The 72089-nt window shown below is 35.5% G+C and overlaps 4 protein-coding genes and 2 non-coding genes across 7 annotated transcripts; 4 read left to right on the forward strand and 2 right to left on the reverse strand.

Annotated features, from left to right (window-relative positions):
* The first annotated feature begins 9767 nt into the window (after positions 1–9767).
* Positions 9768–9874, forward strand: LOC141694797 (small nucleolar RNA R71). Its single transcript, XR_012564080.1, has one exon. It is a non-coding gene; the product is annotated as a small nucleolar RNA R71 (small nucleolar RNA).
* A 3370-nt stretch (positions 9875–13244) lies between these two features.
* LOC141694843 (small nucleolar RNA R71) lies at positions 13245–13351 on the forward strand. Its single transcript, XR_012564125.1, has one exon. It is a non-coding gene; the product is annotated as a small nucleolar RNA R71 (small nucleolar RNA).
* A 14898-nt stretch (positions 13352–28249) lies between these two features.
* LOC141690128 (uncharacterized) lies at positions 28250–40151 on the forward strand. 2 transcript variants are annotated; one of them, XM_074494780.1, is made up of 19 exons: positions 28250–28430; positions 28494–28541; positions 29819–30019; positions 31256–31351; positions 31791–31843; positions 31953–32049; positions 32235–32308; positions 32650–32767; positions 33246–33356; positions 33759–33835; positions 34732–34798; positions 36678–36743; positions 37378–37485; positions 37642–37772; positions 37905–37971; positions 38094–38161; positions 38252–38333; positions 39309–39379; positions 39477–40151. In XM_074494780.1, the coding sequence occupies exons 1-19, from the start codon at positions 28392–28394 to the stop codon at positions 39922–39924; spliced, it is 2022 nt and encodes a 673-aa protein (XP_074350881.1). In that variant the 5' UTR covers positions 28250–28391; the 3' UTR covers positions 39925–40151. The 2 variants fall into 2 exon arrangements, with proteins under 2 accessions (XP_074350881.1, XP_074350880.1); XM_074494779.1 differs by having other exon boundaries at positions 28250–28541.
* Positions 40152–41686: 1535 nt separating this feature from the next.
* On the forward strand, positions 41687–43204 carry LOC141691216 (putative membrane-associated kinase regulator 4). Its single transcript, XM_074495954.1, has 2 exons — positions 41687–42615; positions 42646–43204. The coding sequence occupies exons 1-2, from the start codon at positions 41890–41892 to the stop codon at positions 42904–42906; spliced, it is 987 nt and encodes a 328-aa protein (XP_074352055.1). The 5' UTR covers positions 41687–41889; the 3' UTR covers positions 42907–43204.
* Positions 43205–43599: 395 nt separating this feature from the next.
* LOC141689254 (ankyrin repeat-containing protein ITN1-like) lies at positions 43600–48017 on the reverse strand. The gene is made up of 4 exons (XM_074493494.1): positions 47861–48017; positions 46558–47067; positions 45279–45688; positions 43600–44944 (listed from the first exon to the last, which is right to left on the reverse strand). The coding sequence occupies exons 1-4, from the start codon at positions 47880–47882 to the stop codon at positions 44117–44119; spliced, it is 1770 nt and encodes a 589-aa protein (XP_074349595.1). The 5' UTR covers positions 47883–48017; the 3' UTR covers positions 43600–44116.
* A 976-nt stretch (positions 48018–48993) lies between these two features.
* On the reverse strand, positions 48994–56024 carry LOC141690036 (uncharacterized protein C57A7.06). Its single transcript, XM_074494611.1, has 11 exons — positions 55561–56024; positions 53313–53460; positions 52206–52684; positions 51744–51965; positions 51298–51621; positions 50867–51211; positions 50687–50767; positions 50482–50589; positions 49989–50360; positions 49689–49820; positions 48994–49543 (listed from the first exon to the last, which is right to left on the reverse strand). The coding sequence occupies exons 1-11, from the start codon at positions 55885–55887 to the stop codon at positions 49415–49417; spliced, it is 2667 nt and encodes an 888-aa protein (XP_074350712.1). The 5' UTR covers positions 55888–56024; the 3' UTR covers positions 48994–49414.
* Positions 56025–72089: the final 16065 nt, after the last annotated feature.

The following is a 72089-nucleotide window of genomic DNA, read 5'->3' on the forward strand; positions in this document are numbered from 1 at the left end:
TTACACAAAGTCTATATTCATAGTATACAAAAAATGCATCACATATTTATACAGCGTAAATTTAAATTGATCTGTTAATAACCACACAAACAATTTATATATAATACGCGGGCCCATTTACATGCTATTGTATATGATCCCTTACACTCATAATACTTTTCTATAATTAATTATTATTTTAATATTTAAAAGTTTATGATTGTGTCTCAATCCGTTAATATCACTGCATTTCGTTCTATAACTTTACCCAACACGCTCTATGGTTTTAGAGTACTATAAATGAAAATTATTTTGAACTTCTATATTCATTTTGTGTTATTATTTGAAAAAAAATCTCATAAAATAACTGATATTGAGAAACCTTATATCAAGTACAAATTAAAAAAATTTAGGCCTAACTGTTATAAGATTTCACCATAGTCACATGATCACAATGTGAAATTTTGTTATATACGCTAACAAATGCACATATAACGTATAAAATTATGACAAATATTTAAATGTGCAAAATTTTACCATTACTTGATTAGCGAGTTTAATATATATATATCAACTTTTATTTTATTTCACATAAATGTACGAGGCAGTTAGTTATATGTATTAATTTTTATTTTTAACATAAACACATACTCAATTACATGGCACATACAAGAACATGCATGATATGTCAGGTATATATTAATCGGCTTTGATAGTTAATCGATTTATATTTGTTAGGACGAAAACACGCGCTAATATTTATGCAAGTATACTTGATCGCAAGTAATATAGAATTAATTCGAGTTCGTTCCCACAGAGATTGGTTTAGGTTACTTTTAATCAATGCACTTATGCAACAATGGTATGATTATTATCCAATGCTAAGACGATTAACAAATTGATGTTGTTTTAACTACGCTTAACTAAGAGATTATACTAAAGAACATTAATTAAGAGAATAAAGAGAGTTGAATACTATATGACACAAACATGGGATTCTAGTTTCATTACTACTTCATTGAATAGCCTCTTCATTCTTAACCTTAGCATGCAATGGTGATGACACTAATCAGATAACACGAAACTGATAAACGCCAACTTTTGTTGTACGAATACCATACTACCAGACATCTACAAAAGAGATAGAAGCTGAATAGACACCAATTATATTGAGACCCTATATGTCTATAGAATTTGACAACGTAACGGTTTAATGCACAAGTTATCTATCATGATTACATAGGGCAAGTAAGATGGTTAAAATTACCTACGAATCATGCATAACAAATACATGAACCTATGCTGGCATGGCAAGTTCCAACCTCTAAATTAACTTTCGTTTCATTAGAGATTAACACGCTATTTTATAAGTTCGCGATGCTCATAAGACGAATAAGCACAACCAATACTAGGCTAACATACAATCACCACACACTAAGGCATCGAAACAAATTAACTACAAAAATCCATAAGTAAATCTGCTAGAACCCCACGATAACGATTAGCCCATAATCGTACTCATCATCAACGTGGGTTCCGATGAAAGCATGATATAATAAACGTAGTCTTTATATTAAATAAATAAAACCAAGTACATTACAAAAGAGTATAGGTTCACAAAATAAGAAAACTAGCATCCAAAGTTACAACTTAAAACAAAGAATCACAAGAATAAACTAGATCCTCTTCGCCTTGGTTGAATTGTGCTATACGATCTTCTTATGCCTTCTCCTAAAGCTTTGGTACGTCTTGTTATGAAAAGCGATCATAAGTTATGTTTATATAGCAGCCCATGCAGAGTAGAAGTCCATCAATCAGAATCACAAGAGAATCAGGATTCTTCTATCCCGACCTGGCGCGGCCGCGCGCTTCAACAGCGCGGGCGCACTGAGTTTCTGCTCTTTGGGCGCGGCCGCGCGCTACTTCAGCATGGGCGCGCCGTCCTTCTGGATAAAATTCTGACTTTTTTTCTTGCTGGTTTGAATTAGCCTTTTCACGAGCAATCTTCTCGAAATGATTCTTTTATTTATGACTGAAATGCGAAAACACTACAAAAACACATCAAATACACAAATAACTTGAGTACAAAATGCCAACTCAAGCCTTTATAGAGCATTCTAAGTGGACATAAATGCCACTTAACACACCCCCAAACTTGAATCGATGATTTTCCTCAAGCATAAACAGACTCAAAGAATAAGAAATAAAAATGCATGAATGCAACTATATGAATGCAACGATCCCCATAGAATAACTAAACCAATCAACAAACAACATCTCAACAAATGCAGTTATTCGCATAAAGATCAATCAAATCCCACTAATCAACTTACAAGCAAGAAATGTGCGTGTGTGCATATGCTTACAAATATACTATCACAACTAAATCAATAATCATGACTCACTACTCATCAAAGCAATCACAAGGTTATAAATAGAATAAAAAGCCAAACTCAAAATGACTGACAACACTTCAATTCTTATATTGGCATTAGTATATAGATTCATGCTTTTATTCAAAACACATAAACAACACACATATACTTATTTGACCGTGCAATGAGTGAGGTCCACAAAAGAATTATACAATAATACCCATGTAGCGAGCGTTAGGTTAGTGGATCCCAGACTATAAAAAGCCTTAGGTCACTAGGCACAAAGTCCCCTAAGAACTTATTAACGTGAGTACTAAAGAGCCCACCCGTGATCAATTATACATAACACATTTTTTCTTTTTTTCCACATAATTTCTGATCGAGTGTGTTTCACTCCATCTCATTCAACCCTAGACTATTCATATAAAATGAGCCGGCTACTAGCCATTTAAAACCTAGCCATAACAACTAGCAATGAAATCCAATTTTTACTCCAATTTTTAAATATCCATGTTATTTTAACATTAAGAGAATATCCTAAATTCTAACTATAAACAAGTGATTAAACCTCGACAAAAAAATAAACCATGATCAAGATCTAGCCCTCAAGCAACCTATAAGACTTAATGAAATAATAATTGTCTCTAGCATGTAAATCAACTCGATAAGACTTAACATCACTAAGCACGACATCACTACACTAGCATCAATATCACGAATCAATCGGAAAAATCATCTAAGGGGTCATGTTATAAAGCAAATGCATGAAACTATATGAACAAACTATCGGTAAATATGCAACTATATGAACTAAACTAGCATGAATATGCAAACTATATGAAACTCACACAAAATACATAATCCTTAACTACTACCCCCAAACTTAATATATTCACTGTCCTCAGTGAAGGTAATAGCAAGGATTCAGGCATACCTACTCAGAATCAGGGTCATCACCCTCTAGGGGTGGATTGTCAGGAGTGTCTGGAGGCGGATATACAGAATCCTCACCGAATACTGGCCACTGGATGTCAACTCTTGTGGCTCCGAATGCAGTCTCCAATGCCTGGGTAAGGTCATGTGCAAAGCGACTATGGATGTCATGCATCACATTCATCCTCCTCAACAAGCGTTTATACTGCGCTGAACTCATCCCAGCACTGCTCTGTGCTTCCTCTTGCTGCCGCTGCTGCTGCGATCCTGAAGGACCGACCTCTCCCAACTTAGCTCTTCAAGCTACTCTGCTCGCAAGCGTTGTGCCATCAGCATATGCCTGAGGAGCTGGCCTTCCACCTGGCAGATGGTCATAAGAATATCCAAGCCCCTTAGGATCGGGCTTCCCACCATACCACTCCTGCATATTCAACAACATCAAACTATCAATCGGGGCACTCAGGAGCTAAAGTTGCTCATGTGCGAGCCAATGAACGCCAACCGCCACACATAACTTTGTCACAATGGACGGATAGGGTATAGATACCATAGTACTCCCTCGAAGAAACCTCAAAATACCCCGATGGATAACCATCCCAAGATCCACATAATCTCCCTGAAGAATCCCCCACAACAGACGTGCACGCTCCACAATAACATCATGCATGTGAGAAGATGGCATGATGTTAGCAAAAATAAAAGAATTCCATGCACGTGCAAACCTGTTCATGCACGAGGTAGGAAATGTGGCATACTCGTTTGTGCCCTTCTTGAACTTCCAATGAGTCTCAGGAACACACAGGGTAGCAACAATCAAATCCAAATTCAACTCCTCCGGCGTCTTCTCATTCCAATTCTCATGTTTTGGCCTCATCTCAGGCTGCTCAATCACTCTACGAATAGCCTCAGCACAATACTCCACAGTCATCCCCCTAACCACCGTGAAATCGTTCTTCTCCGCCTTAGCATTCACGTAGAACTCACGCACCACATTCATGGGCACAGCAGCGGGTGTCTCGCAAAAAGCAACCTAACCCATCTCCAAGATCATCTCCAATAACTTACCATCTTTCCCTGATGGCTGAAAACCACGCTCCTTGGCTATAGGCTTCGAAAGCAGCCCCGCATACTCCGCCTCAGCCTCGGGAGTTGAAAACCTAGACCTCACACCACCCGCACTCGAAGAATCATTGGTACTGCTGCTAAATGGGGTTTGTTGTCTTTTTGGTGCCATTGAGATTGAATAAGCTTGAGAGAATCGAAGTTTGTAATAGAGATTTGTGTGTTTGAGAGTTTGAGAAGTGATGGAGGAGTTGTGTATAAGTGTATGTATATATAGGAGATTGGGAGAGAATTAGTTATGGAAAATAAGTGGAAATTGATTATGGGAATAATGGGAATAATGCGTTTGATTTGGAGAGGGAAATATGGGATATGGAAGAATAAAATTCGTCTAGGAATGGATTTTACCTTTAAATTCCCGATTTTTTTTTATTATTATTATTTTCAGAACTAGGGACCCAGTGCGGCCGCGCGCTACCTCAGCGCGGGCGCGCCGTGCTTCTACCAATCCAGCGCGGGCGCGCGCAGTTTCCGTCAAATCAGCGCGGCCACCCCGCTTCACAGTGCGGGCGCGCCGTGTTACTGTAGTTGGCACTGAATTTTTCTATTTTTCTGATTTTTTTGTGTTTTTCTTCTTTTTTCCTTCTTCCTCTATCTACTAATGTACAACAAATTTGGGTTGCCTCCCAAGAAGTGCTTGGTTTACGTCGTTAGCTTGACGTAGAATCTCGAGATTAAGTGGACATTAGAATGGCACTAACCATCTCACGGTTTGCCGTATCCCCATAGTAGTGTTTCAACCTCTGTCCATTCACTTTGAACGCCTGGCCTGGATCATTCTCAAAAATCTCCACAGCTCCATGCGGAAACACAGTTTTGATTATGAAAGGCCCAGACCACCTCGACTTCAATTTTCTAGGAAAAAGACGGAGACGGGAGTTGAACAAAAGAACTTGCTGCCCTGGCACAAATGATATAAGCACCAGACCCCTATCATGCCACCTCTTGACTTTCTTCTTATACATTTTGTTGTTTTCATACGCTTGAAGTCGAAATTCGTCGAGTTCATTCAATTGAAGCATTATTTTCTTACCAGCTGCATCCAAATCAAGGTTCAACTTCTTTAAAGCCCAATACGCTTTATGCTTGAGCTCCACAGGCAAATGACACCCCTTACCATAAACCAACTGAAATGGCAACATACCTAACGGAGTCTTGTATGTTGTTCTATACGCCCAAACAGCTTTATCAAGCTTCAAAGACCAATCCTTCCTTAATGAACACACAAATTTCTCTAGAATACACTTGATCTCTCTATTAGACACCTCAGCTTGACCATATGTCTGAGGATGGTAGGCTGTAGCAATGCGATGATTCACATTATACCTTTGCATCATAGTAGTGAACTTGTCATTGCAGAAATGTGATCCCTCGTTACTGATTATGACTCTTAGAGTCCCAAATCGTGTGAATATCTGCTTATGAAGAAAATTAAGCACTACATTCGCATTATTTATCGGCAAAGCCTTGACTTCAACCCATTTCGAGGCATAATCAACTGCCAACAAGATATACTCATTATTGCAAGATGAGACAAACGGTCCCATGAAGTCGATTCCCCAAATATCAAAGACTTCAACCTCGAGAAGCACATTAAGAGGCATCTCATCCCTCTTGGACATATTACCCACACGCTGGCATCGATCATAATTCAAAACAAAGTGATGCGCATCCTTAAATAATGCATGCCAGAAGAATCCCGCTTGAAGAAAACAAGCTGTTGTCTTCTCTCCACCATAGTGGTCTCCATAAACAGTCGAATGACATTCTCGAAAGATCCCCCCCATTTCGCTATATGGAATACATCTTCTGATGATTTGGTCAGCTCCTTGCCTAAACAGATATGGTTCATCCCACATGTACTACTTCACCTCATGAAGAAACTTCTTCCTTTGAGAATAAGATAAAACTGGAGGCATGATATTATTCACAAGGTAGTTCACAATGTCTGCAAACCACGGTTCTTCTTCTTGTACCCCAAACAGCTGCTCATCATGAAAAGACTCATTTATCAATGTCTTATCTTGTGAAGTTGCACTTGGGTCTTCCAAACACGAGAGATGATCAACGACTTAATTCTCAGTACCTTTTTTGTCCTTGATCTCTAATTCAAATTCCTGAAGCAAAAGAACCCATCTAATTAATCTAAACTTCGAGTCCTTCTTCGAGACGAGATATCGAATTGCAACTTGATTAGTGAAAACTATCACCTTCGTCCCAAGAAAATAAGATCGAAACTTCTCAAAACCGTAGACAATGGCCAAAAGTTCTTTCTCAGTAGTAGTATAATTCAATTGAGCACCATTGAGGGTTTTACTAGCATAGTAGACCACATGAAATATGTTGTTCTTTCTCTGCCCAAGAACTACTCCAACTGCATAGTCACTTGCATCGTACACCATCTCAAAAGGTTCATTCCAATCAGGTGCAGTTATGATAGGCGCCGTGATCAAACTCTTATTCAAGAACTCAAAAGCAGCTAGGCACTCGTCATCAAACTTGAACCGGACATCCTTTTCTAGAAGATTGCACAAGGGTTTAGAGATTTTAGAGAAGTCCTTGATGAACCGCCTATAGAAACCCGCATGACCAAGAAAGCTGCGAACTCCCTTTAAAGAAATTGGTGGAGAAAGGTTTTCAATAACCCCCACCTTGGCTTCGTCCACCTCAAGACCTTTACTATAGACCTTGTGCCCAAGAATAATGCCCCGTCGCACCATAAAGTGACATTTCTCCCAGTTGAGAACCAGATTGGTCTCAACACACCTTTTAAAAACGGCGCCAAGGTTTTGCAAGCATTCGTCAAAAGAATCACGAAACACAGAGAAATCATCCATGAACACCTCCACATTCTGACCAATCATGTCAGAGAAGATAGCCATCATGCATCTCTGAAATATGGCAGGTACACCACACAACCCAAAAGAAACTCTTTTGAAGGCAAAAGTACCAAACAGACAAGTTAAAGTAGTCTTTTCCTGATCTTCTAGAGCAATACAAATCTGATTATAGCCCGAATAGTCATCCAGATGACAATAGTACTCATGACCAGCCAATCTGTCAAGCATTTGATCAATAAACGGAAGAGGGAAGTGATCCTTCTTTGTGGCCTTGTTTAACTTCATGTAGTCCATGCAAACTCTCCACCACATGACTGTTCGAGGAGGGATGAGCTCATTCTTCTTATTAGCAACAACTGTGATACCTCCTTTCTTCAGCACACACTGAACTGGACTCACCCAAGAACTGTCAGAAATGGGATAGATGATCTCTGCATCAAGCCATTTGAGGATTTCATTCTTCACAACATCTTTCATGATCGTATTAAGCCTTCTCTGTTGCTCAATAGTGGGCTTGCTATCTTCCTCCAGCAGAATTTTATGCATGCAATAAGAAGGGATGATTTCTTTGATATCTGCTATAGTCCATTCAATTGCCGACTTAAACTTTCTCATAATTCTTAAGAGCTTATCCTCATCACTACCTGAAAGGTCAGATGCAATAATAACAGGCAAAGTAGATACATCACCTAAAAAAGCATACCTTAAGTGTTCAGGCAATGGTTTAAGCTCAAATGTATGAGCTTCCTCAATAGATGGCTTGAAGCGCTTTGGAGATTTATTCAGCTCCCCCATTCCAAGAGATTCAAAAGGCATATCCATCTTCCGCTTCCAGGGAGAAGTATTCAGATATTGCAACTGCTCATCAACTTCATCATCTTCACTATCTGAATTCCCCAGCAAGGCCTTTTCTAAGGCATCAGACCTTAGCAACTCCACTTGTAAGCACTCCTCATTTTATGTAGGGAATTTCATGGAATTAAAAACATTGAAAGTTACATCCTGATCCAGCACTCGCATGGTGAGCTCACCCTTCTGCACATCGATCAAGATTCGGCCCGTAGCCAAGAATGGTCTTCCCAAGATTATGAGAATCTTTTTATCCTCCTCGAAATCAAGAATTACAAAATCGACAGGAAAGATGAGTTTGTCCACCTTGACTAAGACATCCTCCACAATGCCTCGTGGATATGTAATAGAACGATCGGCTAACTGCAAGGTCATATAAGTCGGCTTTGGCTCAGGTAAGTCCAACTTCTTGAAGATTGACAAAGGCATCAGATTGATGTCAGCTCCCAAGTCACGTAAGCATTTGTCAAATGGCACTTTTCCAATGGTGCAAGGAATTTGAAGCTTCCATGATCTTTAAGCTTCAGAGGCAACTTCGGTTACAACACATCACTGCATTCCTCCGTGAGAGCAACGGTCTCTAAGTCATCAAGCTTCACTTTCCGAGAAAGAATACATTTCATAAACTTCGCTTAACTAGGCATTTGTTCAAGAGCTTCAGCGAAAGGTATGTTGATATTAGTTTCTTGAACACCTCCTGAAACTTCTCAAACTGCTTATCCAGCTTTTTCTTCTGCAGCCTCTTAGGAAAATGAGGTGGAGGATAGATCTGCTTCTCCCCTGTATTACCCTCAGGAGGAGTGTGTTCAACAGTAGTCTTTCTTGGTTCCACTTTAGCTTCCTTCTGTACTTTTTCTTCAGCCACAGCTTCTCCATCCGAAACTTGAGAGTGTTCAGAATTTGAAACCTTCCAGACCTCAATATAATTGCCTTTACCTGCTCCTTAGCTTCCCTCTTTCCTGGAACTTCAGTGTTACTAGGGAGTGTACCAGGTTGACGATTTAACAAGGCATTGGCAATTTATCAAATTTGATTTTCCAATGTCTTGATAGAAATCGCTTGGCTCTTGCACATGAGCCTCAACTCCTCCAATTTAGATTTTTCATTAGACTGCTGCAGCTCGAGTTGTTGCCTTGGTGCGTATTATGGTTGCTGAAAACCAGGAGTGTTGTACTGCTTTGCTGGATACTGCTGATAAGCTTGTTGAACTGCATTCTGAGAATTGCTCCAACTGAAGTTAGGATGATAGCGGTTGTTGGGATGATAGGTGGCTGGCACAGGCTGTTGCGACCTCTGAAAGTTGCTCACGAACTGAGCTGATTCACTAGAAATAGTGCACTGCTTCGTCTCATGCGCACCAGCACAAAGCTCACAGACACTAGTGATCTGATTAACTCCATAATTAGCCAAAGAATCCACCTTCATCGTCAAAGCCTTTAGCTGAGCAGCTATAGCAGTAGCTGCATCCACTTCCAGATTTCCTGCTACCTTGCCCTGAGGTAGTCTCTGAGTAGGATTCTGGTACTCATTAGCAGCCATCAGTTCAATCAATTCATAAGCTTCATCGTAGTTTTTAGCCCACAAGGCTCCTCCTGATGCACCATCAAGCATGGGTCTAGAAGTAGCACCCAATCCATTATAAAAGCAGTTAATGATCATCCAATCAGGCATCCCATGATGAGAACACTTTCTAACCATCTCCTTGTAGCGATCCCAAGCTTCACATAAAGATTTTCCAGATTGCAGAGCAAATTGAGTAAGTGCATTTCTGATTGCAGCAGTATTCCCCATAGGAAAGAATTTAGTTAAGAACTTTTGAGCAAGATCCTCCCATTTGGTGATAGACCCTGGTGGTAGAGAATATAACCAGCACTTAGCTTTATCCCGTAGAGAGAATGGGAAAAGCCTCAACTTAATAGCATCTTCAGAAACTCCATTGAACTTGAAAATGTCGCAGATCTCGATGAAATCTCTGATGTGCATGTTGGGGTCTCTTGTCGGAGAACCCTCAAGTTGAACCGAGTTATGTATCATCTGAATCATGCTCGACTTGATCTCAAAGGTATTAGCCGAGATGGCTGGTCAAACAATGCTAGACTGAATATCATTAATCTTTGGTTGAGAGTAATCCATCAAAGCCTTCAGATTCGCTTCTGGTTCTCCCATTGCAATAAGTGCTTCTTCTTCAACTATCTCCTCGACAAGAACTTCCTCGAAAACTTCCTTAGCTACTACAACTTCTTCCTCAGCTTGATCCGGACATCCTTTTCTAGAAGATTGCACAAGGGTTTAGAGATTTTAGAAAAGTCCTTGATGAACCGCCTATAGAAACCCGCATGACCAAAAAAGCTGCGAACTCCCTTTAAAGAAATTGGTGGAGAAAGGTTTTCAATAACCCCCACCTTGGCTTCGTCCACCTCAAGACCTTTACTTTAGACCTTGTGCCCAAAAATAATGCCATGTCGCACCATAAAGTGACATTTCTCCTAGTTGAGAACCAGATTGGTCTCAACACACCTTTTAAAAATGGCGCCAAGGTTTTGCAAGCATTCGTCAAAAGAATCACGAAACACAGAGAAATCATCCATGAACACCTCCACATTCTGACCAATCATGTCAGAGAAGATAGCCATCATGCATCTCTGAAATATGGCAGGTACACCACACAACCCAAAAGAAACTCTTTTGAAGGCAAAAGTACCAAACAGACAAGTTAAAGTAGTCTTTTCCTGATCTTCTAGAGCAATACAAATCTGATTATAGCCCGAATAGCCATCCAGATGACAATAGTACTCATGACCAGCCAATCTGTCAAGCATTTGATCAATAAACGGAAGAGGGAAGTGATCCTTCTTTGTGGCCTTATTTAACTTCATGTAGTCCATGCAAATTCTCCACCACGTGACTGTTCGAGCAGGGATGAGCTCATTTTTCTTATTAGCAACAACTGTGATACCTCCTTTCTTCGGCACACACTGAACTGGACTCACCCAAGAACTGTCAGAAATGGGATAGATGATCTCTGCATCTAGCCATTTGAGGATTTCTTTCTTCACAACATCTTTCATGATCGTATTAAGCCTTCTCTGTTGCTCAATAGTGTGCTTGCTACCTTCCTCCAGCAGAATTTTATGCATGCAATAAGAAGGGCTGATTTCTTTGATATCTGCTATAGTCCATTCAATTGCCGACTTAAACTCTCTCAGAATTCTTAAGAGCTTTTCCTCATCACTACCTGAAAGGTCAGATGCAATAATAACAGGCAAAGTAGATGCATCACCTAAAAAAGCATACCTTAAGTGTTCAGGCAATGGTTTAAGCTCAAATGTATGAGCTTCCTCAATAGATGGCTTGAGGCGCTTTGGAGATTTGTTCAGCTCCTCTATTCCAAGAGATTCAAAAGGCATATCCATTTTCCGCTTCCAGGGAGAAGTATTCAGATATTGCAACTGCTCATCAACTTCATCATCTTCACTGTCTGAATTCCCCAGCAAGGCCTTTTCTAAGGTATCAGACCTTAGCAATTGATCAAGTTCTGAAGTAACCACAGAATCGACCAACTCCACTTGTAAGCACTCCTCATTTTCTGTAGGGAATTTCATGGAATTAAAAACATTGAAAGTTACATCCTGATCCAGCACTCGCATGGTGAGCTCACCCTTCTGCACATCGATCAAGGTTCGGCCCGTAGCCAAGAATGGTCTTGCCAAGATTATGAGAATCTTTTTATCCTCCTCGAAATCAAGAATTACAAAATTGACAGGAAAGATGAGTTTGTCCACCTTGACTAAGACATCCTCCACAATGCCTCATGGATATGTAATAGAACGATCGGCTAACTGCAAGGTCATATAAGTCGGCTTTGGCTCAGGTAAGTCCAACTTCTTGAAGATTGACAAAGGCATCAGATTGATGTCAGCTCCCAAGTCACATAAGCATTTGTCAAATGGCACTTTTCCAATGGTGCAAGGAATTTGAAGCTTCCATGATCTTTAAGCTTCAGAGGCAACTTCTGTTGCAACACATCACTGCATTCCCCCGTGAGAGCAACGGTCTCTAATTCATCAAGCTTCACTTTTCGAGAAAGAATACATTTCATAAACTTCGCTTAACTAGGCATCTGTTCAAGAGCTTCAGCGAAAGGTATGTTGATATTAGTTTCTTGAACACCTCCTGAAACTTCTCAAATTGCTTATCCAGCTTTTTCTTCTGCAGCCTCTTAGGAAAAGGAGGTGGAGGATAGATCTGCTTCTCCCCTGTATTACCCTCAGAAGGAGTGTGTTCAACAGTAGTCTTTCTTGGTTCCACTTCAGCTTCCTTCTGTACTTTTTCTTCAGCCACAGCTTCTCCATCCGAAACTTGAGAGTGTTCAGAATTTGCAACCTTCCCAGTCCTCAATATAATTGCCTTTACCTGCTCCTTAGCTTCCCTCTTTCCTGGAACTTCAGTGTTACTAGGGAGTGTACCAGGTTGATGATTTAACAAGGCATTGCCAATTTGTCAAATTTGATTTTCCAATGTCTTGATAGAAATCGCTTGGCTCTTGCACATGAGCCTCAACTCCTCCAATTTAGATTTTTCATTAGACTGCTGCAGCTCGAGTTGTTGCCTTGGTGCGTATTATGGTTGCTGAAAACCAGGAGTGTTGTACTGCTTTGCTGGATACTGCTGATAAGGTTGTTGAACTGCATTCTGAGAATTGCTCCAACTGAAGTTAGGATGATAGCGGTTGTTGGGATGATAGGTGGCTGGCACAGGCTGCTGCGACCTCTGAAAGTTGCTCACGAACTGAGCTGATTCACTAGAAATAGTGCACTGCTTCGTCTCATGCGCACCAGCACAAAGCTCACAGACACTAGTGATCTGATTAACTCCATAATTAGCCAAAGAATCCACCTTCATCGTCAAAGCCTTTAGCTGAACAGCTATAGCAGTAGCTGCATCCACTTCCAGATTTCCTGCTACCTTGCCCTGAGGTAGTCTCTGAGTAGGATTCTGGTACTCATTAGCAGCCATCAGTTCAATCAATTCATAAGCTTCATCGTAGTTTTTAGCCCACAAGGCTCCTCCTGATGCACCATCAAGCATGGGTCTAGAAGTAGCACCCAATCCATTATAAAAGCAGTTAATGATCATCCAATCAGGCATCCCATGATGAGAACACTTTCTAACCATCTCCTTGTAGCGATCCCAAGCTTCACATAAAGATTTTCCAGATTGCAGAGCAAATTGAGTAAGTGTATTTCTGATTGCAGCAGTATTCCCCATAGGAAAGAATTTAGTTAAGAACTTTTGAGCAAGATCCTCCCATTTGGTGATAGACCCTGGTGGTAGAGAATGTAACCAGCACTTAGCTTTATTCCGTAGAGAGAATGGGAAAAGCCTCAACTTAATAGCATCTTCAGAAACTCCATTGAACTTGAAAGTGTCGCAGATCTCGATGAAATCTCTGATGTGCATGTTGGGATCTCTTGTCGGAGAACCCTCAAGTTGAACCGAGTTCTGTATCATCTGAATCATGCTCGACTTGATCTCAAAGGTATTAGCCGAGATGGCTGGTCAAACAATGCTAGACTGAATATCATTAATCTTTGGTTGAGAGTAATCCATCAAAGCCTTCAGATTCGCTTCTGGTTCTCCCATTGCAATAAGTGCTTCTTCTTCAACTTTCTCCTCGACAAGAACTTCCTCGAAAACTTCCTTAGCTACTACAACTTCTTCCTCAGCTTGATCCAGTGTTCTCTTACGAGACCGCGAACGCGTATGCATACACGCTCACTAGAGTACCTGAAACACGACAAGGAAATAAGTAAGTAACAATGTCCGAGTCAATGAACTTTAACGACCACTGATGATAAACACATAAACTAAAAATTTACCCCAAGTCCCCGACAGCGGTGCCAAAAACTTGTTAAGATGAAAACACGCGCTAATACTCACGCAGGTATACGTGATCGCAAGTAATATATAATTAATTTTAGTTCGATCCCACAAAGATTGGTTTAGGTTAATTTTAATCAATGCACTTATGCAACAATGGTATGGTTATTATCCAATGCTAAGACGATTGTAATACCCCCAGATCCGGGGTCGGGGATCCGGGTCGTCACGGTCTTTCTTTCCACAATATCACTTCACTTAATTAATAATAATAACCTTATGCTGTGACCCCACACTAACACACACCACAACCCGTTATAGTCTCAGAGATGAAATTGAAATAAGTACAAGTCTTTGAATCCATAATTTAAAAGTTATTACAACCCAAAATGATTACTTGATAAATTTACAGTTAATTGCCATTATCTGCCACAAGTTATAATTATACATAATTGATTCTCAAAAGTAGATGGTCTGATCTACAATAGATCTACCTCTGCAGCTATAGCAGCTACAACATCATCGGGAAGATGCGGGACGCTTCCTACGCGCTTGCGCTGGGTCTGCTGGAGTCTGGCCATCTTTCCTAACTGTTGTTGTGTGATGAAGAAATAAAGCAAGAGTGAGCCTTACAGCTCGCAAGATAATATATAGTGATAACAATAATATAAGTATCTAAATGGATACTTACTAAAATCTTTTATCAAGTGTAAGATAATTACTTACTAGATATAAGTAAAAACAAGGAATGAAGTTACCAATTACTTCACTATACTTATATCATTTATAAAGCTACTTGAACTACCACTGTTCAAAGTATAAAGAGTTTTCAACAGTTCATCACATAGATGAGACTACAAGACAAGATTTGAATAGATTAAATCTTTGAAATTTTATTAAAGGAAATGAAGTCATGATGTACTTCATTAAGTTCTGATATATATATATATATATCCACATATACATCTTCTTTATACATTTCCTGAAAACCTCTGTCATATAAAGTATGAACAGAATTGCAATATCCAATAAATTTGGAAAGGAAAAGAATTTTGGCATAAACCAGATATCTTGCTGATCATGCGAAGATACCCATAAGTAACCTTTTCTACTAGTAGATGGACGAATTCCCCACTGGTCATCACCCTGGTCTCAATAGGACCTTATGCTGGACTGCCACTCAGCCACTTATGCATTTGATGGACTCCCACTGAGCCACTTACACTATCATGGACGCCCACTGAGCCCATGTTGCTTATGCCGACTCAATAGATGGACTTACTTCCCGAACGTTGGGTAAGTAATCAATTCATTTACCAAAACTGCAACCTTGTTGCGAATATAAAATACACCACAGAGCCGGATCCCTCAGGTTTTGAGCGAGTATTTAAATCCCCTTAAAAAGGAAGATCTTAAATATAAAAATGAGTTTTGGGATCCGCTCTAACTTTTTAAAAATCATTTTGAAGACTCGAAAACACTTTAAAGAGTGTTTGGAGTAAAGCTGATTTAATGAAGTAAATCAGTCCCCAGTATATTTAGAAAATGACTGAATATTATTATTTAAATAATATTCCCATAAAGAATAATCTTTATAAAAATAATTGAAGTAGAAGTATTAAAACTTATACTTGAAACGAGTATTAAATAACCAAAGATATACTTATATGAAAGTACTATCTTTATTTGAATAATCGAAAATAAGTTTGATTATTTACACCTTATTCTTTAATAAAATAAAGAACAAATCTCAGCAAATAATCGGAGTCATAGATCCTCGAATGAATATTCAAATAATATTCAGATAATAAAATAAAAGGAGTCATAAGTCCTCGAATGAATATTCAAAATAATATTCATTTAATAAAATAAAAGGAGTCATAAGTCCTCGAATGAATATTCAAAATAATATTCATTTAATATAAATGAGTCATACACCTTCGAATAATATTCGAAATAATATTCAATAATAAAATAAAGTTAAAGTTATCGAATAAACCTTATTCGATTAATAGTTTTGAAAACTATGACCATATATATATATATAAGTATATATATATATATATATATATATATATATTTATATCCATATATACAAAATCTACTCGGGATCCTCGACTCCCGGTTTTAGAAAATATTTTCACCTTTGGGTCCCTAGACTAAGGGGTATATGCAAATTACCGCTATCCTCTAGCATAGGTATTATCAACAATTATATATGGAAAGAATACGAAACAGGCATGCATATATATATACCATAGCAGCATGCTTCAATATATAACAACATTTGCTAATTAACCAACATGCATCTATCGCAAGATAATGCAAATACATATACTCATCACCACAACAGTTATAACGGGTAGAAAACTTGCCTGAGCGACTTGGGGTGATAAAAGGCTTTGGACGAGTCTGGTAACCTATAAACAACAAGTAAGTTGGAATTAAACCAAAGTCACTTGTAAATCTATACTTTAACTAACTTAGACTCTAACGCTTGTTTTGCGCTTACTGATTCGCTTAAGTCACTCGGGTACCCTCGGCTCCACCATTTTTAATAATTTAACCTTTACGAGTTTTAAGGCGATTCCTTCGCGAGTGTCTTACCAACTGCCTAACACACTTACCATAAATGTTTCATACATTAATTAACCCTTTTTGGTCTTTAACCTATGTTTCAAAGTAAGGCGAGGGGAAAAGTTTCGTTCGCGAAACGCCGTTACTTGAAACGGTCGTTTCTCCTAAACCGTGCATCAGAATCGAACGAACTACATATCAAAACGAAGCTCGTAACATGAGCTATCTAAACATGGCAGTGGTCATAATCTAGCAGGGGGTTCTCGGGTCCTAATATTATGCACAAAAACAGTCCAAAGAAAATCGGACGTTACGACGGCTATGTTTACGCGATTTCCAATATTTTAAACCATTCAAAACCAACCCAATTCAACCTCAAATCCAACATACAACCAACATCCATCCTTATCACATCATAACAACCCCAACCAATTCAATTTAATCATTTATACTTATGCCTAAGCTTAACTTTAACCATACTTAAGTTCTTTTAATCAAAACAACAACATTTACCATTCCATTTCAATACCAATTAAATCCCAAACTCTAAATCACCAACATCAAGCTACAATATCATCCTACTAATCAAAATCATCTTATAATACATAGGAATCTAGGGTTTGGAGATGGTATACCTTCCTTGAAGTGGTGGGAGGAGCTAGGAAGCCTTAAGAAGCTTTGAGAAGTCTTAGGAATGCTTGGATCTTCAAGGAAAACAAGAAAAATTTCAAGTTAAAAACTTGAAAACACTATTCATAGTCTTCTTCTTTGATTAAATGAAGAAGATGGAGAAGGAATTGATGGCTTAAACTCATGATATAGCCCTAACTAAGCATGAAGATGATTAGGGAATTAACTCACCAATTTAGGAAGCTTGGATCTTTGATTTTGAAATTCTTGCTCTTTTGAATAGTAAAAAGCCGAGAGCTCTTCAAGAACAAGCCTTGGTTCTTTTTGATTTTGATGAAAAAATGATTTTGCTTGGCTTGGTTGATTTGTTTTTGTGTTTGATTTAGTCAATTACCTTGTTGCCCTTGAATTTGTGTGGTTAAAAAGCCACCACACCTCCTTCCTTCCCATGTCATGCTTGTGTCATCCTCATGATGTCATCCTCCCCTCCTTGTCCTCTTTCTATTGGTTGGATGACATCATCCCCACTAATCCCTTTGATTAACTTCCTAATTGTTTGCCTAATGACCGCTGATCTGTTATACGGTTCGCTTAACTTTCGTTTTCGTTTATCGTTTGAAGGATCATACCCGGGATCTTATTACTTAGGTTCCCTTAACCTTTCTCAATACATTATATTTCTTTTTATGATCCTCTATCATAATCCTTAAATTTAAATCCTTTTTATCCTGTTACCTTATACTCAATTCTCTCCGTATCTAGTGGATTTCCGGGAAAAATCCAAGTGTTCGGAAATTGGATTCCGACAATCTTTACATACACTTATATACCACATAGAGTACTAATAATATCCCAGAATATCCATAACAGAACCCCTACATAGTGTGGCATGAAAAGTTTTCTCATTCAGCTAAAACACTATTCACCAGGGTTACAAAAAGTTGAAAATTTTGGGGGTTATTACAACGATTATCAAATTGAGGTTGTTTTAACTACGCTTAACTAAGAGATTATACTAAAGAACATTAAGTAAGAGAATAAAGAGAGTTGAATACTATATAACACAAACATGGGATTCTCTTCATTATTACTTCATTCAATAACCTCTTCGTTCTTAACCTTAGCATGCAATGGTGATGACACTAATCAGATAACACGAAACTGATAAATGCCAACTTTCGTTGTACGAATACCATACTACCAGACATCCACAAAAGAGATAGAAGCTGAATAGACACCAATTATATTGAGACCCTATATTTCTATAGAATTTGACAACATAACGGTTTAATGCACAAGTTATCTATCATGATTACATAGGGCAAGTAAGATGGTTAAAATTACCTACGAATCATGCATAAAAAATACATGAACCTATGCTAGCATGACAAGTTTTAAACCCCTAAATTCACTTTCGCTTCATTAGAGATTAACACGATATCTTATAAGTTCGCGACGCTCATAAGACGAATAAGCACAACCAATATTAGGCTATCATACAACCACCACACACTAAGGCATCGAAACAAATTAACAACAGAAATCCATAAGTAAATCCGCTAGAACCCCATGATAACGATTAGCCCATAATCGTACTCATCATCAACGTGGGTTCCGATGAAAGCATGGTATAATAAACGTAGTCTTTATACTGAATAAATAAAACCAAGTACATTACACAAGAGTATAGGTTCACAAAATAAGAAAACTAGCATCCACAGTTACAACTTAAAACAAATAGTCACAAGAATAAACTAGATCCACTTCGCCTTGGTTGAATTGTGCTATACGGTCTTCTTATGCCTTCTCCTAAAGTTCTGGTACATCTTGTTATGAAAAACGATCATAAGTTATGTTTATATAGCAGCCCATACAGAGTAGAAGTCCATCAATCAAAATCACAAGAGAATCAAGATTCTTTTATCCCGTGACGCGGTCGCGCGCTTCAACAGCGCGGGCGCGCTGAGTTTCTGCTCTTTGGGCACGGCCGCGCGCTACTTCAGCGCGGGCGCGCCGTCCTTCTAGATAAAATTCTGACATGTTTTTCTTGCTGGTTTGAGTTGGCCTTTTCACGAGCAATCTTCTGGAACATCATCCTAACACAATTTTAGCACCAAAATAATGCTAAATCTCCTGATTCTTTTATTTATGCCTGAAATGCGAAAACACTACAAAAACACATCAAATACACAAATAACTTGAGTACAAAATGCCAATTCAAGCATTTATAGAGCATTCTAAGTGGACATAAATGACACTTAACAATATTAGGTATCCTTATAATCAAAAAATATAATTACGCACTGCACAAAAAAATATATTAGAAAATGACCTGTGGCTCGCACGGGTTATTATGCTAGTTGATCATATATGCAACAAAGATGTAGAGAAAAAATGTGAATTGCTAATCCCTGTTTTCATATTGTTTTGAAATTTCCAGTATGAACAAAATAATAGATTGTGCCTTTTCTCGATCATATAATTTTTTAAGCAGACTTGCATGTAATGTACTACTTTTCCAAGGAAACCATATTGGTATTGAAATATTAGGTTTCAATTTAATTTAATTTAATTTAATTTTATCTTTTGTTTCCACTATTGAGAACATTTGATTTTGAGTGAGTAGCATAGTTATTTTTAAGTGTTTTTCGAAAAAAATGATCAAATTTTCAGATTTTCTAAACAATTTGTAAGTTTATTTTTGCTTCTGACTTTTAAAAAAGTGACTTATGTTAACTCTCGTGAACTCTTTGCTTTAATTACGAATTTATAAGAATGTGAAGTATATTCGTGTTCATATATTATACTAATTTTAAAAGAATGACTTATTTTGTTAGGATCTGAAATTTTGGTCACTTCATTGAAAATCAGTGTAAGATATGAACCAAAATTATATCATTTTCTTTTATAACATTAGCAGTTAACGCTAAGAGATAACATGAGTTCACCAGAGAAACTCTATTAAAAGTCAGATACAAAATTGATAACATTTTTTAGAATTCATAAACTAGACCGCATTTTTAAAAATTCATGTAAATTAAAGGCAGAACTATGCTATATACTTTTTGTTCTCTTAAGAAGAGTAAAAGATTAAACGACAAGTAAAAAATTTGCAAAAGAACCGATCATATTTAAAAATGTAATACCCTCAATTTGACAATTAATGGCTTTTTAAGGCAAAATTCAAATAAATATTCATAGAAATCAAAATCAGCCAAAGTTTTCACAGTTTCAAGAGAAAAATCCATACAAATATGTTCAACACTACTCTCCAAAATCCATCTTGCCACAAAATGGGCAACATTATTACCAGCTCTTCTAACATGACCAACACTAAACATATTAAACATCGATCTCCCCTTATTAATATTATTAAAAATTTGATAAATCGGAGCATAGCCAACCCATCCACCCCCTGACATTGTTTAACACATTTCACGAATCTGTTTCAATAATGTAACCAAATCTTGTAGCAATTTGTAAACCATATTCAATAGCCATTGCCTCCTCCATCTCTGCGGAACCTGTCATCATTCTCTTCGCTACAGTGACCAATTATCCTCGTTCATCTCGGATCACTACATCGGATGCACAAGATATATTCTGAATAAAATATACATTCATGTTGATTTTAACACAATCAGATGGAGGATATGTCCAGGAATATGGAGAGCTTATGTTCCTTCTGGTTATCGGCATGGAGACCTTCTTAGTATAAGCACAATAGTCTTTTGATAACCTTACAAAACCCGCTACAACTAGACCAAAATCTGGACATTCTTGTTCAAACAAGATTTTATTGCGACAAACCCATGAAGCCCACATCAGAAACTACAATATCTATTCACTTTTGTCTTTAAGTGAATACGCATTCTTGGAATGCATATTTCTTTAAAAAAAATTTAAAAGAATACACATGTACATGATGTGTATTCTTTATTTTTTTAAAAAATGCAATGCGCATGCCCTGAATGCGTATTTAGTGGGTATTTTGGGCGGAATGTACGGCCAATAGGCATTCTTGGCAGTTGGAGCTGGAAAGTAATGTATTTTGGGCATTCTTTTAAAAAGATCCATGTATCGCACGGGTTCAAAGATGAAAATAAAAATACTGTAATGTAATGAAATAATCAATATTTCTGAAAAATAATTTCGAGTGTAGGTCCATTTTCATGTACGTGCTCAAAAATACAAAAGTGTGTTAGCCTCAAATGTCACTATTTAAGAGAGAATGACCCTCAATGTCACTTTGGGAAAAAATTGCCCAAAATATCACTCCAAAACAAGGTTTCACGTTCTATTTTTCTGTTTAATAAAAAATGGAGTTGCGTGTTTCGTTTTCAATTTTTTTTAAAAATGTTTTCAATTTTTTTTAAAAACTGAAAACGCAACTTCAAGTCATGTGTATGGGATGTAAAACTCAATTTCAATCTTTGTTTTTTAGGTTAACGCATGTTGGATTAGCGTTTGTCTTTTTTTGTTTATATACCCAAAATGCTAGACAATGTTATATTTTCAAGTTTAAAACTTTATTCAAACGAGTATTCTGTTTCATATTTTATTCGGATCTATAATTATTTTAATATTTTTAAAACCCAAATTGAGAATTGATGAAACCTAAAATATTAAAAACGGTGAATGCCCTAATCCCTAGAGCCTAAACCCTAGATCAATGTATCTTTCATTAATTTATTTTTTAATATTTCTAAAACCCAAAAGGGGATTGGTGAACCTTAAAATGTTAAAAATTGTTAAATTAGACGTCTTATTATTTAATTTTTTAATATTTCTAAAACCCGAAAGGGGATTATTGAACCCTAAAAAGTTAAAAATTATGAAATAGGGGCCCACACTTGAATTTTAAAAAATTAATTTTAAAATTTAAAGTTTTTGAAAGCCAATAAAAAGATATGAAAAATAAAATATTAATTAAAAATAATTGAAATCGTATTTTCAAGTTGTGTTTTATTGTTAGAAACGTAATATCAAATGTTGTTTAGAATCTCCAAACGTGACATAAAGTAATGAAATAAGTTAAAGAATTTTTTTTTTTTTTAAAAGAGATAAAGTCAGAAAACATGAATCAAATTTGTGTTTTTGATTTTAGTTGAAAACGGAAAAACGAGACAATGTTATAAATGTTGTGAATTGATTTTGCCATGTGGTCAAATATTGTAATAGCAAGGCTAAGTTTTAGGTGTAGAATTGTTACAATATGAATTAATTATATGTCCCCTTTCACTTGCTATAAATATAGCTTGAATCTGTGAATGAAGATTACACCGAGCATTCTTTCTCTGCTCTTTCTCTTACTCATCTTCCTCTCTCCGATCAAATATAGTAGTTCTTTTAGCAACTCTTTTATTGTTACTATAGCCGGTATTTTATAACACGTTATCAGCACGAAGCCCTGCCGAAACTGAGAAGATATACTTTTAATTTAAATGTACATATATATGAGTAGACGTGGTTACACCCTCTACATATAATTTAAATATATATATATATATATATGACCGAAGTAGACGTGGTTATACCCTCTACTAATAATTTAAATATGTATTGTCGGAGCACCGCCTATTATTTTACGCTACCATTTAATTTTGGGTTATACCGAAGTATAGTGGGAACCTTAATTTATAATTTGCATAACTATCGTATACTAACTTTTTGCCCCTAACTAACTTATGCAGGATTGTCCACTTTAATTTATTATTGATCGGAGATAACCTGCATACGCAGACGTCCGTATGGCGGGTGAAATCCATTTATCATTTTATATATAGATCTATTTATATTATCAATGATAATAATGATATATACATTGATTATTGCGTACTTATTAACGCATCCGATTAACTAGGATTTTATGTAATATTTACATTGATGAATTAAAATTTAATAATTTTCGTGATAATTCAGATTTAGTATGAAAAATATTACAAGCTTGTCGTTCGTTGCTTTGGACATTTCTGACAATAATTATTTATCATAGGTACAAGATGTAAAGTTGCATTTGGGTTCAAAGAAATTAAGTGATACAATAAAGGCAGAAAATAAATCTACGGCTGAAGAAAACTCTACCTCTATAATTTTTCTCCGACACCACATGCATGAAGATTTAAAATCTGAGTACTTGGAAGTCGAGGATCCCTTTATTTTATGGGAAAATCTAAAGGATAGGTTCAATCACCAGAAATTAGTTTATCCACCTGCAGCTGAAAATGATTGGGCTAATTTAAGACTTCAGGATTTTATGAGTGTCCGGGCATATAGCTCTGTTTGTTCAAAATAAGTTCTAGGCTTATTATGTGTGGTGAAAAAGTTACGGAAAAAAGAAAAACAATAAAACATTATCAACTTTTCACCCCAACAATATCAACTTAGCAGAGATGTACATGGAGCGTAAATTTACTAAGTTCGGGGATCTTCTATCAACTCTCCTCGTTACTGAACAGAATCATGAATAGGTGATTAAATATCATCAATCCCGTCCAACAGGATCTGCCCCATTATCTGAAGTAAATAACATGTCATTCCATCAGAATGTACGTGGAAAAGGGTATAGAGGTAGACGGGGCCAAGGGCGGTACCGTGGACGAGGTCGGAGCCACGGGCATTTTCATCCATATAACAACTCTGGTCACCGGAAGTGGCAATTTGAATCACAGAGTAAAAGAAAGGCACCACGAGGAGGAAAAACTGAAAATATTTGTTCTAGGTGCGGCGTGGATGGGCACTGGACACGTAATTGTCATGCCCGGATCATCTTTTTAAGCTATACCAATCTTCTCAAAAATCAAAAGAGAAAATGGTAGAAACAAATTTTGCCAACAATAACATAAATGATTTTCCGAGAATCACAACTGGAGGAATAAGCATTAATGGTCTGAATGAACCTAACGAAACTTCCATATGGGAGGCTGAAGATTAGTTTCATATAATTACTATAGTAGTATATATTGTGTGCTTTATTTTATTTGAACTATGTAGTGTGTTATGTTCTTATCAAATAAATTATATTTCTTAATTATATACAGAATGGATTCTGAAGATATATGCATTGCTGATTGTGGTACAACTCTTACGATTCTACATAACCAAAAATATTTTACCCAAATAACCAAAACTGAAGCTCAAGTCGGAATAATTTCCGGCGTATCTAATATAATTGAAGGTTTTGGAAAAGCTAGTTTCGTACTACCTAATGGTACCTACATACACATTCCAAATGCATTATATTCTAGTAAGTCTACTAGAAATCTTCTTAGTTTTAAAGATATCCGACTCAATAATTTTCACATCGAAACTACCTCTGAGGCTAATAGAGAATATCTTCTTATTACTTCCGCTAATCCTAGCAACAATAAAATCTTAGAAAAGTTTCACTCACTTTCCTCAGGATTATATATGATGAAAATTAGAACTATTGAGTCGCACAATATCATTTCTTCCGAACTCATAGATCCAAAATCTTTTACACTTTGGCATGAAAGATTAGGTCATCCTGGCGTCTCTATGATGCGTCGTATTATTGAGAATTCTACTAGTCATCCTCTTAAAGATTTTTAAGTTCTTTCCAACAATGACCTTCCATGTTCAGCATGTTCTTTAGGAAAACTGATTACTCGACCATCCCCTACTAAAGTTCATCTTGAGAGCCCAACTTTTCTAGAAAGGATTCAAGGAGACATATGTGGACCTATACACCCATCATCTGGCCCATTTAGGTACTTCATGGTATTAATCGATGCCTCAACTAGATGGTCTCATGTTTGTCTTCTCTCATCTCGCAATGATGTTTTTGCAAAATTACTTGCCCAAATAATCAAATTATGAGCTCAATTTCCAGATCATTGCATCAAGTCAATTCGTTTAGATAATGCCGGAGAATTCACATCTGCAACTTTTGTCGACTATTGTATGTCTGTAGGAATCTCAATTGAACACCTAGTTCCTCATGTACATACACAAAATGGGTTAGCTGAGTCCTTTATCAAAAGACTCCAACTTATTGCAAGAGCGATATTGCTAAAAGCAAAATTACCTACATTTATTTGGGGTCAAGCAATACTTCATACTGCTAATATTATTAGGATTAGACCAACTTCCTACAACCAACATTCTCCGCTACAACTGGTACTTGGTCAAGTTCCTAATATTTCTCACTTCAAAATTTTCGGAAGTGTTGTATATGTACTGATTGCTCCACCACAAAGATCGAAGATGGGAGCTCAAAGAAGAATAGGTATCTACGTTGGTTTTGATTCCACATATATAATTAGATATCTGGAGCCTCTAACCGGAGTCTTGTTTACCGTAAGATATGCAGATTGTCATTTTGACGAGTCTATGTTTTTTCCTTAGGGGGAGATAAACATTCAAATAAAGTTAATCCTGACATAACATGGAATGCATCAGGATTATATTTTCTAGATCCACGTACCGGTCAATACGAACTTGAAGTTAAAAGAATTATTCATATGCAAAATATCGCAAACCAAATGCCTGACGCATTTAATGATTCTAGAAATATAACTAAATCTCATATACCTGCAGTAAATACTCCATCTAGAATAGATATAAAATTCAAAAATCAGATACAAAAGAATTAGTTACAGAATCAAAGCCACGCCTGAAGCGTGGTAGACCGGTCGGTGCAAAAGATGTTGCACCACGAAAAAGAAAAATAAAGAAAGTTGCCCCTGAAATGGCACATGCTCCAGAAGAAGCAAATACCCCTGAAGTGGTATTATCTCATGAAGAGATTCCAGTCCCCGAAGATACGGGATTAAACAATCATGAAATTTCAATAAATTATGTGCATGATATGAAATTATGGGATCGAAGTAAAGCCATAATCGATGATGTATTTGTGTATTCTGCGGCATTGGATGTCAACATAAATTGTGATCCTGAACCACAAAGTGTAGCTGAATGTCGTCGAAGAAAAGACTGGCCAAAATGGAAAGACGCAATCCAAACAGAATTAAATTCATTGCGTAAAAGAGAAGTATTTGAACCTGTTGTCCAAACACCAATTGGTGTGAACCCTGTTGGGAATAAATGGGTATTCATAAGAAAAAGAAATGACATAAGAAAAAGAAATGAAAAGAATGAAATTATGAGATATAAAGCCCGACTTGTAGCACATGGGTTTTCTCAAAGGCCTGGAATTGATTATCTAGAGACATACTCGCCAGTGATGCATGGAATTACCTTTCGTTTTATATTAGGTATGACATATAAAGAAAATTTGGAAACACGTCTTATGGACGTCGTTACTGCATACCTATATGGTTCACTTGATAGTGAAATCTTTATGAAAATCCCAGAAAGGTTAAAAATGGATGAGTTCAAGAAACCTCGTCATATATACTCCATTATACTTCAACGATTATTGTATGGACTGAAACAATCTGGTCGTATGTGATATAACAGCCTTAGTCGTTATTTACAAAAGAATGGGTATATTAATAATCAAATTTCTCCATGTGTTTTTATCAAAAAATCACAGTCTGGTTTTGTGATTATTGCTGTATATGTGGATGATTTAAACCTTGTAGGAAGAACTACAGAGGTTGATGAAGCTGTCATATATCTAAAAACAGAGTTTGAAATGAAAGATCTTGGAAGGACAAAATATTGCCTTGGTATACAAGTCGAGCACTTGTCATCAGGAATTTTCCTCCACCAATCTACATATACAAAAAAGGTTTTGAACATATTTTACATGGATAAATCTCATCCATTGACTACTCCAATGGTGGTTAGATCTTTAGAGCCTGATAAAGATCCATTTCGACCACGAGAATATGATGAAGAGGTTCTTGGTCCTGAAATCCCATATCTAGGTGCAATTGGTGCACCTATATTTCTTGCAAATAATACAAGGCCAGATATTGCATTTGCTGTGAATTTATTGGCTAGATTTAGCTCTGCTCCGATGGACAGACATTGGAATGAGATCAAACATATATTCCGTTATCTTCGTGGAACAACATAATTTGGATTATTCTTCCCGAAAAACTCGACATCTCAGTTGATTGGATATGCAGACGCTGGATATTTGTCAGATCCTCATTTTGGTTAATCACAAACAGGATATGTGTTTACATATTGCGGTACAACCATTTCCTGGAAATCTACGAAGCAATCTACAGTGGCAACCTCAACAAATCACTCAGAACTCATTGCAATTCATGAAGCCAGTGGAGAATGTGTTTGGTTGCGATCTATCATCAAGAATATTCGGGAATCATGTGGATTATTAGATATCACTAAAAGTCCTACCATTATGTTTGAGGATAACACTGCATGTGTTGATCAACTCAAGGAAGGATATATCAAAGGAGACAGGACGAAGCACATTTCACCAAAATTCTTTTACACTCATGAGCTTCAAAAGAATGGTGAAATTAATGTACAACAAATTCGGTCATGTGACAACCTTGCTGATTTATTCACGAAATCATTACCAAATTCAACATTTGGGAAATTACGACAGAAGATTGGAATGCGCCGACTCAAGAATTTATTTCAACAAAATTCAGAGAAAGATTAGTTTTTCAAGGGGAGATTGTACTCTTTTTCCTTCATCAAAGTTTTTATCCCACTGAGTTTTTTTTTGACAAGGTTTTAACGAGGCAGTTTATGATCCATACCACAATGACAATCAAAGGGGAGTGTTGTGAATTGATTTTGCCATGTGGTCAAATATTGTAATAGTAAGGCTAAGTTTTAAGTTTAGAATTGTTACCATATGAATTAATTACATGTCCTCTTTCACTTGCTATAAATATAGTTTGAATTTGTGAATGAGGATTGCACCGAGCATTCTTTCTCTACTCTTTCTCTTACTCATCCAGCTCTCTCTCTGATCAAATATAGTAGTTTTTTTAGCAGCTCTTTTATTGTTACTATAGCCGATATTTTATGACAATAAACCGATATTTGGGCCCTTTTTACGCAAGTGACATCATTATTGGGTTTTTTTTCCCAAAAAATACTACAGTTTTACTTAATAATAAAAAAATGTAGTGTTATTAGTTTAAAGATTTAATCAAATTGACTAATTCTTGTCCAGTTCTAGCCCCCATTTCACAAGTCGCCGAGTACAAACCAAACCCCCATCACTAAAACACCTTCCATTTCATCACCTATACATACACATCTACATACACATCCCCCCTTTTGATTATTTAAAATGGCGTGGCTGAGGTCAGCATTGGATAAAGCTGTGCAGGTTGGTAATAAGAGTAATTTAACTCGTGCTGTAAAGAATTACACTGATTCTGTTGTTCATCAGGCTGGTCAAGCTGTTGCTGAGGGTGCTAAGCTTCTCCAGGACCGTATCGTAAGTCCAAAACCCGAAAAACTGTCTTTTATTCATTTTTGCTTTTTGCCCTAATTTTTGAGTTCATGATTAGATGTTAGTTTTAGGGTATTGGATTGTTTAGGCAAAAGGGGTTGCTTGAAATGTGTCTGGGAATAAAACCCATGTTTTATTTTTGAAGAATTTCGATTTTCGAGAAAGTTTTGAATAGGTTGAAGTGCAGGTGTGTATTGGAGTTGATACAGGTCAAGGCATTGGAATGAGATGGTTTAGTGAAATTATTAGGCTGGTTGTTTTTTTAAGGGTTTTGTAATTGGACCCTTTTATAAGATTGAGCTGCTTTTGTCGAAGTATTCAATGGTATTTTTTACTCTTAGGTTGTGTTTGTTGCGATGATTATAATGCCGGGACTACATAGGATTCACCCTTGTTTTTTTCAATCTTAATTCAGTATGTCGCTGTAGGGACTTCATTGCTATTTAATATGTTTTTTAAAGTAGTTGTTTACACGATAAATATCTAGGAAAACCCTTTTCAAAGAGACATTATTTTTTATATACAACATTTTGGTTTTTGAGTGAAGCTTATCTTTGATAGGTGTAATTTCTTGAACATTTTGGTTTTCAAGTGAAGCTTAAATTTTGATAGGGAGTAGCCCTTTGGTTTTTCTAATATCATACATGATTTGATATTGTAAATTTTTAATTAATCAATTAAAGATTTATTCCAAATTTTATGATATATTGAGCCAGAAGATGCTCGAAAATCATGACGATTAAAATCTAATCATCTGTTTGCCTTCTTGGTTTATTTCGTAAGAACACATTTAAGATCTTGATCCTCCTTTAAAATGAACCTATTTGGCTTATCTTAAAAAATTTCTTATAACATAAAAGATTGTTTGTTATCTTTGTTATATATATATTTGAAAGATAATATCGAATTCATAAAATTTTAAGATTAAATTAAATGACAAAAATGTTAGGAGTTGCATGTAATGAGGATCATGTTAGTTTTATCAATTTTTTTATAAACTTTAAATAATTTGCTTAAAGTATATGCCTGTTTCTTATTTTAAAATATAACATGTAAATCACTTTTAAGACATAAATCAAAATTTAACAAACCGTTGAATAAGTAAATTTTTTTTCTTTAACTTATTTTAAGCAATAATTTACTTCTAAAGGGAAAACAAGCAGATTCTTACCTTTATCAGAATTACCTTCATCTACTGCTTTCTGAAGGGAGTTTTATACTGAATTTGTACAATTATTTGACATGTTTTTGTACAATTTCAGGGAGCCAGAAGTTTTAAAAGTTTTAAGCAGGCAGTTGACAGATTGGAAGAAGCTTCTGTTTCTTGTCAGGGACCAGAAAGGACTCTTCTGATAGAGAGGTGGTTGGTTGCTCTTAAAGAAATTGAGGAATATAAAGAAAGAAGTCTTGAGCAGCATCCCTCCTCTGAAGAACCAAAGGAAAATCTGAAAAAACCGTCCATAGTAAGTATCTTTTTTTAATCTATAATTCAGTTGTTTGATCAACATGCTAATTAGTGTAACACTTGTCTGATATAAAGTAAGATTCTTTTCTTTCTTTTTTTTGGTACATAATTTTTTTGTTTTATAGAAAAAATTTATAATCTCTGTTCTGTTCCCATGCTCTAAACCTGACTCTTTTCCTTGGCTATTTATATATACATCAACTTGTGGTCTATAATGTTGTGTTTGTTGGGATGAATGAAATTGAAGGGAATGAAATGTAAATTTGAACTTAGTATGGGTAAATGTTCAAAATTTTCATTCATTTCTCCTTTCCATTATTGACAACGTAAAGTACAGCTCAAACCTCTCAATTTAAAAGAAAGAATGCTCCAAAATCCATTATACCGATTATATTCCCAAATATCATCGTAGAGAAAATGTACTCACACATCAGTTTTTCAAATCTTCCCTACTACCTACATTATTTCTCTCTAATTTCCTTCATTCCATTCTCCCCACCCAAACAAAACATAAGTGTATATCCTCCATTTAAAAAGATAAGAAATAAATATTTTTTTTAAATACACTAAAATGCTTTGGGGATAGATCTTCATTACTTTCGTGCCAAATATATGTTCTGAAGTTAAGTGTCCTCTGTTAAATTTTGGTTGTATTTGTATTTTTAAATTTAGCACTTACTACCTACACTATCTAAAAGCAATCTGATTAAATTATGGGTGAATCTAGAGTGATCATCAATGGGTTTTATTCTATAAGGTCCATAACAATATGATTGCTTCCAGAACATGCAAGGGGCATGTATAATAACCAAGAGAGATTATTTAATCACTCTCTTTGCACATGTGTAGACAGGTAACTGATTTGTTACTTTATTAAGTGGTAGGAGTTCTAGTAGGTATTTTATTTTTATAACGACTGTAGGTATGACTAATGAGATATTGGGGCAGTAATTATTGATCTTGCCTCGCTCTTTCCTTGCATCTTTTTTGGGGGCCTTGGATTTCATAAACTCTTGAATTTTAACAGTGTCTAGAACAGGGTAAGTGGTGGTAAGTACCATCTTTGGAAGAATCATATTAGCTGTGTAACTGAAGGAGCTTTAACGTTACATAGATAAAGAAGCCTCTCATGTCCATTACCTTGTTTCTGATTTCTGTCACGTCTGCTGAAACTTTAGAATGTCTAGAAGATATGTATGAAGTCATCCAATATGTCTCTCTCTACTCGTGACAGGTCTTATATTACGATTATGACATCGGGGGGGAGCCACTGAATTTTCGTGATGTTTTTCTCTACAGTCAAGCTTTGGAGGGCATCACATTATCAATGGTACAGGAACTTTACCTAGTCTTTTACCCTAGTCCTCAGCTAGATAGAAGCAAAATTGTTTTACAATATTTCTTATGATTTACTAATGTTTAAAATTTGAATAAAATTTTCTTTAGCTGTGTATTGTAAAGCTAAAAGTAGCAGTAGTAACATTTTTAACTAGAGTGCAGCATAAATGGTGGTAAGATAAACTGTGAGTTTCGAGAAACGAGCACGAGTAGAATCATATATGCAATGACTTTTGTTCTCTTTAATCATAAGAATAATTTGATGGAAAAAAGTAAATAATCTATAATTAGCTGCATTTGTTTTTCATGTCAGTATATGTTGATATTTACAATTTGATCAACCTTACTTGGAGGTACCCATGGGCTATCTCTATTATTATGGGCTTTTGCTGTTACTAAAGTTAACCACAGAAATTTTCTATTTGTTTTAGATTATTGAAGCACCAAAAGAGGAAGAAGTTTCTTTACTCCTACTGCTGTTTGGGTGAGATTTCTAAGTATAGTTATCTGCTGGTTCCAAGTAGGTTTACATAATTTAATTAATTTGAGCATTGTATATGAGAACTGATCAAATGATGTGCTTGATCATGCAGGTTTTGTCTTACTGGTGGGAAAGAATTTCATCATGCAATAGTGAGCAGTATTCAGGATCTGTCAAAAGCTTATTCAAGCTACAAAGATGAAGTTCTGGTAGAGTCCTCAATGTTCTACCATTTATTAAAGATGTAATTGTGTAATATAAAACTTGAGGGCTGGGTGTATGTGTTGCTCATTAAAAATCGCAAGTTAAAATGCCGTTAGGGTAGACGTCATTTTATCTTATGAGAAAATGGCACGTGAGTACGTGACTTAATTTGGAATATTATCGTTTCTAGGTCAAGCGAGAGGAACTTCTCCAGTTTGCACAAAGTGCTATATCAGGACTGAAAATGAATGCGGAAATTGAAAGGTTTGTATGTAAACTTATTTTTAAAATATTTTATTCTTCTTAATATATTTGCATGGACAAAACTTTTCTCCTGTATTATGCACTCTTCTTAATATATTATGCACATATGACATCACTGAAAATTAAAGTTGAAAAAAACATCCAGAACAATTTTGGTATTCATCACACACTTGCGCATGAAACCTATTTGGTTTGATTGCAAATTTAGTTTCTACCACTTACCAGAATAAATTGTCAATATCACATGCTTGACTTGTGCAGATTTGTCACCAATTGGAAATACAGTATAATTCTAAATAAAAGGTAATTATTTTGATTTTTTAATTGATTTCTCCCCACAGAATAGATGCTGAAGCTTCTTTGCTGAAGAAAAAGCTCGATGAGATAGTGGCAAGAGCAGAGGCTAAAGGTGAAGGCAATACAACAGCCTCCAAAGAAACAACTTTTTCCACCGTGGAGGTGACTCTAGTTGCATCTTCTATTTGTTTCCTTGGCTCTTACATTATACTGCAATATGAAGTGTTTCGATATTTATGAATAGTACACAAGATGTGCTAACTTCAGTGGTAAGTTTTAAATCTTGTACATGATTCGCCCACACATATTGATAAAAACATTAAAAATAAACATTTAAAATATTCAGATACACGAGTGGCTTTCAGAAATTGGGAAATAATTATTATAGAAGGTAGATTTTTAGTACAGAAACCTCATTTTATTTCAAATGTTTGGACTTCGGACGATAGTTTACTCAACTGACACATGAAGTACTCAATATGTTACTGTGGTGGTTAGCCTCACCTCTCATTAATGTAGTGTGCATATTACTAGCTTCAATGGAAAGGAAAACATATTAAGAGAAGATAAAAGATCTACATATTTCTTTTGCCTTGCTATGTTGCTGTTTCTATAGTCTGATTGTGCCTTCACTGTGTAGGATCTAAAAGAAGCTCTTGCCCATATACGAATTTGCTCTAGATTAGAAGGGCTTTTACTGAAGAAGAAATCTCTTGGAAATGGCGACTCCCCTGAGGTTCATACGCAAAAGGTACATTATGGTCTGTACTTTTTGATTTATATTACGTATATTTTAATGCACTCGCCTGTTCCTGATGCTTACAATTACATTTACATAATGATAGTAAGTGTCCATGCATTTTAGATTTGCTGCCTTCTCCTTAGTATTAAATGTCATTATGAGGTTGGAGTTTTGTAGAGTGTACAATATTAATTTTATATGGCATGCCAACCCATGTGGTTAGATTACACAAGTCCCTATTAATAGTCCACTAATCCCCAAAAGGAAATTTTTGTATAAGTTGCGACGAAAGTTTCCATTCTCAAAGCATACTTCTGATTTGATTCATAACTAAGCATGCTTTTCACTATTAGATGTTAAGAATTTAGATTACGCCGACTGGCCTAAACATAATTTTTACAACTTGTGCAGGTTGATAAGTTAAAAGTCTTGTCTGAATCTCTTGCTAGCTCCACAACAAAAGCTGAGAAGGGCATCTCAGAAAAAAGGTACGATACTCAGCCATGACCTTTTTTTTTCTTCCTATTATGGATTTATGGTACACATGCTGCCTATACTGATTTTACATTTTGTTAAAGCAGTACTTGAGAAGACAATTTTAGTATCATTGCTGCAATTATTACAGTAGTGGAGTGTTTATGTCAGAATAAAGGTCGATCCCAGTTCACAAGGCTCCTAAATGTAGTTAAGTAGGCTTTTTCTTAGTAGCTCGCTTGATGATATATTACGTCAGAATAAAGGTCGTACCCGGTGCACAAGGCTCCTAAAAAAGTGAATTAAGCTTATATCTGTTTGTACTTCGGTCCACATTATATAAATAATAAGGCTACAATACATGAACCTAGGTTTCCAATTAAGGTGCCAAATTACCTCCCCTGATGAAAGGGTGGCTTCTCGGCGTTGTTTGTCCTACTGTTATGTTTACTATTCGATCTTTATATGGCTTAGTTTTTGTAGTTGTGAAAACATAAAGTTTGAAGCTTTCATCTTCTTTCCATCGTTTATCTCGTGGCTTATTATGATAATTGTGTCTTGCCAACCTGAAAAAGACCTATTGATTTTTTTCACAACACGACATTTAATTGTTTTATTCATTTTTCATTATATATAAAGCTGAATCTAAGAGTTGCAGTTGGACACCCCGGCAGATCTGTTTTATTGGTAAATTCAATGCATTTTTTGACCAATAAGTGTCTGCGACCTGAATGCTATATTTTGTTTACTGAACTTGCTGTGAATACCTGATATATGCACTGGAACTCTGGAAGTACTATCTCTTTATCCATATTGACTCTTTCATGTAGCTTAAGTGTGGTGCATATTATTAAAAAAATATGTACCTGTTAAATGTAATGTTCATTTCCATCTTTTCGTATTTCGGCAGAGTGCATAAAGAAGAGGCATTGAAATTCCGCGTTATAAAAACAAGTGAAGTGGATGAAATAGAGAAGGTACGGTCCTTTTATGATGGTATAAAAAATTTGGCTCCTTTCACCTTTGTTTTTTTTATATTACACATTTATGCACTTTGTATAGTATTCGTAAGCACTTTAAAATGTCCTTTTTTTTGCATAGACATCATGGTATATATAAACCTGAAATATTTTCAGTTTAAGAAATCTCTTCTATCTATCTTGACAGGATAAGTGCCTTTATTAGTTATACTAGATGTCTTGGAAACATGATACTTAAAAGCAGGAAAAAGTTTGCATGGTTCCAGCATAATGATGTTCTTCCAATTTGTCAGCTGCAGTCCTTACCAATTCAAAGGTGACTGTGAATTTATGGGCTAAACCATAAAAAATTTCAAGAGGGTGAAGATAGAAGTTATTAGTAGTGTTTTAGAAAGTGCTAGTGACTGCTCTTTTTATGATCCAGCCATGTAGCCTAATGGCGCTTAAGGCGATCCTAGTAGTGACGTTTAATTATTATTAAAATTGGTTATTTTACCCGGACTCGCGTACGGGTTTCTGACACGGGGATGGATCCTAGTATCAGATTCTCAATTTCAAAAGATTCATAGATATGGATCCAAAATTGGACCTGGATGTGGGACTCATCATGCAAGTTTAACACTTAGATTTTTTATGTTTTTAATTTTTTGAACTTTCTAAATAATATTCTCTATTATCAGCAACAAATTGAATGGACTTGCTATTTATAAAAATTGATGATAAAATCAAAAATATAAACAAGAATAATAGTCATGTTGATTAAGTTATAATTCATTACTTTTTAATAAGTCATGTCCAGTTACGCTTGTCTAGGACTTCATTGTGTGAATTGTAGTCTCACTTTGTAATGAAAACAGCTTGAGTATCCTTTTCACTGAAATTGATACTACAATATTTTTGCACTTCCTGAACACATATATCTACATTGATCGATGTGAAAGTGTGCCATTTTGAAAAATATTTGGAGTTTTATTTTGTCGCTGAGATGTAAAATCACATGTTGACATACACTACCATAAAAATCACACATCAGAGATAAATATGATGGTTCATCACACTGATTGGATAGCACTTGCTTGAACTACATCATATTTAATTCATTCTATCGAGGAACACAAATAGAAATCAACAAAATATGGCAAGTGCATATATTTTCAGGATTTTTTTGGAATTCATCAGGGAAAGTATTAATAATTTAGGATCTGTATCATTACTTGGAATATTCTACGGTATATTTAGTTGTCTGTACTAGGCTAGATATTTTTATATAATATTATACTCCCTCCATCCCTCTCATTTCTTTACACTTTGTTTTTTTGGATGTCCCTCTCAATTCTTTACATTACAAAAGTTTCCATAAGTAGTAAAATTTTATAATACAAAAATTAACCACATTCACTACTTTTCTCCACTACACCCATGACCCACTTTATACATTATATATTGATTGGTCCCATCACTTTACTCACTTTTCTTACTTTTCATTAACTTACACTTCTTCTTAACATCCGTACCCAACCGTACCCAACCCCAATGTAAAGAATTGGGAGGGACGGAGGGAGTAGTTCCCTTCATCTCGAATAAGCTGATACAATTGATTATTGACTATTGAGGTTTGCTCCCTCCGTATGGGTTGTGATCAATTAATTTCTCTTCTGAATTCTTATTTTAGATTATGAAGGGCTTGTGTGCTTTTTACATCTCCACTACGCACATCATGCTGCTACCCCTAAATCATTTTTACATTTTCTTTGTAATTAACAAATCATTCCAAAGGTCCCATCTTCCTTGATTTTTGGAGCCGTATGAGACATGATGAAGACAATTTATTTGCCCTGGGTATTATAAGTTTTAGCATTTTTTATTGTTTTTTCAGGAAATAACTGCTGAAATTGCTGATCTTGAGAAGCAGAGAGATGAACTCGAAGCTGCATTGAAGAAGGTTATCATTAACTCATTTCTATGTGTTCCTCATATTAAGAAATGTTTGATGATCTTGCAATATGCAGCTAACTTCTGGTAGTTAAACATTCACACAACTTTACAAACTCATAAGTCTTTCATCTCTCGCCATATTTTGCTTTGAAAACCTTTCAATTACATTTCCTACAGTAATACTGACCCTGTGATGTTCGTTGAGAATAATTAAAAGTAATTCGACCATATTTAAATTCTTGTTGATTAGTTTTATTAGCTGCAATTTTGCAGTGTTAGGTAGATAGTGTAGTTGCTAAGTTTTAGGAGATTTAATTCTTGTGTATAATTTTGTCTCTTGTTTTTATGTATTTTCCTACTTTAAAAGTTAAACACCAACAATATTTCTGCCATTTTGAAACTCATGTAAAATTTATATTTGAGTAGAAGATTTTGTGCTTCAACCTGTCTGCTGAAATTGGATTATTTTACCTGGTCTTCTGAATTTGGAATAGAAAAATATGTTTGTTTCATTGAATTGATAAGACTTCATTCACCTCATATATTTTAGTTCCTAAATATTAAAATGGAAAACTCTTCTTTAGATTTCAGTCATATTTTGTATGATGGTAAACACTATTCCGACTTCCAAATTTTTATAGGTCAACATCTCATTGGCAGCTGCCAATGCACGCCTGCGCAATGCAAGGGAGGAAAGGGACCAATTTTATGAGGCTAATGATCAAATTGTTGCACACTTGAAAACAAAGGTACGTGCTCTATTTCTCCCTTAATCTATGTTTTTTTACATGTATCCACTTGTTGACTTGAATCATTTACACGTACTTGTATCTTTGTTTTTCGTATCTAATTCAGATCATGCTCGGCTTTCTGAAATTGTGCTTATCATTTTTTTTATACACTAGGAAGATGAGCTATCAAACTCCATGGGATTGTGTACACAAGAAGCAGATGTTCTTCGTACTTGGATGAACTTTTTGGATGATACTTGGGCTTTGCAATCGTCAACCACAGAGACCAAGGAAAAGGAGGTCAGGTATGTACCTAAATATATTTATTAGTCATGGAAAATATCTTGTTATCCTGATTTTGACAACAAGTGTGTGCATTATGTAATTAAATTTTTAGTCATGTTAAATATCTAATTGCTTGCTTATGCATTTTTTAGTGCTGATCTGGAGAGACACGAGAAATATTTTGCAAACTTGGTCATCCAACTCCTTTCGGCATACGAGGTATTGTTTATATCTCTTTGAAAACTGAAATTTCAAATGACATGATTGGTATGATCTGCAAATTTCCCTTTCTAATCATTTGAGTAGCAGTGGGTGGGTATGACATTTAAATTTCTGTACAGAACGCTTTGAAGCCTTCAATTGGCCGTTTTGAGAAATATGTTGAGAATTTGAAGAGTTTGGATGAAGGGTAAAGTTCTTGTATATGTATCACTTTTTAAAAGTCAATAATTTTATGGCTCATCTTAATAAGGTTTAAAAGAGTTGTTATATAAAACAGGTCAACAAATCCATCTGCCGTGGGTTCCAAAGAACTACATCCAAGAAAAAATCTAGAGGAATATCTAGATTATGAAGCAAAGGTGATAACTAGTTTCTCCAGAACAAATTAATATTTCCACAATTATGTCACGTAATGATTGAAAATACAGTTTCTTACCATCTTATTATTATAGCAACTTGTGCATTTTAAATTCAAAAGATAACTTCAGACTGCCTTCAATATAAAGTTTATTTTTTGTGGTACATTTTTGAGAAGGTATCTAATTCGTATCTAATATGCCTCATAGCTTGTACTTCTGGATACCAGTATATGTATTGCTTTTCTATCCCAGGTGAAGGTAGCAAGTTAATACGTGGTGCAGTAAATGCTATCACCTAATCTGGTCTTGGTCGTTGTACACAGTTTTTAAGAATATCTATATACCTATTAATTTGTTGACCAAATTCTGTGCTCTAAATAGCGTTGTTACTTCCTATGTGGCCTTCATCATTCTTAACCTTAGAGCAAGTCCAATCGTGATGCCAAAAATGCGATTGGACTTGAAATCAAATATATCTTAGTTAAGCTACATAGAACTCGTGCTCCGAGTATAGTTTTAAAATGGCACCAAATATATCTTAACTAAGCTACATTTTTAATTATCTAATCTTTAATTGCACAATTATATTAGTCACCGTTACTTTAATAATTCATTTCCCTCCATTTTCCCACTTGCATTCTTATGTGGCAATTACAGTGAAATATTCATCTGCATCTGGTTCTATATTTAGCATCAAATATAGCAATTTGCTATTTTGCATCCATGTTTAGTACGCCATTGGAGTGAGATTTTTTTTTCTTGGGTGTTATATTACAGACATAGCATCAGTTTAGCACTTCATTAGACATGTTCTATACATATGCATTAATTAACTTGTTGAAACTGTCCTAGCCTATTTTTGTTGTTTTTCCTTCCTATCCCTTCACCCTGTTGTTTATTTATATTTCGAACATTTTACAAATCTAACGGCGGTCTATGAACTTCAGTCTTTTTGCACTTTCTTTCCAATTGCAGATTATAACGACTTTCAGTGTTGTGGATAATATTAAAGAGCAGTTCTACTCGGAACAAGGAGTACATTCCAGGTACAGATTTCACAGTGTTTTTCTAATGTGTACATGAATTTTCTTTTGTCGTATGCATTCAGTTAATTCAATGTGTTTATCTTCCAACTTTTTTCAGCAAAGAAGATACAAGGGCTAAAGAACTCTTTGATAATATAGAAAAATTGAGAGTGGAATTTGAAGCCATTGAGAGACCAACTTTAGAGTTGGAAACTCCCGATGACGAGGCAGAAATTTCTGACGATGAGGAAGAGTCCTCGTCTGGTGAGAATCTGGAAGAAAATCATCCAGAGACACTGGAAGCTGCAAAATCACCTGAAAGTAAGAAAATTGCTCACCCAGATTCACCTTCAACCAAGTCAAAGCAAATTTTAGCAAAAATTGAGTACCCAGATTCACCTTCAACCAAGTCAAAGCAAGTTTTAGCTCCTGAGGCAGAAATAGAAAATTTAGAGTCTGAAATTGGGGAGGTTAATCAGGATTACTCTGCAGATGAAATCGGTGGCTGGGAATTTGATGAGCTTGAAAAGGAACTGATTTCTGATAAAACCACAAGTAACAAATAAATCAATAAACATAAAAGTTACTGTTAACTAATTTTCTAACTAAAGTAAGTTAGGTGGCACGTAGTGCAGAAAATATTTTCTTTGTAATATCTGATTTACATGTTCTGTGCATTTTTTAAGATAAAATTGTAATGATACATTACACCAATCATGTATATTCTTGAAACTTGTATGGCATGGTATGGAAATCTAAAACAGATTGCAAAATAAAGAATATTAACCGCGAAGCTTCTTGTTCCATTTTATCAATTTTGTTGGTTTAAGATATTTCCAAGTTTGTTGTATGATAGATGCCTGATCGTATCTGTTGATATCCCGTTTACTGCCCAGAGCTCGTGCAACGGTAGAGGCTAGAGTGAGTAGGGGATGAGCCTTTGCAAAATCCTGTCTTTTTCAAACTAAACTGGCCTCAGGTTTGTGATTGTTTACATGCCAATGAAATAGCTGATTCTCGAGCTTGTAAACATGAAATATTATGTTTCAAGACTAAAAAAAGGGATGAAACTTCAAAAACATACCAGGAAACAAGTAAAAGTAGCACCACTAAATTTAAGGGTAAAGTGGTTCTTTAGATTCTATCAAATATTATAAACGAATATGTAGCTTCTTTCAAGATTTTCTCACATTAAATTAGATACGAGCACACCAAGAGAGATTGTTTGATTAAATTGTAATTACAATATTGTTCAAGACTGCAGAAAAACAGGTTTTGAAATATGGGAATGGTTTAAATATAGATAAGCATGATGTGTTTGGCAGAAGAAACAAAAGTTGATTTATATGTTAATTAGGTTCATGATCCGATGATTGTTTAAATTATAGATAATGCCATCCCTTCATAATCCCACTAATTATCTAGCCAACATACCTATAGTTCTAGTATGCTTGTTTGTTTTATGCTTTTGGAGTTATGCAAAGTCTTCGAGACATGACATTGATTGATTAAACGTCTGGATGTTTAGGTTGGAGGTCAAGAACCTACTATTTGGACGTATTATGTCGAGAGTCGAACCTAGTCCTCCCAAACTCTGATATCATGTAAAGGAACCGGTCACTGTAAAGACCGTTTTCAGGATCTTATACTAATATTTTAACACTATTAACATGTTTACAAACACGGGCATGTATCTCACTCCGATATTTCACCCCTGAATCTGACACATACGTACTTAAGTGCATAATTTTTGTTTGAAAGCACAAATATGGTTAGAAAATTACTATTAAGCTGTTAAATGTATTATTAGGTTGAAGAAATGCAATCTGATGGCAGCAATTACAATGATATGAAAGATTGTGGTGCTTAAAGTGAGATTAGTAGGAGTCCCACTAATTAAAAGAACTGATCTGTAAAGAAGTTGATCCTCATGAAGAGGTATGATTACTATAATTATTAAACAATACAAACTAACATGGCTAATGATTCTCTTCTTATTTTCGGTATGAAATCAACAATTAGTAAAAGTCACGTAATTAAACATAGTTTTGAATCATTTCCTTCTCTCTCCTTCTTTCTCGAAGGAACGATGTATTAGCGTTTTGAGTTCTCTTTGTTTTTGTGTGTCAATTTTTAATCATTGTGAAGTTTATTGAAATTTAACATAAATGAATATATAAATTTATTTTGTGTAATCGAATCATATGTTGTGTGATTTTCAAGTTTGTTTCTGTAAATTAGGTCCTATTATCACACTTCTTTTTCATTTATTAAAAACAACAATGCTTTTAATTATGAGATCCATATAAATATATAGAGAGTTCGCTTTCATTTATGAGTGAACATTCAACGGAACAATGACAACCCCGTCTACACGATCACAGTTTTCCGCACTTTATAATAAAATAAACAAAAACTTCCCTTTCATATTCTAACTCTTTTAAAACTCACCCTCGGGCCTCAGTGAACTCCTTGAACTGAAACAGTCACAGAGACAAAGCCATTGCTGAGAGAACTATACAGAGAGAACAATGACAACAAACTTCCATTCAGATGATCATGAAGAGGAAGACTACATTGAAATGGAACTCAGTTCACACAGCGATCGTTTCGTCGGTGTCATGAGCTCTACTACACATCCTCCATTAGATTTTGAGTTCCAAATGTACTCTAGCTCTTTAAAGAGATGTACAACAATTTCTCCAGCTGATGAACTCTTCTACAAAGGTAAGCTTCTTCCACTTCACCTCCCTCCACGCCTACAAATGGTCGAAAAATTGCTCCAAAACTCCAAATCCTACGATACAGACACCTTCGAAGAACTCCTTAACACACCATTAGCTAACAATACACCTGCATTCAGTGCTCCTGTCAAACCCCGGAATATTTCACCTTCCGAATCCTGGCAGTTTAGTAGAGACCAAAATCCTGAGGAGAATTTTGATGAACTGCCAACTGAAATGAGTGGGTTCGTTGGTAGCAAAACGAGAAAGTCATGGACCAGAAAGCTAAAGCTAGTCAAACAGGCTTCCTTGAGTTCTAAACTGAAGTTTTCACGTTCCTATTTCAGGTCGTTGTTTGCAAAACCTGGATGCTCGGATGAATCTTCTAATGACGATCACATCATAATAGCAAAGAATCCATTTCAAAATATTCAGACAGAAGGCTATGAAATGCAGCCCAAAACTAAGAGCTTTGCCTATGAAACAAGTTCAGACACTGGTGCTAGGAGTCAACACAGAAGGTCATTCTCTGGGGTTATTAAGTAGTTTTCCCCTGCCAAGTCTTCAACTTCTTTCGGAAGCTTTTACAAGTCGTCAAGCTCAAGTGCTTCGGAAAGATGTCACAAGTTGCAACCCCTCAATAGGAGCAGCAGTACAAATCCAGATATAGAGAATTCTATTCAGGGTGCAATTGCACATTGCAAAAGAAGTTCTCAACAGCAGCTTCATTCAAGAAAATACGGAAGTGATATGGGTTTTTTCTCATCATCGGCTTCTAGGATTGTAAATGAGGATCACGAAAGAGAAGAACTTTGCAGGGGTTGATGCTCGTAGAGTTATTAGACTTGAAGAGAAAGAAGATGTTGAATAATGAGTATTCCTCTCCTTTCTGTCATACCTTTGAGTAGAACTTTCGTTACCTTTCATTTTATTGATTAAATCAAAAGTATCAAATTTTCAAAACAATGGGGAAATATATATCTTATTGCTGGAAATACAGATTTATAAGATGTTTCTGAGATAAAAAAAATATAAATTGAAAATGCTCATTGCAGAAATTTATTCACTCTCGTGACTGCCGAGACTCAGACTGTCAGACCCTCGTCTCTAGTTAGTTGTTACCAATAAAATGAGATATATTTGAAAGTTCTCAGAATAGGGAGAGCTAACGTTTATCGGCTTCTTTTCCTCTTCATGTTTATAGCAAGAAATTTCCCTTGTATCATTTAGTGGATCCGACTCAAATGAGAACTATGCTCAAAATGAGAACCGGAGAACCAAATATTATTCTATCTCAAGTGCATAACATTTGGTTATCAAAATTCTCCAGGGTTCCCGCTTGAGTCTTTTAAAATCCTCTTCTTGGATCAGAGGGACTATAAACACCTGCTCATTTAGCAAAAAACGAAAAAAGAAGACAATAAGAAATAGCTCTTATATTCCTGCTCAGCTGCTCTCATACTTCTAAAAGGGTCACTGTTTATTCTCCTATAAGAAGCATCCATAAGTACTACCATGTAAAAAATGATAACCTGGTAAAGTAATTAGAACAGTGTACATAATGAACTCATATACAAATACTCCCAATAATCATCTTGCCCCGCGATGAGATATCGATCAGGGATTATTGAGGGTTGGAAATACAACTGTCTGGTCGACCAGAAAATCTGCTAAACATAATTTTGTGCAGAAACACTCCACCCCACGCTCAGGCATTTTAAATATAATTCCAGAAACACATCTTCCAGGTCTTTCCAGATGTATATTGTATTTTATCTTTCTCGTCTCCGTTTTCTTAGTACAACAAACAAAAAAAACACCAATACTTGATATAATCTGGTAAAAGATATGGACTAGACCTGATATTTGATAATGCAGCCGTAATTAAGACAGTCTCGCACCCTTGAACTAGACTTTACTAGTAATGTAACTGTAATTACAATATTATGATCTTTGCAGCCCCTTTCCAACAGTTCCTCAGTCGTATTCAACATTAGGGTAGTTTTTGGAAGCTAGGTCCCATGCTCTCTATTACTTAGAGTGCATATATCCTGTCAACTTCTGAATTGGAAAAGTCAGAATGATGCCATGAGTTGGAGCCACTTCTCGCAGACTTCCCCCTCTTTCTTAATGATCGGTTTCTCTTGGACTTCACAACATAATAGGTCATCGTACCAAGAACGCCAGCCATTATGATGCCCCCTACCACAGTAACCAAAATTGCAGCCCACTCATACTTACGACCAACTACTATATATGAGGATGCCATGAATGCGACGGAAGTACATACAGAAGCTAACCACATCAGCTTGTTAATCACTTCCACTACCTTTCTTTCTGCTTTTGTCTCACCCCTAACTAATGTGATTTGAACTACGACAACAGCCAAAGAAGTGAAAAGTGCAATAGCATTAAAGATGAAGAAGATCTTAAAAGATGCACGGCTCACCACAACGGCCGTTCCATTATCGTTATCTCCCCCAGGCACAGTAAAAATAGCTGCAAATGCTACAGTTGCAAAAAGCACAGCCACTACAGTGACCGAGTTGGTGGCATTGTTGATTCCTTCTCGATGAAGTTTTCTGAGTTCTTTAGCAATTCCGTAAACATTCTTGTTTGTTCTCTTGGTTTGTTCAAGCTGGGTGTGGACATCTTTTTTAATTTGACTCACAGTGTTCCTCAATTCATCCCTCGGTTGATTAAGTTCATTAGCTCTAACAGCACCATGGCGAACAAGGCATTCCTTTATATCTGATGAATCTTCTGAGAGTGGGAGCCCTTCAGCTATGTCCAGGGCGGTTTTATGTTCTCTTGTTAGTGCATTAACATTGGTATCAGGGAGGCATAATAGCTCATTCACTATCTGCAAAAAGTGGCCCATGTCATTAAGTTTTGACATTTTTATTTCTCCAAGTGTTAGCACAGATACAGAATGTATTTCAAGCTTTGACTGCTAAAGCAGAGACTATAATCTATTCCGTTCACTTGTGGTTTCATATAAATGGATAAGGTGGAGATTTCTAGCATGAGTAGTACCCCACATAAATCAGAAGTTCGTCCATTAAGTTTCATACGTGTTATTCATGTCACATATTCAATGTTCGGCAGTAAATTTAAGTTGCAACCCACAAAATGTCTAGGTTTATCTTTATAGAAAACTGAAGTTGGAAAAAATGTTGCAATATAATTTTAAATACCTCAGCTCGTTTCTTCCTGGTGGCTACATGTAATGCTGTGTAACCAAACTTGTCAGGAAGCATCACAATAGCTGCATCAGCATCAAGCAGCAGTTTCACCACCTCACAGCTAACACCTTTGACAGCCATATGCAATGCAGTCTGTCCTTTTTTATCTTTTCTTCTTGCTAACTGTGGATCTTTTTCAAGCAGTGACCTCACAATTTCCACATGTCCCTGTCTAGCAGCCAAGTGCAATGCATTTTTCCCATTTGATCTGGGTATCTCTAACAAACTACAATCCTTTAACAATAGCTCGTTTACTACAGAGATATGACCTCTTGAAGCTGCTGATATAAGAGGGGTTGCATGTGATGGGCCGATTGTTTTGCTAAGCTCAGGATCATGTTCTAGAAGCACCTGGACAATAGCTGGAAGAAAAGATAACAGATGTAAAGAGTCGGATTTTGATTAGAATGGTCACTGACAAAAATTAAGCATGTCAATACCATTCTTTATAGTGTAGCCCAATGATAAGTAAAATTCTATCATTAAAAACATAAATTTTTAAATGAAACTCTTTTGGTTAGGGAATATATAAGAGCCTAAGATGTGACTATTACATGTAAATAATTGGTCATTTACTTTGTCTATATTTTATCTGTAGTGAAGAGACGTTTGAATAATAAAAACAAAACACGCCCAGTGTGCACAAATACATGGTGGATTCCAAAATTATGTTGTTGACAACTTTAAGAGAGAGTAAAATGCATCACCAAGGTATCAGCAGAAAATGCAAAGGTTATGCATATACATCTTATGCACTTAAATCCACGCTAGTATCTCCTCTACTGAACAAGTACCTATATCTGTCCCCATTCTTACAATTACTCAACTTCCAAGTATAAAAAAACAATATATAAATTCTCCTACCACTTAAAAATTACAAATTAGACGGCCTCTTTATTTTGTATATTACAGAACCACAGGAGCTTTCTTAAAAACTGAAGAGTTCTTTATATACACATGATAGTTAATATCATTCTCCTAGTGAGATGGTCACAATATACCTTCTAAAAACAACTTCAACCCTCATATATTTATACTACATCTGTCTGGCTCCTAAAAATTGAACCCAGTACTGGAGCTTTTAAGTTGGTACTTGTTCTTGCTATTGCATGTAAAACATAAGTACAAAGTGCAATAAAATAAAATTTGATTTACATTTCACAATCACATAACCAATTAATACTAACAGAAACTTCGAATTATTGAAAATAAAAGAGGCTGAAGAATTAACCATGATGCCCTTGAGTAGCAGCTATGTGCAGAGGATCAAACATTGATCGATTTTTCTTCGTCAACGTCTCCTTATTCGAATACTTTAACAACTCCTTCACAACCTCAAGATGCCCCTTCTCAGCCGCAGTAAACATAGCGGTCTCACCTAATTCATTTACCTCATTCACAACCGATGCCCTAATTTCTGCAACCTCATTATCAAAATCAGCTCCACTTAGAGTCCCAACCATTTGATTATTTATATCATCAAGAATCTTCTTCACGGCAGTAAGATCTCCGCGCTGAGCCGCCAAATGCAGCTCCGTGTCATTGTGGCGGCCAGTCACTTGCTTTACATACTTCTTCTTCCCAGCTTGATCCATCCTTTTTCCGGAATTAGACAACACCAAAGCTGGTGCTGTTGCAGATGACGGGGATGGTGAAGGTGATGGCTCTAGCGATTGCTCGACAAGTGGGGTGTGATTAATTGACGGAGTTGTCATTCCTTTTTCCAAATCTCTATCACCAACTGTATGATCAAGAACTACTCTTAAATATATAATAGGATTTTATCAAAGCATCTAAATATTCACATTTCTCTATATTCTTGTTAAAGAATATAAAAATACAATCTTGGACTCGCCGTGCCTCTTTTCATTTTTCTATCACGAAATAAATGATCAAGATTCAAAACTAGATAAAAGGGTTAAATCAAAACGTCACAAAATCCGATAAATCACTATTTCTTATCTTAAAAATATATACAAATACTTGAACTCATCATGCCTTTTTCCGATTCTCTATCACAAACTGAACTATCAAGAACTACTCGTAATTCTTAAATCAACAATATGAATATTCACTCAAAACAACTAAAAAACTCACAAATCACCATTTCTCATCTTAAAATTATAATACATACATTCTTGGACTCATCATGCCTTTTTTGAAATCTTACTCACTAATACAAATAATCTCAAGAACTACTCTTGAATCAACAATAACATTCCACCAAAACAACTAACTTATCTCAATTCCTCATTTTGTTTTCTTATAAAAAAATATAAAAATACAATCTTTACCTTATCTAGCTCAATTACATACATATGCTTATCTGGGCCACTAAAATCTTGAAAATCAACCTAAAATCTTGAAAATCAAACTGAAATCTTGAAAATTTTCATTTTCTTGATTTGGGTCAAGCTAAAATACAAACTTTTTACTTGATCATTTTTAAATATGATCAGCTCAGCATCCATACATACCTATACACACACACACTCACAGATAAAAAAATAAAGAACAAGAAAGAGGAAAGGTACCTTCTTCAATGGAAGAACTCATGGTTGTATGTACAAAAAATAGATACAAGGAAAAGTGAGTGGTGAGATAATTAGATGAGTTGTGAAAAAGAAAGCAAGACCATAAAGACTAAACAAAGGATGATCAGGCAAGTAAAAGACAGAAATGTGAAGTGTGTTAGGAAAAGTCTTCAGTCTTGAGTGGTGGCTCCTATTTTTTGTATTTTAATATTTTTCCTTAAATATTCTTTTTCCAGATATCTAAGTTTTTTTGAATTGCGGATGAATCATTATAAAGGAACATATTTTCATTATAGTAGAATTTATTTTATTATTTGAAGTTATTGACTTGATTAAGTTAAATATATAAATATTTTTATTATGCTTGAATCGGAGTGAATTAATTATTTCATGTAAATCATTTCTTACTAGATATTAATTTTCGAGATTAGAAATTAGATTGGTTTAAAATATAGAATAGAGTAATTTTCAAATTCTATTCAAAAGATAATTTAAAATGAAAAATTAACCAAAATACAAAATTAATATTATAAGATGTGATCTCTTTTGGGAAATATTATTTTCGGAATAAAATTTGTATTTGCACAACTGAAAAATTATGAAAAGACGAAATTACCTCTCACATTATTTATTTTTATGCATTGGGCAGTTTTGTCTTTTCATGCTTTATTTGTTCTGAAATTTAAAATCAGCTCTGAAAATAACATTTTCTCCTCTTTTTCAGACTTTTTACAAATTAGAATTTTACTCGGAAAGGCTGGACATTTTAAAAGCTAAATAAGACCAGGCACGTACCGTGTTTTATATAAACTTTCAGGTAAAATTGTTCAAATTACATTTCCAACCAAACTAAGATCTTATAGTTTGCCGCTATTTCTTCATCTTTTATACTGTATTCAATATTTCCATGAAAGTCAAGTCTGAGGAGTACAAAAATATGGTTGCTAATTGATTTGTTATTCTTTCAGCAGCGAAAATAATTGCAGATTACAATTTAAGTATGCTAGTAATAAATTTATTGAGTTGCCAAAAGACAATTATAACAATGTTATTCAATCTGGGAACCCCGGGATTGTTTGTCCGTGCTGAAAGCCAACATGGGCGGAAGAGATGCTCATGGAGACATGGACTGATTTAAAAAAACAATATCTCTGATGTGTAACATTGCGTAAAATATCACACAGCATACATTTGGTGAAGGAACAAAACAATATACCTATAAATAACAATTAACCTCAAGAATCCCTAGTAGACACCATCTTAAATTTGACTAATCCTCTCATAAAACAAATTGGGACGGAATTGGGCCAAAAACTGTGTAGCTCCGGAAAGCTCTGTAAAGTTGTAATGAAAAAAAATTACTATGACCAACAGAGTAGAACATATACTTTAACCTAACCTGACCGATTGAGGGAAGATACATATATTAATTGGCCAATAGAGGGAGCGGATACACCCTTTCAAAGTTTTCCCTCGCCTGTCGTACTCTTTAACACAGTTTTCCTTCATCTATTCTTTCATTTCTGCAACTGGCATTTATCATCAAGCTTTGACTTAACTCTTCTGTCTTTGCTTCTTTGTGTTCCTCTTCTTCCCGCTTTGTTTATGCTCAACTGCTCTCTCATAGGATTTCATTTCTTCAATCTTGATTGGTTCTATAATCAAACCACGTCCCTTAACCACCTGTACAATAGATAATAAACAAACTTAAAATTTGCTTACAAGTTACAACCACTTTCTACCATCTTTGAATCATCTCGGGAAAAAAGACCAAAAGTATTTCTAAACATGAGCTAACGAAAGGAGGCAAGACTAGTGAGGGACGCACTGCTGGGCAAATCATAGCTCCAAAAGCAGTTGCAGGATTGAATTCAGGACCAATAGGCATCCTAATGCTCTGTTCAAAAACTTCCTGTGATGTGTAAGGATACGGCAACGTCTTTGTGTGCAATTTTTCAGCCTGCCAACCATTAGAAAAACAGAGTACAAAGCTATAAGATATTAATTTATTAAATTATATGCATGATGATACAGGACTATCTCCAACTACATTAGGCCGCCTAGTTCAACTTTTATTATCATGAGTTGTATGTCACTCGTTTAAGATCCTTACAACCAATTTACTAACCTTTTTATCAACTTTCTCAGATATAATTACGTTCTTAAGACGTGCATCCTTTCTTTTTTTAAGTGCTTCTTCCCTATTCTTTTTGGCATTATTATGCTCGGTCAGCATCCATGAAGGTAGGCCTCTCTTTTTTTGGACATGAGTCCATTGACCCCAGCCAGGGAGCAACATGGGCTTTTCTGGCTCTGGATTTTCCTCATTCAATATACCCTCTTTGTCTTTCTCGAACTCTTCCTCCACGTCATCACCCGCAAAAGCACGTCGTATAAGTTCAGCTTGAGATGGGAGTTCATAGTTTGAATCATCAACAGCAGATAGAATCCCGTCCACCATCCTGATGTTTCCCTCTGTATCACTGTCAATCTCTGCTTCCTAGAGAGTTCATATAGAAACACAAAAGGTAAAAAATACTACAAAGGTGAAAATGAGTCTGAAAAACTATATCAAACTGATTGTCCATCTAATAGGTTACAAAAGGACCATATAATACTACCACTTGTTCATCCAAAGCATGCTCCATGACTTCCAAAGTATTTTTGCTATTTGCATCCACTTCAGTTTTAGTATTTATCTGCTCAGTTTTCCGAGGCTGATTCTGTTTCTGTTCATCATCATATTTTAATAAAGATAAGAATGGCAAGAATAATTTTCTAACTCAGCAGCTATATGTAAAAAGGTTAAAGAACGTCATGTCTAACTTTTTGCCATGAATTGTTTGCGAATAAGGCAACATCATATGTTGTCTTGGTCCCTGGGTCCTTGACAAGTTCATCAAAACTCTGCAAGCAACAATTAAAATTAAAGATCGCTTCTCATCTACATACAATACTAGAAAACATTTGAAGAAATTGATTGACAAGTAAAAAATATTCCTTCACCTTAAACAAGTCATCGTGACCAATCTGAGACTTGTCCCGAAATACACTGGGATCGATAGTAACATCTTTACGCACAAAACTCTTCCTGGCATGTCCGACATCGGTATCTTCTTTGGTCTCATAGTCATCTTCACTATCAGTATTACCATAATAATTATCTGACCTAATCTTTTCACTTGAATCTTCAATCTGCTGTTTTGGAGCACCAAATACTCTCCTGCCACGTAAAGCACCGTTTTCTAAATTGTTTGTGTCCTCTGGCTTCTTTAATGATGCTTCATATTCTTGAAGGGCAAGTTTAGCTTCTTCTTCTGCTGCTGCTTTCTTCTTTTCTAATCCACGGGCCTATCAAATGCAGTAACATAGTAAGAATAGTTAAATACCAACTCAAGTGGATAAGCCGACTATGGTAGATAACCCAAAAAAATTACCATAAAAGGTAAAGAAAGCAATCCGGAATTTGGAATTTCATCATCTTCTAAAACTTCAAGTGTCTTCTGTTTTGCTCTCTCCAACACTTTTAATTTTCCCTCTTGATCCGAACCACCTGAAATGTCATCATCAGCATCACTGTCGCTGCTGTCATCACTGTTACTATCATCCTTCATGGAGTTCATTTTTCTAGTTAAAAGAGCTTTCCGATGTAGCTGTTCAGATATAGCAGCCCGAGTTCCATCATCTTGCACAGCCAAACCACGTTCTAGAATGCGCTTGGCCCATTTACTGTTGTTATTGTGCTTCTGAGTTGCACGTTCCTATCAATATACAACATAATATTAAATAAATCATTTCCTCAAAAAAAACAAAACAAACTTTTAAACGCATACTTAGCAGTTAGCATTAAGCTTCATACAACTTATGACTAGAAGATTATCACCTGAATCCTTTCATACTCTTGCTTCATAGCCAATTTTTTAGCAGCTTCAGGATCTGTCTCAATTTGATGTGCTTCTGCTTTCAATCTGTCTTTTTTCATCAAGCGATGATATGTTTTGGACTTTATCTTTTTTATGCGCTTTGCCTTCATTTCGTGTCGAAAAAGAAGATTCCGCATTTTAGCGAGACGGTCCTGATGATCCTTCACGTCTTCCTCTGTTACCTAACAAATGTCATTCACCACCCAAGAGAATAATTCAACAAAACTGTTGTAATATATCACTGTCTACTGTTATATATGTCTTTGTACTGAAATGCATGATGCACTAATATACCCATATGCGAAACCATTCAGAATTTCTTTTTCCTATCAAATCTTTCTAAAACATTCCAAGAATAGGGGTTATGCCTTAAAATTACTATTACTACACGTGAGCCATGCAACACTGTTTACAATGCTTACCTTGTTTAATTCAAGGAGCCTGGCACCATCTTTCCTGTGAGCTTCAGCCACTTCACTATTATTAACTAATGCAGCCATTTGTTTCTCAAATTCTGTTCTAGGTTCAAACTCCGAAGCTATTGCACCCACAGTTGAAAAATTAAGATCTCTTTTTTCATCAAAAAAGATGGTAGGTGCTTCCCTGTTCCTCTTTACCAGTGGTTCCCACTTGGTAAAATCCTTCTTCGATTGTTCATAAGTTCCCTTCCTCACCAGTTTGTCTACATCTGATTTCCGAAGAGGTGCATGAATAGACATCTGCTTTGTTTCAATTTGATCCACATTCTTTTGAAGTTTTCCAAAACCAGATTTTCCCCGAAGTGGATCCAAAAGATCTTGAATGGTGATTTGGCCATTACCATCCAGCACATCACCGCTAGGATTATATTCATTCTCTGGGTAAGCCTCGGACACGACAATGTTATTTTTCAGCTTCTTACCTGCAAGCCCGTAAAAATTTGATATTATCTAATTAATGTTACAATTCACTATCCTTTATAAGAGCTTTTATTAGCTCTGCTTCTGCGTAAACTTCACATGCACAACAGGCAGTGTCTCTGACATATGTAATGGAAATCATCCAAACACACATGCCCAGCAATGCATGTATGCACACAGTTTTGATATATCTATACAATTCCACTCCACAATTTTGAAAGATTTATTTAATATTATTCTACAAATTAACAGTGAGCCAGCAAGTCATTAAAACAGAAATTCTGCAGAAATATACATTGGACATGATAACTCAGTAATAAATCTCTTAGACTTGCTTACTTGAATATTATCTTCAACAACTGTGCATTGTTACACCAGTTAAACCTCTTTAAAGTAATAGGGTTGGGACCGAGAAACAATATTACTTTAGCGAGTTTATTACTTTATTGGGAGTAAAAATACACTGTGTCTACTATGTTGGGACCAGAGAAAAATATTATTATAGCGAGGTTATTACTTTATCAATTATTACTTCGTCGATGTTTAACTGAACTTTGCATGTAGCGCTACAACATACATCTTTAAAACCATAACAATGTTTTCAACAAGTAATTTGGAGCTCAATTTTACCTCCAAAAGCATCACAGGGTAGTCCAGTAATTTCTTGCAGCATCCTTGCATGCCTTCCATCATCATCTTCATCAACATTATCTCCAAGATTTTGTGTGGTATCATCAAAATCATCAGAGTCAATTTCATCAGAGTCAACATTCTCATCCTACACAACAGCAACAGAAAACATGGCTCCAAGAGTTACAAATGAAGAGAAAATTTTGACTACTTCCCAAATGGACATTTGGAAGAGCATTACAAAAATTTAAAAAACTAGCTGATGTTTTATATGAAGAAATAGGACAGTTTTTTAACCAAAAAAAAAGGAAACTGACAACAGATAATTTATTGTTCAGTGAGTACAAATCCGGGTGCACTTGAGTCGATTCTAATGTAGTGTAAGTTACCAATTGAAGACCAAAAGACACTGTTGCCAAAACATAATACAGTGTGCTTGACAATGTCATAAAAGTAAAAATTTAATTTAGAAAAAAAAATTGAGGTTACTCCCAACACACACCCTCTGCGCAATGTACCTCTGCCCCTGGCATGTACTACATCACTCTTATAATTGTAACAGAAATTGATTGTAATAGTTACTGATCAAGTACTTGATAAGGTGTCAAATGTGCTTATTCTAGCACAACTTATCAAATCAATATTAGTTTTCTTTCTTTCAGATGTATTCAACATAAAATATGATTACTAGTATAAACATTTCACTGGGCATATAAACAGACGACTAAGTTGACAGACTCCATTCTTATATCTTTCTCTTTCTATATTTTTCTTTCGATCCCATTTTATTTCATTTACTACACACCCATAGGTAAAAAGATATTAGAAAGCTCTAATCAACAATCATGTATCTCCCTATTAAGTATTAATCACTTAAAAGCGGGCCCCAGTATTTTGTGATAGTTGGGGCAGTTTAAAATTAGCTTAGCTGGTTCCAGTTTCTAGACCACTCCAATATCAACTAATATAATCAGATTCCTTTCCAGCAGCGTTATAATCTTGTAGCCTCTAACATTACTCCATTATTTCCTGTAGAATAGCCTTCCTTTTCGATATACAACAATTATTTTTTCTTCATCTCAGTTGTTACTAGGGTTCATTCTGATGTACATTAGGACTTAAACCACTTTGCCATAATGATAAAAAAACACAAAATGTTTCCTGCTCCACAAAAAACATGTAAATTTATCAGAACTTTTCACATCAACGAAAAGAACGCAACTCCTTTACAGTGGGAGCATGGTATACATTTATATTAAACAAGGTTATTTAGGTGAAAAGAAATTTACTTCTCTTGAAAATATAGAAACGACACTTAAATTGAAATTCAATCCTAGACAAAAAAAACGACACTTAAAATAGAGTGGAGGGAGTATAATGAACAATGAATATACGTCAGCAGCATTTTAAATACCAACCATAGTGAAAAATGTTCTACCTGATACACAAAGCTCCCACAATAGCTCTAATAACTAGTATCCTTAATTTTACGATGTATGCCCGAGAATCATACAAGACTCAACACCAACTGTATTCACAAAACAACACACTAAACTTATATCAATCACATTCTCAGTTCTCACTAATTACAACCTAAAGCAGATAAACAACCCCCCCCCCCCAAAAAAAAGAATCACCAAAGAACAAAACAGAAACAAACTTAAACACGGTAAAATGTCGTACCTGCTACACAAGTCACCCGCAATAGCTCAAACAATAATCAAAATAACACCCAAGAGAACACACAAGACTGAACACTATCCATATTCACAAAACAACACAAATCAAACTTATGCCCATGACAAACCAACCCAACAATCAAGGAACAGAAAAGATACAACAATCAAGGAACAGAAAAGATACAAACTTTACATTCCACAACTATCAAAAACACAAGATTTTCACCCAAAAACACAAATTATACTCGTCCCAATCAGACTTCCACTACCAACCCAAGTACCCAACAATCAAGAATAAAAAAAAGACACAAACTTTACATTCCAAAACCACCAAAAACCCAAAAAAAAAATCACACAATAACACAAATAAAACTTGTACCAATCAAGATATCACCAACAAAATCAAAAAAGACACGAACTTTACATTCACATTCCCCCAAACACCCAATTTTTTTCACACAACACAAACAAATCTTCTACTAATAAAAATTTCACCAAAAACCCAACACTAAAATTCAAAAAAGACACAAACTTTACACTCAAAGCCCCAAGATTTTCAAAACCCATACCTTAAAATCCTTAGGAAGCTCAAACTCAAAATTCTCCACAGGATCATACCGCTTATTCTTCTTAGATTCTTCCTCAGGAATCTCTTCTTCATACTCATAAACATCCTTAACAGCAAACTCCTCATCGGAATCAATCTCATCATCTGACCCAATTCTTGGATTCAACAATTCTATCTCTCTTTTCATTGCATTAGGCAAGTGGGGTCCACTTCTCTTACGTTTGTCACCACCCCTTTTCACTCCTTTCTTGTCTGAGCTTCTTGGGGTTTTGCTCTTTCTTGCCATCTTTGTCTTTGTGTCTGTGTTTTTTCTCTTTGTATCAGCCATATCTGTGTGTATATGTGCGTGTATATTCGCCGGAAATTTAAGGAAGTGCGGCGGGAGATTGAGAATAAGGATTGTCAAGGAGTGTAATAAGCCCTAGAACTAGAAGATGTAAATCATTTTTTTTATTTTTCTTTTATCTCTTTATTTTTTGTATGTCAAGCTTAGAGCATCTTCAACAATAAAATGGTTAGCTAAAACTTTATTGAATTCGTAAGGCAAATAATCATTAGCTATATTCAAAAATATTATTTTATTCCTATTTTTCAGATTTATATATATAGGGAAATGATGAAATATAAACTAAAATTAAAATAGAAACTTAGAACTAATTTAAGCCATTAGATCTACCCAATTTAATGGTCCCCTAAATCACACCACACAACTACCATGCACTCTCCCACACCCAATTTCAGTTTTTCCCCTCCGTTTTTAATTTGATATTTTTCGTCAAACCGTAATTTTTTAAAAAATCTGATTTCCCTGTATTTTTCTACATCTCTCAACGATCGATTTGCATACCATATGTGTTATATTTCGAATTAATTTTTAAAAAAAATTATTTGGTTTCTAGTTTGTATTCTTAATTGGTTTTCATTGGAGTAGCCCCTATATATATATATATAAACTTTCAATAATAAAATAAATTTAGTTTACACTTAATTCAACACATGAAAAAATATATAGTTGTAATTTAGTAATTAATATAGCTGAAAATATAATAACATATAAATATAACAAAAATATATTTAATAAAAAGTTAATAATATATATATATATATATTGTTTGTTAAAAATAATTAATTATTTTTGTAAATAAGAGAACAATATTTCACACTTAATATTATATAAATTAAAAATATTATATATAAAATAATAATTTTAATATTTATGTATTAAATATTATATAAATATATATATGTATTAATGTGTATATTTAGATTTAAACTTGAATTAAATCTGACATGAAAAATATAACTAACACACCTACAGGTTCAACAAATTTAGAAGACCAACAAATTTAGAAGACCCGATAAATGATATCTATATATTTTGTTAACAGGTGTTGTGGTTGAAGTGATGTTTTTTACCTAATATCTATATCTTAGTACCACATAGGATTTTTAGCTAACATGAGGGTATGGTTGGAGATACTCTCAGCTTCTCTTTTTCTTTTCTTCTAAGCTTAGCTTTTTTGGTAAATATAAACCCAAATTAAATGAAACAAGTCCCATGAAAGATAAATATATATAAATTATTGAATGTGTTCTCTTTTTAGAGGTTTTTTTAATACATAATTTTCTTATAAAAGTATGATTTTTTAAATAAATACAATCAAAGAAAATCTCAAATACCTTCGTAATAACTTAAAAATGGGATGCATGTGATTTTTTTGGCCGTGAAGCGTAATTTTTATAAATATTTTCAGAAATAACAAATAAAACAACTTATATAATTGGTAGTATTTTAAATAATTTCTCTCTTTTTTTGTTACTCCATTTATTTTTAATATAATAGTTTCTTAGACTTTTTAGCGCACACTTTTAGGTGGGTTGACCAGCTAGTCAAAATAATTTTTTTTCATTTTTTTTAAATAAAAGTATTGAGTTAATATTTTTATTAAAAAGGAACATTTTAAAAAATATATTTTAATTAGGCGGTCAATCCACATAAACATGGGTGTCCAAAAGTTAAAAGGTAATATTTAAAAACGGAGAAAATATGTTATATCGTATATGCAAGTGAATATTGAAAAATAATAAATGGGTTTTCTTATGTGTGGGTAAGGCCAGTCTAGGAAGAGGCCACATTTCTTATTTTTATTTTGGACAAAAACCGCTTTTGAGTAGATTTTGGGCTTTTTTAATAGGCGGAATTTTTAATCGTCTTCTTGTATGTGTCTCGTCGATACAATTCTCTTACGCACTCCTTTTGATATCTCTTATTTTGTCTCTTGAGCTAGTTGTCGGCTCTTCTTTTCATATAAAAAGACATAACTTAATTTGTCAAGAAAATGATAATCATATTAAAAAATTAGTTGATAACTTGATATGTGAAGCAAAGATTTAAATATCTAATATTACATATTTTGGTTGATGAAAATTAAAATAATTATTATTTATTTATTTTGAATATATATAAAGTTTTCATTAACTCGAATCTTGTAAAATAGCAAAATCAACATTTTCATGTCCCTGACCGAATAGACGAAATCTATATTTAACCAAAGAGATTTTGTCAAATGGCGAACAACTTGATAAACTCTTTAACAAAATATGGATGCACATTTTTACGTCACCCAAAACATCTTCATGCATTTGGAAGCTGAGTAAATTTTGAGAGAATTTTAGTTGCATGAACCATAATACTATCAATTATAAAATTATGTAGAATCGAAAATAATGTAGTTATAGATTATTAAATTTGACAATAATATATACATATATGACAAATTAGTTATAATTATGTTATTACAGAGAATCAGATTTAGACAATTAAATTTTGTAATGTGTTAGTTAGCCGCATGAATGCGCTTTCCATGTGATATTATCATATTTGATGTCATCACTTATACACTTTGAACACCGAAATAAATAATTTTATTTTTTCAAATTGTATGGTCGCGTTATCCACTATTGATTGTTGGTTGATTTCTTTCTATGTGCACCATGCAACCAAAAGATGTATTTCGTGGCTATTGACTGTGTTTATCGGAACCTGAAAATCCATTTTTCCGATCAATAATTTGAAAACTATTAGTAAGCTCTTAACGCTTAAAATAACTTTGTTATGTACAGCCAGCTATTCATAGTGATAGGTCGGTATAAATCTCTTCATACGCCGAATAGTTTGGTTACGAAGTTGCTGCAAAAATCTACTGCACCACATAATTTTATATATACTGTATCTATTCTTCTTCGTCTTCTTCAGTACTATGATCCCTTCTTTTTTCCTAATCATGTCTGTTCAAGTTCAAGTAAATCAAATGTTTCAAAAGAAGTAAAGAAGAGTTTAATATCTGATCAACTCTATGTTCATGTCACAATAGTGGATTATATCTTATTTTCATAGTAAATTTAGGACATGGAAATATCTTTCATAGTTCACTGAGAGTCACATAAAAAATTGTATGTGTGTGTGAGAGAGAGAGAAAAAAGGTTTTACAAATTTCGTGCCAAAAATGTACAGTATATATATAATATACGTGCAAAAAAAGAATATACATGTCCTCATACCAAAATATCTTATCACCTCTTAACGAACAATTGTGAAAATCAAGTTTAATGATATGACAGGAACTCGTGTTTTTACACGATATTCCATGCCATGAACAACAATCATCTTCAATACATGATGCTAAATGACTAAACTCGTCAGAGAGATAGCTCTTAATCTCCTGCAAAGAATATTTTTCCATTACCACACAGCTTTTTCCATACAACGCCCCCCAGTGCTTCGTTGCCCAGACTCTTCACATGCCCGAAAATATAGAACATAAGCAAGAGAGAGTACACTTTTATGATTTTTCATATTCATAGCTATAAGGATATATTTTTGTTTCAGAGTTATTTGATTAAATATAGAAGAAAGAATATAATGTTATGGTTGTTGGAAAATATTTGAATAAAAATTTATTTACATTTATTTTATTTGAATTTTAACTTATGTAATTTGATTTTATTGTAACTCTTAAATTAATGTCATGATTTTAATTTGATCATTAATTTTCATGTTACAAAATTTAATACTTTTGTAAGTTACAAGTTAATTTCTCCTATAAAAAGAGGCATCGCCTTATTGGTTTTATACACAAAAAAATCATACAAGTATTATTTTCTTGCATTCCTCTTAGAGCTCTAAGTTCTTATTTCTGTGAGATAGAAAGTAGTATTTGATCAGTTCGTAAAAGGCGTGTCTTCAAGTGCTTGAGACTACCTTTGTTCGTTGTATCCTAGGAGACGGAAGTCACACCACCTTCAAGCACACACAGAAGGGGCTTATATATTTTAAGGATAGCCTGGTGCTCACATTCCTTGAACTATTCTTTTGGTATTTTGTTATTGTATTCTTGATTTCAGGTAACTTCTAAACATTACTCCTTACAAGCTTAAAACAAATCCCATAATTCATATGAATCCGTTTAACTAATAGATTGATTTGTTTAAATTTTAAAGGGAGTATAGTACCTTGTTTAACACTGTTACAGTATCATGTTCAATAATTTTATATGGATGTTGTTTCTTATGCGTTAAAATTGATGATTTTGTACCCATTGATGGATGTTTGGTTTCATATGATTTCGTATTTCTGACTGGTTTTAAGGTTTTATATGGCTGTTATATGCTTAACATGTTTTAAAAGTAATAAATAAATTTTGATCTGGTTAAATCCTAATGTAGTTTAACCTGTTATTGTTAGAAAATGGAAAGTTTGAGGCATATTTTATATATGTTCTTGATATGATTTCCGAGAACTAACACTTGGAGGTTGTTCCTTGACATGAGGACTTAAACTTTCATATTTGGATCTAAGACATTTTCTTAGTGGAATCCATTAATATATTGCAACAAAGTTGCTTGTTTGAAATGGGTTTTGGGGATTTTGTCCCACATTGGTATTGTAAAAGAAAGATATTGAGTTTATATAGCATCTTGTGTTAGTGTTGTTTACAACTACTAGCATAAGTGGAATGCTTGTGTGGCCTAGTGCTAGTGGGAACTCTTATATTTTTCTTTTCTATTACAAGTTTAATTATTTATATTGATTATTTAATTATTAATATAAAATATATTGAGTAAGGATTATTTTAATAATACTCTGAATATATTTTGTAATATTAATATTAATTAATCAGGATATAATATAAATAATAAGGAAAACCCATTTTGTTTACTTTTTCTATTTTGTTACTTGGTGTACCACATCGAGTAAAATAGAAGAAGAGCAATTTGAGATGCCTATATATTGAGAGGTATACTTGAGATTAAAATATACAAGTCTCGGTGCCTACCTCGCAAACATATATGAGTTGCATAGGTTTTTTGGGCAAACTGAGGTGCGAGTCGCCGTTGATCATTGTTGGTTTTGTGGCCAGATTGATCTGTTGCTGTTTTATCCTGGAAGCGATATTGATGCATTCCATCACAGCTTAATTGGGGGGCAATAATCTCTTCAAGAACAGTCAAGTCCTCTTGAAGGGTTTGGCGACTCAGCTGTTGTGTTCTTCTTCTTATCAGAATTTGGAAAGCGATAAGAGATAAGTTTTCTTTACTTTTTTTGTCAATTACAGTCTTTATAGTTTGTTATTGCCTTCGTGTTTTATTTCGTTAGTTGGTTATTTGCCATGTTCTTGTTATTATATATATAACTGCCCATTGTTGCTGTGTAGTTAGAATTATACCCAACAATCTTGAAGAGATTATAGTTATATATAGTTAATTAGCAAGATGGTTAACGAAACTGCTGATGTTCCTAAAATTGTTGAGACTGGTTTTGGTTCTGGTGGTACTACTACCATTGACTGGACCACTTATCGTTTTCCCCATCCAATTGATTTATCGGGTATGCCTAATAAATTTAGTGGTGGAGCTTCTTTTTCTCTTTGGCAGAAAAAGACGAAGCTCTAGTTAACGGTTAAGGGTCTATTGTTAGTGGTACAGTATGATCCTCCTGGGTTGGATCAAGAGAAAGCTGAATCTGTTAAGGTTTATGCTTTATGGGCTGAGAAGGATGGGGTGGTTAGGGCAGCCAATTTTGGCATCCTTGGAGAACACCTTGTTCGATGTTTATTCATCAGATGCCTATACTGCTAAAGTCTTATGGGATAAGCTGGACCAAACCCATAATACTGATTCTCAAGGATTTGAGAAGTATTATGTGGCTAGGTTTCTTGATTTTAAGCTGGTGGATGGAAAATCCATGACTGAACAGGTTCATGAGTTTGAGATGTTAGTTCATGATTTGGGTGAGTCCGTTATGGTCTTGCTTGAGAAGTTTCGAGTGATGTCTGTGATTGAAAAACTCCCTAAGTCTTGGGAAGAGTTTGCTCTCTCCCTGAAAAGACAGAAAGGAGAGATCACATGGACTAACTTGATGTTGGACATCTCAGTACGGGAGCAACACAAGTCCAAATAGGGACATGTGTTGCCTGTGGAACATGGGAGCTCGAAGGTAAATGTAGTGACTGTAGGACATAAAAGAAAGGTAGTCACTAAGAAGGCTAACACTAAACTTGACAAGAACAAGGCTAAGAAACCAAAGACGAACAAACCATGTTGGTCTTGTGGACGGGTTGGTCATTGGAGCAAGGACTGTCCAAGTAAGAAAGCTAAGAAAGCTGGAGTGGTAGCTCAAGCAAATACTGTGCTTGGACTTGGAACCACGAGTGGGCCAGTAGCTAACATGGTCATTGGTGAGGTTTTTGCCTCTGGAACCGATGACTGGTATGTTACTTACCACCCTGTACTACTTTCCACTTATCTGTCACGTGAGTGGTTGATTGATACTGGAGCTAATGTACATATTTGTGCTGATATTAGCTTGTTTGTATCTTATCAACAGAGTCATGGAGTGACAGTAACAATGGGGAATGCTAGTGCTGCACAAGTGCTTGGAATAGGAAATGTGGACATGAAGTTTGCTTTTGGGCGGATTCTATCTCTCACTAGAGTGCATCATGTTCCCTCTATTCGTAGAAATATTATAAGTGGAAGTTGTTTAGTTAAGAACGGCTTTGAACTTTCTTTAAAATATAATAAAGTAGTTATTACTCATACTGGTACATTCTTTGGCAAGGGTTACTTGTCTAATGGTTTGTTTTTAATAAATGTTGAACCCGTTTTGGGTGATTTTATTAATGATAGTTTTGCACCTTTTGTTAATTGTGTAGAATCATCTGATTTGTGGCACTTATGACTTGGCCATTTAAATTTTGGTGCTCTAAAAAATATGATGAATTTAGAGTTGATTCCAAAGTACGCCATTGATAAGAAATCTAAGTGTCAAGTGTGTGTAACTGCTAAACAAATAAGAAAACCTTTTCATAATGTTGTTAGGGATTCAGACTTGTTAGATTTGGTGCACTCAGACATATGTGAATTTGGTGATGTGTTGACCAAAGATCACTGTAGATGATTGTAGTAGATAGTGTTATGTTTATTTGCTTAAACATAAGGATGAAGCACTAGATAAATTCATTATGTATAAAAATGAAGCTGAAACATAAATTGGCAAAGTACTTAAATGTCTGTGATCTGATAGAGGTGGTGAGTATATGAGTACCTTGTTTAATAAATTTTGCGCAAGCAATGATATAGTTCATGAGGTTACTCCACCATACACACCTGAGACTAATGGGTGGCAGAACGAAAGAACAGAACTTTTAAAGACATAATTAACAATATGCTAATTAATTCTGGGTTGCCTAAGTACATGTGGGGAGAGACTCTGAATACGGCTTGCCATATTCTGAATAGAGTCCCTCTGAAATATATGGACAAGACACCATATGAATTATGGAGAAAGCGTAGGACAAATTTGAGTTATCTTCGTGTGTGGGGGTGCCTTGCTAAGATGCTTTTCCCTGAACACAAGAGAAAGAAACTGGGTCCGAAAACTGTTGATTGTATCTTTCTGGGCTATCTTGAAACCACAATTGTTATGAGATTTTTAGTATTAAAATCTGACATAGATGGTATTGTGGCGAATACGATAGTTGAGTTTCGTGATGCAACTTTCTTTGATGAAGTATTCCCAATGAAGACTGGTATATCTTTGGGTAGTTCTGAGGATGATCCCACTCACACATCAAGTTCTATTCTTGATCATGTGGAAAAGATGACAAATGTGGGGGTGGATCCTGGTAGTAGCTCTACTCCTAACAAAGTAGAGAAACCTAGAAGGAGTAAGCGTGCAAAGGTAGTCAAGGACTTTGGAAGTGACTTTATCACTTACAATGTCGAGGATGAGCCTTTAACTTTCCGTCAAGCCAAGGATTCTTCGGAGTCAAGGCATTGGAAAGGCGCTTTAAAGAGTGAAATTGACTCAATTGTTTCAAACGGAACATGGGAATTAGTTGATCTCCCTCCAGGGTGTTCTACTATTGGATGTAAATGGATCTTCAAGAGGAAGCTAAACCTTGATGGCTCAATAAATAAATACAAGGCTAGGCTAGTTGCTAAGGGCTTTAGACAAAGGGAAGGCATTGATTATTTTGATACATATTCTCCAGTTGCCCGAATGACAACAATCAGAATGCTTATTGCATTGGCTTCTGTACATGGTCTTATCATCCATCAAATGGATGTAAAGACAGCTTTTCTTCATGGTGACCTTGAAGAAAAGATTTATATGGATCAGCCTGAGGGATTTGTTGCTTCTGGTAATGAGAGGAAAGTATGTAGACTAGTCAAGTCCATCTATGGCCTTAAATAAGCACCTATAGACTGGCATAAAAAGTTTGATGAAACAAGCACCTATCCTATGTTGGTTTATGCCGTGACTTTCTATCTCCATGTCAAAAGAGTCATTTTACAAAGTCAATTTTTATTCATGTGGGGGATTGTTGGAAAATATTTGAATAAAAATTTATTTGCATTTATTTTATTTAGTTTGTAACTTATGTATTTTGATTTTTTGTAACTCTTATATTAATGTCATGATTTTAATTTGATCATTAATTTTGATGTTACAAAATTTAATACTTTTGTAAGTTACAAGTTCATTTCCCCTATAAAAAGAGGTCTTGCCTTATTGGTTTTATACACAAAAAAATCATACAAGTATTATTTTCTTGCATTCCTCTGAGAGCTCTAGGTTCTTGTTTTTATGAGATAGAAAGTAGTATTTGATCGGTTCGTAGAAGGCGGGTCTTCAAGTGCTTGAGACTATCTTTGTTCGTTATATCCTGGGAGACGGAAGCCACACCACCTTCAAGCACACACGAAAGGGGCTTATCTGTTTTAAGGATAGGGTGGTGCTCATGTGCCTCGAACGATTTTTTTGGTATTTTGTTATTGTATTCTTGATTTCAGGTAACTTCTAAACAATACTCCTTACAATGGCATTGACACACACACACACACACATATATATATATATTCGTAAGATTCTAGAGAGATCAGACTTATCAAGAGACTAAGAGACATAAATCCTAACCATTAATTATTTAAAAGATAAAAAATTAAAAAATACAATATATAATAGCACTTTTGTAATTTAATATTACTTCTAAGGTCAATCATAAACCATTAAGATGTATCATACGATGTATATACAGTTAGAAAAAGGAAACAATATTAATTTCAAATTCTAGTACACATTAGATGTTAGTTATATGTTTAAATACTGAGAAAGTTATACTACTTTGATTGCAGAAAAATAAAGAAACTTGGTACTGTTGGGATTACATTCTGGAAAGGAAAGATTACATAATAAAGACTACAGCTAACTGAGATCCTAAAGAACAAGAGTACGTGACCATGATAATCTCCAGCTTATAAAACTAGACTCCTAAAACACTGCAACTACCTGAGACCAAGTCTGTTGCACTATCAAAACTACAGACACGTAGATTTATTCAAGAACCAAAATAAAATAGACAAACCAAATAAGTTTAGATTAAAAATAATCCCAACATACTCCCCCTTAATCTAAACATCCTCGAGATTTTTAACTCCCAACAAGTTCCTCATATTTTTGAACTTTGCTGTTGCCAGTGCTTTAGTAAGAATGTATGCGCGCTGTTCACTGGTGTTAATATGTTTTATAACAATCAGACCCTGCTCAATACAGTCTCTAATAAAATGATACCTCAAGTCGATATGTTTACTTCTCCCATGGAAAACCGGATTGCGTGCTAAATCGATTGCCGACCTGTTATCAATATACAATATGACTGGTCCTGGTTTGACATACATAACACAGCTGAGAACACGCTGAAGCCAGATAGCTTGACACGCAGCAGCTGTTGCTGCCATAAACTCTGTTTCGCATGAAGACAGGGCTACACACCGCTGTTTCTGAGATACCCAGGTAATCAAGTTCTCGTCAAGATAAAAGGCCATTCCTCCAGTGCTCTTCCTATCATCCGTGCTACCTGTTAGATCGCTGTCCGAGAATCCAGATAAAATGTAATTTCCTTATCCACATTTGTAGACCAAACCGTAGTGCATGATTTCTTTCACGTAACGACATATCCTTTTTACGGCATTTAGATGAAGTTCAGTAGGCCTTTCCATATAGCGGCTTACTATGCCCACAACGTAAGTAATATCAGGACACGTGTGCACCAGGTATCTCAGCCCACCATCCATGCTTTTATAGAGAGTAGAGTCTACAGGTTTTCCCAGATGATCAGCATGGAGAGTCAGCTTGTGCTCCATTGGAAATTTGGCAGAATTGCAGTCTGCCAGACCTGCCTTGTCCAAGACTTTCTGAGCATATGATGATTGATACACCTCAATGTATCCTGTGTGTTGTGTTACTTCCAAACCCAGATAGTAAGTCAGTCTTCCAAGATCAGACATGTCAAATTCACGATTCATCTCCCCCTTGAATTTGGCAATGGCTGATAAACTAGTACCTGTGACGAGCAGATCATCAACATAAACGCCTGTAATTAAACTTTCTGCACCATCTCTCTTAGTATAAACAGCATGCTCGTAGGGGTATTTTGCAAAACCAAGTTTTAGTAAGTGCTGATTAAGACGAGAATACCAGGCCCTCGGGGCTTGACGAAGGCCATACAAAGCTTTTAGTAACTTATAAACTTTGTGTTCTTAACCCTTTTTAACATAGCCCTTTGGTTGAGAGACGTACACTTCCTCTTGAATGAATCCATTGAGAAACGCAGATTTGACGTCTAGGTGATGAACTTTCCAATCGTTTTTAGCTGCTAGAGCCAAAAGTAAACGCACGGTTTCCAACCTCGTTACTGGAGCAAATACTTCTTCGTAGTCTATACCATGACGTTGTACATATCCTTTTGCAACTAGACGGGCCTTATGTTTTGTTACTTCTCCATGTTGATCCTTCTTCAACTTAAAAATCCATTTTAAGTTGATTGCTTTATAACCCTGAGGCAAAGTCACCAGCTCCCAAGTGTGGTTTTTCTCTATTTGCTCGATTTCTTTGTTCATTGCAGCTGTCCAGACCTCATCTTTGACTGCTTGGTCGAAACAGACAGGCTCATCGATGCCCATAAGCAATAACTCATCTGCGAGTTCAATCTCAGTCGTGTTATTATAAATGTCTGCAAGAGATTGAAAATACCTGGGCCGTTCACTGTTGTCACCAGAAATGCTGGAGTTTTCTGTGTCTGCGTTTCCAGTTTGAACACTGCTATGTGTGTGAGTTTGTGGTGTAGACGAACCAGATTGGGATGGGCTTGACATTAAGGCTGTAGACTCAGACTGTGTTGATGATACTGGCGTGTTTGGAGACGCTGGTGTGACTGGTATACTTCGTCCAAATAAAATTGTCCAGGAGTACCAGACTCAAGGTTGTTTTCTGTTCCCCACTGCCAACCTTTAGCTTCATCGAAAGTTACATCCCTACTAACGTGTATGCTTCCAGAAATATGGTCGTATAATCTATACGCTTTTGTCCCTGGTTCTCGGCCAAAATGCACAACTAATTTACTTTTATCATCTAACTTTTTCGTGTGTACAACTGGTATCTTCATGTATGCAGTACAACCAAAGATTTTCAGAGAATGAACACTTGGTTTCTGGCCATACCAAGCTTCACGGGGACTGATATTTGACATTATTCGAGTGGGCATTTTATTCAGAATGTAGACAGCATATTGAACAGCTTCCCCCCAGTACTTTGATGGAACATTTCTCTCCTTTAACAGACTCCTTGCCATGGCAACTATAGTACGTTTGCGGCACTCTACGACACTGTTTTGTTGAGGTGTGTAGGGTGCCGTATAATGTCTTGTTATGCCATGTTCCTCACAAAAGGATTGAAATTCTTTGGAGCAAAATTCACCACCCCGATTCGTCCTCAAAGTCTGAATTTTATGATTTTTACCATTCTCGACTAACAATTTAAATTTCTTAAAAACAGGCAAGGCTTCATCTTTGGATTTAAGCATATATACCCACATCATGCGTGTATGAACATCTACCAACAACATAAAATAACGATTTCCAGCTGGTGTATGAGGAGTTATTGGTCCACAGAGGTCTATATGTATCAGTTCTAAACTATTTTCAGCAAAGTAATTTATCTGAGATGGGAAAGGCTTACGGTTTTGTTTTGTCAAGAGACAGCCATTGCACAATTCTTTCGGTTGATTGATGTAAGGCATTCCACGAGCCATGTTCTTTGTTGACATTAGATACATAGCTTTGAAGTTTACATGCCCGAGACGCTGGTGCCACAACCATGCCTGTTCCTCGCCTTTTGACAACAAGCACCGTTCTTGTGTATCTTCAATTTGAATTTTATAAAGTCGGTTACTTGACCTCTTGACTTAAATAAGTAGTCTTCCACAGCTATCGTAGACCCATAAACTTTCTCCATTCATCACGACTCTATTTCCCTCCTCGGATAGTTGTCCTAAGATGATTATGTTGCTTCGAAGTGTGGGAATAAAATACACTCCATTTAGGATTCTGGTGTCTTGTTATTTCTAGAGAACTAACAATGAGATTTACAGAAGGGGGGTTGAATGTAAATCTCAAAACTTTTTCAAGTTTTGAGCAGTTTATAAAGACTGTGTGTTCAAGATGAACAAGTGTGTGAATTGCTTTAAGCTGATACAGACAGATATATATTCAAACACAAATGTAAAGAATACAATAAACCTTTAAAAACTTTTCTGATGGATTTGTTGTTCCACCAGAGATGGTATTTCAGAAATTCTGTGATCTAAGAATTTGATCACAGCTGCATCCTAGTACAAACTAGATAATTTTTCTCTCAAGATTTTTCTAAACAGCTCTGGAAAAATTCTTATCTAATTACTAGCTACTACTTGGTTTATATGTTACCAAGTTTACAAGTGAAGACAAGGATATAATAAACTAATAAAGTAAGATCTCCACTTGTTTCTTCTCCAGTTCACTCCAGTACTTTGTTGACTTAATGTCTCTTTATACTAGAGTAGAACGGCTACTTTTTCTGATGTTCCTGAAATTAGGCTGCCACATTTCAGTTATCTCTGTCCACCCACGTGCCTCTGTTTGTAGGTACAACTACCACTTATCAACGGTTAATCAACAGAACATCCGTTGAAGCTTTCATCCGTTGATGCACTCATCCGTTGAAGGATGTTATCCGTTGAAGCTTTAGAGACATCCGTTGAAGCTTAGCTTCTCATCCGTTGAAGGTCTTTAAGTCATCCGTTGATACCACTTCATTTATACAAAATTACAAGGCATGAAATATTTACAATTGGCCTTCCTATCTGCATATCTTCTAGTAGTCAACATGACTCATAGTTTCTCTCAACTTCTAAGAATTACATCTTAAATACAGAGACTGAAATATGCTACAATACTAGACTTATTTCTAAGTAAAGCTACACCATCAACGGATAGCCAAAGTGGTCTTATCCGTTGAGGCTACAGACACTGAATTTCTACTTAAGTGTTTTGTTAAACATATCATCAAACTAATGCACATATATTCCTAACAATCTCCCCTATTTATGTCTATAAGAATTGTAGGCATAAATTCAGGGTTAACTTGATGATAACAAAACACTTAACAGATATATGAATTGAAACTAAGTAGAAATTTGAAAATGCTGCAAAAATGTATGTACTAGGAGGAAATTGAAGATTTACAGTATTTCCAAGGATACTCCTTTAGCCTGAGCAAATCATCTTTTTCTTCTTTGTTCCCTGGTTTTCTTTCCTAGCCCTTTGTCATTTTCCTCAATTTGGAGTTGGAGTTGTCTGAAGAATTCAGCTTCATCTTCAACACTGATATCCAACTTAGATTGCATTTCCTTGAGAGTTTCATTGCTGGCAATCTTGAGTTGGTCTTCAAGTTTGAAAAATCTTCTGACTCCTTTATCATCTCTAAATTCCATCAACCAATGAGGTGATTTGTGAATTGTAATTCCCCTTTCTTGAATGAGTAAAGTCCTGGGTAAAGCATTGGGCTCCCTCCAAGTTTTCCTTATATTGGCAATCTTGTTGAGAATTTCAGTCTTGGCAGTTCTGGTAAAGCCAGAATCCTTTTGTATAGCTGAAAAGACTCTAATCAAGGTAGAGTAGCCTTCATTCAGAATCCTGTGGAGAGGCCATGTTCTTTCCCCAGCTCCTTTGTATCTGAACACTAATCTCTCTGGTAGCTGTCTGTAAGCAGCTATTCCTCTTACATCCTCCAGCTCATCCAGATAGAGTTCAATGTCTGAAATTTCTTTTATGTCACAGATGTGAACATAATCATCTTTAGAAATGGATGGCTTAGGCTTAGGCTTTTGTTTTTGAGTGAATTTCTTAGAGGTTATGGGAGGTGTAGATTTGGGTTTTCTTTTCTGTTTCTTTGGTAGTGGAAGAGTGGTTAGAAAGGTAGGCAATTTGATGGTGTCCCAATCAATAGGTTCCTCTTTTGGAATGATTGGTTCACCATGGATGTTTATAGTGGGATTAGCAACAAGAGGTTCAGGTATTGAAGGTAGTGGTTTAGATATAGATTTGGTTACTTCAGTATTATCTTCACTCCTTCTATGTGCCTTGGCCTTTCTTCTGTTTCTCTTCTGCCATTCCTCTCTTTCTTCCATACTCTCACCAAATATACTCCCAAAAACCTCATCTAGGTTTGCAATCTTGTCTTCACCCCTGACTTCAATTCCTTTCTCTTCTTCAACTTGACTTGACTTTAGCTGTTGTTCAAGCTTTGCTTGTGCTCTTTTGTCAGCCTTTAGTTGCTTGACTTCTTCCTTCTTGGCTATTGAGAATTTGGGATGTCCTTGCATCACACATATGCTATTTCCCTCTCTAGAGATAATAGCCCTATTTCTCCTTACAGCCTCATCCATGGTCTCTTTGAGATAAGCAATACTCCTACCTAAAAGCTTGTTCTCATCAGCTTTTGGAGGAGGAAAGTCCACTTCTTTTAAAGGATTCTTTGTAGAGTCCTTATTGGATCTTTTATTGGGCTTGAGAATTATAGCTTGTAGTTCTTTGGAAGAAGCTTCTCCATCCTTATGTCTCCCTACTGGCTTGAGCTCCATGTTGATTGGTTCAATCTTTGTGCTATATTTCACAGATGTTGATTTATCTTGTGTAGAGCCAAACAACAGTTGCAACCTTTCATCAATTCTCCTCCTTTGCTCTTTCACTTGAATTTCAGCTGCTGCTAGCTGAATCAAATCAATTCCATCAGGCTTTCCTTTGATTTGAATGATTGGAGAAGTAGTGATGGCAGGAACTAGCACTTTAGATATTTTGATTTTTGTAGATGGCTCTCCTTCCCCTTCCCTTCTACTCTCCCCCTTTTTGTTATCATCAAGGAGAGGGGTCAAGCCTTGTGCTTTTGCCAGCTGCATTAGGAGACTGGTTTGAGATTGTTGGTTGTGAAGAATGGTGGCCACAGAATCTTCAATAACTTGAACTCTGTCTTCCAACTTGGCCAGCCTTTTCTCAGTAACTGATTCCTTTTTCAATCTCAAAACCAAGTCCTGCAATGTACCATAGGGCATGACTGAATCCAATTTTTCAGAACTGTAGGATTTCAAGTCAGCAATATCCTTCCTGAGATCATCCATACTCAGATTCTGCTTTACTTGCTGCAACTTCATGAGATGCAGTGAGTCCAGGTGAGCTTGAAGGATAGCCTTGATACTTGCATGTGAAGTGTTCTGAATGGCCTGTTGAATAGTGTTGATTTGTTTGACTAAGGAGACATTGAATTCCCCTGATCTATACTCCTTTGTCAAAGCCCATTCAGGTAGATTTGGAATTGAACTAGGGCCTTCATCTCCCCCTAAGTTCATGCTTCCATCAAAAGAAACAGAGTCATCATCATCAGAATTTACTCCAAATTCCTCAGATGGCTCACCAGCTGTAGAAGGCATCTTGTTAATAGCAGCTTTATCCCTTTGAAGAGATTCTGTTGTGTGTACTAGATGTAGTGTCTTTTCTGCCTCCTCATTGCCCTGAGCAACCAACATTTGATAGGCTGACACAGGATGAGTAAAAGTGTCAGCATCCAAGGAAATGTTATCAATTACAGCTTTGTAA

Source organism: Apium graveolens, chromosome 10 (assembly GCF_009905375.1).
Source record: "Apium graveolens cultivar Ventura chromosome 10, ASM990537v1, whole genome shotgun sequence".
Classification (NCBI taxonomy): domain Eukaryota; kingdom Viridiplantae; phylum Streptophyta; class Magnoliopsida; order Apiales; family Apiaceae; genus Apium; species Apium graveolens.

Coding starts and splice junctions, on each gene's coding strand:
- LOC141691216 (XM_074495954.1), top strand. CDS start 41,890: ATGACAACAAACTTCCATTCAGATGATCATGAAGAGGAAGACTACATT. Junction 42,616..42,645: donor ACAGAAGGTCATTCTCTGGG/GTTATTAAGTAG, acceptor CCTGCCAAGTCT/TCAACTTCTTTCGGAAGCTT.
- LOC141690128 (XM_074494779.1), top strand. CDS start 28,392: ATGGCGTGGCTGAGGTCAGCATTGGATAAAGCTGTGCAGGTTGGTAAT. Junction 28,542..29,818: donor AGCTTCTCCAGGACCGTATC/GTAAGTCCAAAA, acceptor GTACAATTTCAG/GGAGCCAGAAGTTTTAAAAG. Junction 37,486..37,641: donor TTGCACACTTGAAAACAAAG/GTACGTGCTCTA, acceptor TTTATACACTAG/GAAGATGAGCTATCAAACTC.
- LOC141690036 (XM_074494611.1), bottom strand. CDS start 55,887: ATGGCTGATACAAAGAGAAAAAACACAGACACAAAGACAAAGATGGCA. Junction 51,212..51,297: donor TGCTTTCTTTACCTTTTATG/GTAATTTTTTTG, acceptor TGCATTTGATAG/GCCCGTGGATTAGAAAAGAA. Junction 50,361..50,481: donor ATGCTTTGGATGAACAAGTG/GTAGTATTATAT, acceptor TGAACTCTCTAG/GAAGCAGAGATTGACAGTGA.
- LOC141689254 (XM_074493494.1), bottom strand. CDS start 47,882: ATGAGTTCTTCCATTGAAGAAG. Junction 45,689..46,557: donor TGCTACTCAAGGGCATCATG/GTTAATTCTTCA, acceptor CTTTTCTTCCAG/CTATTGTCCAGGTGCTTCTA. Junction 44,945..45,278: donor CCAGGAAGAAACGAGCTGAG/GTATTTAAAATT, acceptor CACTTTTTGCAG/ATAGTGAATGAGCTATTATG.